The sequence below is a fragment of the Macaca fascicularis genome, chromosome 10 (assembly GCF_037993035.2).
Source record: "Macaca fascicularis isolate 582-1 chromosome 10, T2T-MFA8v1.1".
Classification (NCBI taxonomy): domain Eukaryota; kingdom Metazoa; phylum Chordata; class Mammalia; order Primates; family Cercopithecidae; genus Macaca; species Macaca fascicularis.
The window spans coordinates 2,638,952-2,710,675 of NC_088384.1; the positions used below are offsets into that span (position 1 = coordinate 2,638,952).

Consider the following 71,724-nt stretch of genomic DNA (forward strand, 5'->3'; position numbering starts at 1 on the left):
CTGCAGGACGGCCCCCTGTGTTTGTGAGCAGCACCTATTCAACAGGACGCTGACTCTCCTGCGCTGTCTTCAGAAATCTTTGTGGCGGGGGTGATGGTCTAGCCCGGACAGGCAGGGCTGGAGGCTGGATGGAGGTCACTGTCTAGTGAGTGAACCCTGAGATCAGATTGTCGGGGAGAGCCCCCCTTCTGAAATCTCAGACGTAGAGCTGCGTGCATGTGGAGGGAAAAGGGCAAAGTGTGCCCACAGCAGAGATCCAGGGCCCAGGCCCAGGCCCAGGCCCAGGCCCTGCACTTCCAATGGCTTTTCTTCATGTCAGGTCTGGGGCCTCCTGTCTGCAGCCAGGCCTGGCTTGTCCAGCACTTCAGAGCAGAAGGCAGAGCAGGGCCCTGCCAACCCCCCAGGGATCTGCAGGGCCTGGAAGCTGGGCCTTGTGGGAGAAGGTGGGGCCCAGTGAGTGCTACAGTGTCCTGAGGTTGGGGTCTGAGTCGGGGTGGGCCAGGCCATGGCAGGGTCTCTCCAAGGCTGCCAAGGTCAGCTCTGTGGTGCCTGACGTCTGGACATCGGCCCCACATTGCCCACTGCAGCCCAGCTGTCTCCTGTAAAACTCCAAGCCCAGCACCTGCTTCTCCCACCTGCTCCTCTGGGAGCCTCTTTCTGTCTCCTGTGACCCTTCACCCTGCGTCTCCCAGGCTGGGGCTCTCTGGCTGGAAACAGAGAACTCCAGCTCCAACTTGCCTTTCGCAGGAGGCCTTGGGGAACTGATGCCTCTCACCGCTGATGTCAGCTCTGGAGGTGGAGAGAGGCCATCCTGAGAGGTGCCCTACACCCTTCCGGGTCCTGTCCCATAAAGGGAACTTCCCTAGAAGCTGCTGATTTACAGGGATGGGAACCTGGGAGGGCGTGGGAGGAATCTGGGAGGGCGTGGGGGGAACCTGGGAGGGCGCGGGGGGGAACCTGGGACGGTGTGGGGGGAACCTGGGAGGGTGTGGGGGGAACCTGGGAGGGTGTGGGGTGCCCCTCAGGATGGCCGCAAACAGCCCCCCGAAGCCACCTGCACGATGGCCCTGACCCTGCAGTCAGGACGGGATCCCGACCCCAGTAGTCAGCCCGGCCTGCAGTGACCAGGAGAACCCAGTGGTGGTCCAGGGAGAAGAGAATCCCTCGGGGAACCTCCCGACCCAACTTTTAAAGCCCTCACTGAGCAGTTCTTTCTCCCTCTTTCCAGACTGGAAAGCACTGGTGCGGGATGACCAACCCTCCTGACGACAGTTCAGAGAAAAATAAGACCCCAGCCCCAAAGGACGGCAAGTCCCCGGCGGGGCTCCATCGCCTGTGGTGGGCAGTGCCAGGAGCGCTGCACCTGCGTTAAAGAAGGGCCAGCCACCCGTTCACCCCCAGACCCCAGGAGTCAGCGCTGCCGCACGGATTCCCCAGGCCTCTCCCACCTCAGGCTCCCGGGTGGGTGAGTACACGCCCAGAAAGCCCCATCATTCCCACGCCCCGCCCCTCCCCGTCGCAGCAAAGGAGAGAGACCAGGATCCAGGGCACGGCTGCAGGACCCAAGCTCCTCTTTCAAGCCATCGAGACACCTGTGAGATGTGAGGCAGGCAGGACACTGTGCCCTGCTGGGGAGGGACCCTCATGCCTAGGCCACTCCCACCTAGGAGCACTGTGCAGTGAGTCCAGGTCCTGGGAAGGGTGTCAGGGTCACGCCCAGACCTCAGGACACCCAGAGCACCCCTCCAGTGTGGCTGGCGTCAGAGCATGGGCCTGGCACGGTTTCCTCCCTGGCTCCTACTGTGAGCCCTGACTCAAGCCTCGGTCTGCAGGGTGTGAGCCCGAAGCTGGTGCCCAGAGGGCTGAGTACCTGGCCCGAGTTGCACAGCTGGTGCGGGCAGACCAGGTGGGCCATTTCTCCGCCGTGCACTTCCCTTTCCCTACCCGTCAAACACGTAACAGGGACACGCCACACGACTGGGAGTCCAGAGACAGATGAGGGCCTTGCAAACCAGAGCACGCCAGACCGACTGAGGAAAGTCTCATGACACGCGTGTGGTGCTCTAGTTTTCTCATCTTCCCTGGAAAAACTGCACCGCGGGGATCTCTGACTTGGGATCCAATCTTAGTGCCACCTACACAGTAAGCCCGAAATTACTTAGACCAGCACAGCACAGCACAGCACAGCACAGCGGAGGCGCTACTGGCTGCAAGACGCCTGACACATCCCAGACTCTGGGCGTCCTCTGGGGAGCCAGACCCTCTGAAGGACTCCAACCATGTACCTGAGTGCTGGGAGAGGTGTGGCAGGGGGCCCTTCTTCCCATGGTAGGGCCCCCTCTGTGTCTCTGCTTCCCCCAGTTTTTCCCTGGAGGGCCTCATCCTCAGCTAGGCTGCCACCCCCTCCAGGCAGGCCTCCCTGACCACCCCGCCTTGGGCTGTGTTTCCTGGGCCCAGGAGCTTCCTGGGTGTCACTGTCTGGCTTCTGCCTGCCTCCTGCACCAGACAGCAGCCTCCTTAGAGGAGCACAGAGAGGTCGCCTTCTCCTGCACAGCTCAATGCTTTGGCCTGGACTGAACCTCACTCACTGTGTGCCTCCCTTCCGAGAGCTTTTGACGGGTGAACCCTTATTCTTTGCTGGTCACTGCAGGCTCAGCAGTGAGCGCTGTGCACAGTTGGTAATAAGCTCTAGGTAACCTGGGAGTGAATGAATGAACAGGTGAGTGAATGAGCAGGGGGATGAGTGGGGTGGCCTCTAGAGAGGCACGCTGAGCCCTGGGGATGGGGCCGTGCAGGCGCCTTCCGGACAGGGACCTCCAGGGCCGGGGCGGGGGTCTGGGAGAGGCTGCCCCACCCGAACACTGCACCGCATTCTTCCTCTCCCTCCCCAGTAAATAAGACATTCGTTCCCCCCAAGAGTGCTGCTTCCTGACTTGATTTATTGCCTTATTACAAAGTCCTTCTAGAGGTATAGATTTTCTTTAACACAATTTACATTTTGGGGAAAATGTTTCACTCTCCGGATTCCTCCCCGAGTATGAATGAGAGCTGCCCGTGGCTGCTCAGCCTCCCGTGATGCCTGTGTGGCCGGGCAGGACAAACCCAAAGCGGCTGGCAGCCGGAGCCTCGGGTTGGGGGCGGGAGGGGCGCCCACTAGGCTGAGACACAGGCGGTGAGAGCTCACAGGCCGGGCCTGCTCCTGCCAGGCACCTGAGCCTCCCAGGGCAGGGTGGCCCGCTGGCTGGGCCTCTGGAGGCCCGGCCTGTGGGGGCTGTGCCACTCCTGCTGGGGCCAGGCTGGTCCCTGCTTTCCGCTGGGCCCCTGCCGCATGGCAGTAGCTCTGCCGTCCCTGGAGCGGAGGGGAGCTCTGAGCAGAGCACGCGGTTGTCTGAATTCTCTCAGGTGTCCCATCCCAGGCAGCGGGAAACTCATCACCGCCCTGGGAGAGGCTGGCAGGTATTGATCCCCATTTGCTAATAGAAAACACAGCTCAGACACGGACAGTGACTCTCCAAAGTCCCCCGGCTCATAAGTGCTGGAATTAATAAGGCCAGATAAAGGAACGCTTAGAGGAGATCCCGGAGGCGCAGTTGCTCTGTAACCTGCAAAGCCCTTAACGGCATTTACTTTTTATTATTTGTATTAATAAATGAGACACTGAAGTAAGACGTTTGTAAATTAGGTGCCGAACTAAAGTATTAGTTATGAATATACATGATAATAACAGAAATAGATGAGTTCACAGAGCTGTGAGCTGGGAGGTCAAAGCCCAGGCCCTGGTCACTCAGCCTGCTCAAACCTTTCCGTGGCCTCAGCCACCGGCCCTTCCTTTTTCCTCCTGGGCCTTCATGGGCTGACTTGTTTCAGCTTGCTTTGCAGATCTTACTTGGCTGGTGAATGCGAACAAGAAGTCAGTGCCATCCCCAACCCAGACCCCTAAGTCTCACCAAGAGCTTTCAGCTCGTTCTCTTTCCATCCGCTGGCCGAGCCCTGAGAACTCCAGGGATGGCAAGGAGCCCGGGCTGCGTGGGAAGAAGGTTGGCCCTCGGGATGACCAGCCAGGGGTGGACGACATCCCCCTGCAGTGATCCAACATGGTCGGAAGTGTGTTCTTTGTGTGTTAAAGCTCTTCAGACCTGGGACCGGCCGATGGATCTGTGTATCCGTGTCCTTACTCGGACTGACTATAGAGATTATGGCCTTGAAGTTCAGGGCTGCTGTACAAATAAAGAAAAAGAGAAACAGAAACTCAACAACAAAACAAGTACATATGGCATTGACTTTGGCAGGAGAAGAAGAAGGAAGGAAGGGAGGGAAGGAGAAGCCGGATCGCACCCTGACGCCCGGGAGGTCAGTTTCTGGCTGTTATAACAAATTACTCCAGACGTGGTGGCTTAAAACCTCCAAAACATATTCTCTTACAATTCTGGAAGAGAGAAGCCCAAAATTAGTCCTACGGGGCTGAAATCCAGGCACCGGCAAGGCTGGCTCTTCCTGGGGGCTCCAGGAGAATCTGCCCCTCACGTCTCACAGCCTCGGTGCCTGCTGCCGTTTCTGGGCTCCTGGCCGCATCACCTGGATCTCTGCCTCCGTCTGTACGTTTGAGAGAGTCTGTGCAGTGTTTGTCTTTCTGTGTCTGCTTATTTCACTCAGCATGATGTCCGCCAGGTTCGCCTATGTTGTTGCAAATGGCAGATTTTCTTTCCTTCCTTCCTCCCTCCCTCCCTCTCTCCTCTTTTCTTCTTTCTTCCTTTTTCTTCTTTCTTTCTTCTTTCTTCTCTCTTTCTTCTTTCCTTCCTTCCTTCCTTCTTTCCTTCCTTCCTTCCTTCCTCCCTCCCTCCCTCCCTCTCTCCCTCCCTCCCTCTCTCCCTCCCTCCCTCTCTCCTTTCTTTCTTTTTCTTTCTTTCTTCTCTCTTTCTTCTGTCTTTCCTTCCTTCCTCCTTCCCTCCCTCTCTCCCCCCTCCTCTTTCTTTCTTTCTTTCTTTCTTTTCTTTCTTTCTTTTCTTCTTTCTTCTTTCTCTCGCTTCCTTCCTTCCTTCCTTCTTCCTTCCTTCCTTCCTTCTTTCTTTTTCTTTCTTCTTTTTTCTTGAGACAGAGTTTCACTCTGTCACCCAGGCTGGAGTACAGTGGCATGATTTCAGCTCACTTCAACCTCCACCTCCCAGGTTCAAGTGATTCTCCTGCCTCAGCCTCCTGAGTAGTTGGGATTATAGGCATGAGCCACCACACACTGCTAATTTTTGTATTTTTAGTAGAGATGGGGTTTCACCATGATGTCCATGCAGGTCTCGAACTCCTGACCTCAGGTGATCCACCTGCATCAGCCTCTCAGAGTGCTGGGATTACAGGCATGAGCCACTGAGCTTGGCTAATTTTTATATTTTTAGTAGAAACAGGGTTTCACTTGTTGGTCAGGCTGGTCTTGAACTCCTGACCTCAGGTGATCCACCGGTCTCAGCCTCCCAAAGTGCTGGGATTACAGGTGTGAGCCACTGTGCCTGGCCTTTCCTTCTATTTTTAAGACTGAAAAGCACTCCGTTGTGCATCTATAACACAGTGTTTGAGTTCATCCGTCAGCAGACACTTAGGCTGTTTCTGTGTGTGTTATTTTTAACAGCACTGCAATGCATATGGGCCTGCAGGTGTGTCTTAGAAGCATTCGTTAAACATCAACAACCCTTGGCGTCCAACCTTGCACTGAGAAGTGTGTGGAGAGTTTCCAGCCCCTGTGACTCTGGGTGTGTATGAGAGGACAAGGGAAGAAGAGGAAATTCTTAGGAGTGAAACAGGGCCCAGCAATCACCCACAGGGCAGCTCCGGCCACAGAACAGGATGGGGCTCATCTCAGAGCTGCCCACCCAGGTCGGGAGCCATGGCCGTCCACCCGGTAGGATTCTAGAACTGCCTGGGGCCCGTGGGTGTTGTGTGTCTCTCCCCCGGTCCTCCAGTGAGTGGCGCTTTCTATGTCTTTTGTTGTTGCTAAACATAAGGGACTTAGTTTACCCAGGCGCCCCAGCATGATGAGCTTTGCACTAGTGGCTTTATTGTGTTTTCTCGTTGAAACCTGACGCTTTCTTATCCTTTCTTGGAGTTGAAACTCAAGTGTAAAGATGCCAAGTATACGGTCCACAATACTTGGATGAGTCAGCACAGAACAAAAGCGTGGAACCCATTTTCCTGACTTCAGACTAACTCTTTTGCTTCTGTATCCTGTCCTTCCCCGCCCCAAGCCAGCCATGCTGATCATTGGAAAATTCTTCTTCTTCTTTTAAAATAGCGGTCAGAGTACATTTCTGCTGTAACACAACGGAACAGAGAGGTTTCTATTCCATTTCCAAGTAAAGCCAAATACAAACATCAAATGGAATAAAACATAAAGAGGAAAAAAAGCACATCCAATGAGACCAGAGACAACCATAACCATAAACCTTGGATTGTGAGGAAAAGTGTCCAACACAATGGTATCTGGGCAAAGCGTGGAAGGCGGCAAGAAATATCTACCAAATGTTATGGATCTCAGCAAAGGGACTGAACTCTCAAAGAGCTCAGAGGAGTCCCACCCATGACCTCTTGGCCAGGACAATGTCCTTGCATGCTGCTCTGGATCGCAGAGTGAGGGCCACCCACGCAAATGGCACAGACATGCACCTGTGCAGGTGAGGCACAGTGGGGTGTGCAGTGGTCGCATCCCTTTGTCACAGCTGAGCCAAGTCACAAAGGAGAGAGGTTCAGGCCAAAAGCAAGAAGTGAAGGCTAAGGCAGAGTTGTAACTGCCTGAACAGGTATTGAAGTCACATCCCATCACACACAGAGCTGCTCAGCAAAGCCTGGAAGACCTATTGCTTTAACTCTTTCCTGTCTGCACTGAGAATACTCACCAGTGGTGCTTGTGGCTACAGTGTTTACCTCGAGACAACTTTGCCACGAACTATGTTGCTTTCATTATTATGTCTGCATTGCCGTAGTATATCGACTATGGAAACAAAGTACATCATTCTATTTATGCATTCTGTTTTTAGTAGTGTTATTTCCATTTACGAAATGTGTAATTCTCGATCACTGAAAATGTCAAATCCTAGAAAATGTAGTATTCCTATGTGTGACATTAGTATCATTCTCGAACAGTTGTTCACAGAAGTCATTTGATGAATCTGATTTTTTTTCAAAATAGAGGATTCTGATGACTCAGATAATTTTGATGTTAGTTCTGTTTAGAAATAACTCCAAGAATGGTTTTTATTTTATTTTCACATGGCAAATCAGTCAGATTTACTTCAGCCCCAAAGAGCGTGTTTATGTAAAATTAAATGAACGCTGGCAGAGAGCTGCACATTTGTTTTCTAGATGTGAAAATGGTTAAGATATTTAAGGACAGACTGTCCACTCAGTAACTGATTTTTTTTTTTTTTTTCTGAGACAGAGTCTTGCTCTGTCCCCCAAACTGGAGTGCAATGGTGCCATCTCTGTTCACTGCAACCTCCGTCTCCTGGGCTCTAGCAATTCTCCTGCCTCAGTCTCCCAAGTAGCTGGGATTGCAGGCACCCACCACCACACGCGGTTAATTTTTGCATTTTTAGTAGAGACGGGGTTTCACTATATTGGCCAGGCTGGTTTTGAACTCCTGACCTCAAATGATCTGCCCACCTTGGCCTCCCAAAGTGCTGGGATTACAGGTGTGAGCCACTGCGCTGGCCTCAGTAACTGAATTCTAAACGAATTGAGCAGACACTTCAGTGGCTACAAACAACAGAGAATACAGAGTTTTCAAAATTAGTCCAGAAAATTAACAAGGAGCACCACTGGAAATAACAACAAATAATAATAACAAACTCCAGGGAAGAGGGGAAATCTGATTTCCAGACATGCCAAATAATATTTTTTAAAATGCCCGTCTTTCAACAATAACTTGAGACATGCAAAGAAACAGAAAAAAATGCTTCTATGCAATAATAAAAGTATTAAATAGAAACTGTCCCTGAGGAATCCAGATGTTGAATTTATTAGGCAAAGACTTTAAATAAGACAATTCAAATATCTTCAAAGAACTAAACAAAATTATGTCTAAAGAAGTAAAGGAAGGTATGAGAACAATGTTTCATTCAATAGATAATATCAATAAAGGAAAATAATTTATAAAAGAGAGACAGATAAGAATTTGTAATTGAAAGGACAATAACTCAAAGAAAGCATTTACTAGAGGAGCTTAACAGTGGGTTTGAGTTAACAGAAAAAAGAGTAAGTGAACTTACAGATAGGTCTTTTTTATTACTCAACCTGAGAAACAGGAAGAAATAGGAATGGATAAAAATGAACAGAGCCTCAGAGACCTATGCGACAACATCAGACACACTGGTGTATGCATGATAAGCTTCATGGCAAAGGAGCAGAGAGTAGGACAGAAAAGTGTTTAAAGTAATAGCTGCCAAAACTCCCTAAATTTAAAAAAGATTTGTCTATTCATTCAAAAGCTCAATGAACTCTAAGTAGGAGAAACTCAAAGAAATCCACACCTAGACACATCATAGTCAAATGGTTGAAAGAGAGACAAACAGAGAACTTTGAAAGCAGCAAGAATGAGTCATCATGTATAAGGAATCTGCTTAAGATGTACAGCTGACTTCTCATCGGAAGCGATGGAGGCCAGAGTCAGTGCCACAACATATTCATAGGGCTGAAAGAAAAAGACCGTCAATCAAGGATTCGATATTGAGCAAAGCTATTCTTCAGAAATGAAGGAGAAATAAAGGCTCCACAAGCAAGGACTGGAAGGAAGCTCCCTCAACCTTAGATAAAAGGCTTCTATGAGAAAACCACAGTTAAGATCATACTTAATGGTGAATGAGTGGATGTTTTCTTTATATGATAAGGAACAGAAAACAAAGACGTCCACTCTCTTTGCGTATATTCAGGGTTGCACTGGAAGATCTCTCCAGAGAAACTAGGCAAGAATAAGAAGTAAATGATATCCAAATTTGAAAGGAGAAGTAAACATATCTCTGTTTGAAGATGGTGTAATTGTTTATGTACGAATTATAAATAATATACTAAACACCTATTACAATTTATAAGGGAGTTCAGCAAGTTTGCAGGATATAGGATTAATATACAAAACTCAATTGTATGTTTAAATATTAGCAATAAACAATCCAAAAATAAAGTGAAGAAAGCAATTAAATTTACAATACATCAAAAATAAAGAAAGCTTACAAAAGAACTATAAGACGTCAACACTGAAACCAGAAAACATTATTGGAAGAAATTATTGAAGAGAATTTTATAGGAGAAGCTGATTCTAAATTTTATATTGACAGGCTAGCCAAAACATTTTTGAGAATAGAGGATACCTTCTCCAATTTTAAACTTACTATAAAGCTACAGTAATCAAGACGGTGAGGTGTTGGCATGAGGACATTGTCTGCAGATAAATTAAATAAACTTGACAGTACAAAAATAAATTCTTACACTTTTGGTCAATTGATTTTCAACAAAGTTGCCAAGCATAGTCATTGTGAAATGATTAATCTTTTCAACAAAATTTTCTGGGTCAACTGGATATCCACATGCAAAAGAATGAAGCTGAATCCCAACCTCACACACCATATACAAAAATTAACTCAAAATAAATTATAGACCTATGGTTGGTTGTAGAGACTCATGCCTGTAATCCCAGCACTTTGGGAGACCAAGGCAGGTGGATCACCAGAGGTAAGGAGTTCGAGACCAGCCTGGCCAACATGGTGAAACCCTGACTCTACTAAAAATAAAAAAAATTAGCTAGGAATGGTGGTGCGCACCTATAGTCCCAGCTACTCAGGAGGCTGAGGCATGAGAATCACTTGAACCTGGGAGGTGGAGGTTGCAGCGAGCTGAGATCAGGCCACTGTACTCCAGCCTGGGCAATAGAGTGAAACTCCATCTAAAAAAATAAATAAATAAATTATAGACCTAAACGTAAGTGCTAAAACTTATATTGTAGGACTCTTAGAAGAAAATATAGAAGTAAGGCTTTGTGACTTTGGGTTGCGCAGTTGGTTCATACAAACCTCACCCAAGCCTCCAAAGAGAAAAAAAAAAAAAAAGATAAATTGGACGTCATTAAAATTAACAACTTTTGTGCTTCCAAGTTAACAACTTTTGTGCTTCCAAGAACAGAATAAAAAATGCGGAGATAATCCACAGCATCAGAGAAAATATTTGAAATTCGTATGTGTGATAAAAGACTTATATTCAGAATAGATAAAAAAATTCTTTTTTTTCTTTTCTTTTTTTTTTTTTTTTTTTGAGACGGAGTCTCGCTCTGTTGCCCAGGCTGGAGTGCAGTGGCACAATCTCAGCTCACTGCAAGCTCCGCCTCCTGGATTCATGCCATTCTCCTGCCTCAGCCTCCCGAGTAGCTGGGACTACAGGCACCCGCCACCACACCCGGCTAATTTTTCATATTTTTAGTAGAGACGGGGTTTCACCATGTTAGCCAGGGTGGTCTCAATCTCCTGACCTCGTGATCCATCTGCCTCAGCCTCCCAAAGTGCTGGGATTACAGGCGTGAGCCACCGCACCCAGCCGATAAAGAATTCTTATAACTCGAAACAAGAAGACAGATAACACAAATAAGCATGGATTTGAATTAATTTATCCAAAGAAGATGTAAAAGTGGCCAATAAGCACATGAAAAGCTACTCAAAATCTTAATAATTAGAGGAATACAAGTCGAAACATAATGCGTTATTATTTCAGACTCGATAGGATGGTTAAAATAAAAACACAGACAATAATGAGTGTTGATACAAACGTGAAGGAATTGGACCCTGAATGCGTTCCTGTTTGGAATATAAAATGGTACTGACCCTCTGGAAAACAGTTTGGCAGTTTCCTAACACAGAGTTACCGTAGCCTGGTGGTTCCTCCTCTTGGTAGATGCTCAAGAGAAATGTAAACCTGCGTCCACACTAACCCTTATTCGTGAGTATTTCTAGCAGCTTTATTCGTAGTAGCCAAAGAGCAGAGGCAACCCGAACACCCATCAAGTGACGAATGGATAAATAGTGAGGCCTGTCCACACAACGGAGTAGTATTTGACAATAAAAAATTAATACATTACTGCGGTGGCTAATTCTGTTTCAAGCTGAGTGGGCTGAGGGATGCCCAGGTATCTGGTTAAGCCGTGTTTCTGTTCTCACTTACACGTGAGAGCTGAATGACGAGAACACATGGACACACAGAGTGAACAATAGACACTGGGGCCTGTTGGAGGGTGGAGGGTAGGAGGAGGGAGAAGATCAGGAAAAGTCACTAATGGGTACTAAGCTTAGTGCTTGAGTGATGAAATAATCTGTACAACAGATCCCCATGACACAAGTTTACCTATGTAACCAACCTGCACTTGTCCCTCTGAACTTAAAAGTTAAAAAGATAGGCTGGGTGCAGTGTCTCACGCCTGTAATCCCAGCACTTTGGGAGGCTGAGGCGGGTGGATCACGAGGTCAAGTGTTCAAGACCAGCCTGGCCAACATGGTGAAACCCTGTCTCTACTAAAAATACAGAAATTAGCTGGGTGTGGTGGCGGGCGCCTGTAGTCCCAGCTACTTAGGAGGCTGAGGCAGGAGAATGGCTTGAATCTGGGAGACAGAGGTTGCAGTGAGCCAAGATCACACCACTGCACTCCAGCCTGGCGACAAAGTGAGACTCTGTCTCAAAAAAGAAAAAGTTAGAAAAATAGATAAATAAGCAGTAATTCTAAGAGTGTCTGTGAGGGCATTTGCAGGAGAGATTAGCGTTTGAACTGGTGCACTGGGGAAGGCAGATGGATCCCCCCCACCATGGATGGGTGCCATTCAATCTGTTGAGGGTCTGTCAGACAAAACAGGGAGGGGTGGTTGAGTTAGCTCTGCCTGACACCCTGAGCTGGGGCATCGATCTTCTGCCTTTGGCACTTCTGGTTCTTGGTCCTCAGACTCAAAAGAGTGGAATCTGTGGCATCAGCTTTCCAGCCACCTCCAAACGGCCCCGAGGTGCTCTCCTGGGTCTCCAGCTTGGAGGCGGCAGACGGGGGAACTTCTCAGCCTCCACAATTGCATGAGTTACTACCTTATGATAAATCACACACAAACAAACAAGCACACATTCCCTATTTGTTCTGCTTCTCTAGACAACCTTGACTCACAAAAGTACTGACAGGCTCTGCTGTGGATGAACTTGAAAATGTGATGCTGGCCGGAAGGAGTGGCTCACGCCTGTAATCTCAGCACTTTGGGAGACCGAGGCAGGCAGATCACTTGAGTTCAGGAGTTTGAGACCAGCCTGGCCAACATGGTGAAACCTCATCTCTACTAAAAATACAAAAAAAAATTAGCTGGACGTGGTGGCACGCAGCTGTAATCCCAGCTACTTGGGAGCCTGAGGCAGGATAATTGCTTGAACCTGGGAAGCAGAGGTTGTAGTGAGCTGAGACTGTGCCATTGCACTGCAGCCTAGGTGACAGAATGAGACTCTGTCAAGAAGAAGGAGGAGGAGGAGGAAAAAGAAGAAAGAGAAAAGAGAGAGAGAGAGAAAGAAAGAAAGAAAGAAAGAAAGAAAGAAAGAAAGAAAGAAAGAAAGAAAGAAAGAAAGAAAGAAAGAAGGAAGGAAGGAAGGAAGGAAGGAAGGAAGGAAGGAAGGAAGGAAGGAAAGAAAGAAAGAAAGAAAGAAAGAAAGAAAGAAAGAAAGAAAGAAAGAAAGAAAGAAAGAAAGAAAGAAAGAAAGAGAGAGAGAGAAAGAAGGAAAGAAAGAGTGATGCTCAGTGAGGGCCACCAGTCACAAAGGTCCCTGTATCAAATGACCCCATCGCACCCAGAGCAGACACATCCAGAGACCAAATGCAGATCAGCGGGTTCCAGGGGGAGAGGACCACGGGGAGTCACTGCTAATGGACATGGGATTTCCTTCCAGGTGATGACAATGTTCTGAAATGAGATAGTTGTGATCATTGCAAAGCTCCATGAAAATACTACAAGCCCCGGAATTGTATGCCTAAAAAGGGTAAAGTGTATATAGTATGTGAATCACACCTCAATAAAGTTATTTTTTTTAAATGGAGGGGCTGCTTTGAAAGGAGACTAGGGCAGTAGGTCCAGCAAGGGAGCTGTCACACCCTGGTACAGACGCAGCAGAACTGAGGGCTTTGGAACCAGGAAGCACAAGGAGAGAGGAAGGCCTGGCTGTGAGCGAGGAGGACACTAGCATGAAACTTAAGGCCGGGCCAGTGCAAACCCAGCCCTAAGCAGAGTGTCAATGTTATATTTAGTTATGAATATAATAGAAGATGTATATTTCTGCATATAAAAACTTTCACAAAGTTACACACGCATACATATCACAGAGGGCAAGAGGTAGAAAAAAATGTAATTGCCCTGATGCATTTAACTTATAGCTAGGAGACTTTCAATAGTGCTTAAGTATAGAAGGCCACATTTTAGATTTTCATAGGTATAAAGGTAACCGTTATAAGTTCTGTACAAAGACTAGAAAAATTAGAAAATGATGACAATATTGGGGAAACACCGAAATGAACTGACTTTCTCCTTTTACATTGCAGGGGTTAAGAGTCTGTTAAGAATTGATAAATGTGGAAACAGACTCTGAAAATGTTACTAAAAGCTATAAAGATGGCAACCACAAAAAAATAAGCAGAAGAATTAACTTCCCGAATTTCCCAAAGGAAACCCATTCCCAAAGAAAAAGCAGACCAAGGAGCAGAAGGCCGAAAACAATGGGAGTTTGAAAATGGTGATACGACACATGGGCATGTCAAGGCAACTAGAGTCAGACGTGGATCACAGCAGCAAGTTCAGGCAAGAAACATCCACCAATTAAAACAAGATTCTCAGAGTAAGAGTAAAACAACTAAAGCCCATGTGTACGAACAGGTGACATTTACAAGACATTCGGAAACGTGTTATCAACTGATCGAGGAACGTATGGCAAAGCCATGCAGACAAAGGTAAGCAAGAGGGAGCTGGGATGGCAACATGAGTGTCAGAGAGGCTGTGACCCAGACGAAGAAGATGAGGAGCCATGTAGGGAGGAGAGAGGATCCAAGCCCAGGCAAGGCTGTGTCACTTAGGCACCAAAAATGGAGACTTTCCTGTGCTTAAAACCTAAGGAAATGCAGTGACTAGACCCATGTACTTGAGTCTTGACTTGACTCCCTGGGCAGCAGGGCCAGGAGCAAGGTGAGGGACAAGGGAGCCTGGGAGGCAGGGAAGGAGAGGGTGAGAGGCCACCTGCAGTGAGCTGTTGAGTGGGCCACCTGTGTGGCATCACCGCTCAGCCTCTCCAGACCTTCTGCCAAGCACTGGAGTTGTCCCTTTGAGGTGGGAGGCTGCGGCACTGATGTCCAACCCCGTTTTCCAGGGCTGGAGGGTTGCTCCCCACTCCTGCTTGCCAGGGTTTTGAAGAATGCCTGAGGCAGGAGGACAGAGGCAGGAGTGTGGCTGTGGGGACTGGAGACACCTGCTTTAAAGGGGAATCGACCTGCCTCTGCTCACCCAGCAGGCCAAGTGAGCAGAAGCAGGTGAGCCTGTGGAGGAGAGTGACACGTTCTCAGGAGGATGTGCAGCTGCATAGCCCAACTCCACCCTGAAAACAAGAAACACAGCTATTCTCACACCCTGTGAATACCGACAGAAAATGACCATAGGTTTAGACGCAAGACACTGCTCAAGGTGTTCTCGGGAGGTCACCTGAGACTGCAGAAATCCTGGAGGAAAGAGAACAGAAGCAAAAGTGTGGCGCTCTTCCAGCCACAGCACACTATCAGCACCAGGCTCAGAGCAAAATTTTTCACCATCAGTGTCACAAATTCTCAACAAAAATAGGCATTAAGTAAATTAATGATGAAATTAAAGAGAAAAATGAAAACAAAGGTGTGGAAAGCAGAAGGAGGGAAAATAGAAATTAATGACATGTAAAAGATTAAAAAGTCTTGTTAGTAAATAATTTCCAGAGATGCTTCTTTATAAAAATCCTATGAAATATACAGTATCAAAGCTAATTACATGAGGCAGACACATAGGAGAAATATACAAACACAAAATGAGGAGTGAAGAGAAGGAAATAAAAAATACAGACAAATTAAATATATTTTTCTCAGCACTATATAAATGCTCTGAAAAGCTAGAAGAAATAGCTGATTATGTAAGAATATATAGATGTATATGTATATATGTGTGTGTATATATATATGCATACACGCATATGTGTACAGATGGAGAAGGAGACCCACATTTTATTTAGATGAGATTGAAAATCTAAATCAACCAATTACCATACACAGAACTGAGAAAGTTGCCCCGTGGTTACTTCTTAAGTCACTATTGCCATACAAATGGCAAATTCTTTACTGAATTCTAGTAAAACTTCGAAAACTAAATAATATGGAAGTTATTTAAACGTTTAGAAACCTTTCTCCTTCAAGATTTCACCAAGTATGAGCAAAATATTACATACACACACATAAAAATGTATCTCATTTTTGAATACAGATGCAAAAATTCTACACAATGTATTAACAAATAGGCTCAAAAGTTCATTCAAAAATACACTATGCTAAGTGTGATTCCTTTCAGGAACCAGAAATAATTCAATATTTGGAAGGTAGTTAACAAATTATACCTGCAAGTGTGAAAACAGCAATTTTTAATGATTAAAAATACATTCTTGATAAAACTGTATAAAAATATTCAAAACACCAACAACTGACCCTTGTGGAAAAATAAATGAAGAAAGTAGTTCTCAGCAAAGGAAACACAAGTCCCAATAAATAGAATACAAAGTGTTCAAACCACGTGAAGTTAAATAAATGCGCATTACCAGGCCAATGATTCTCTCTTCCTCCGTGCGGCCGACCCACGGTGTGCTGGGCTGATGAGGAGGAGCAGGTGCGAGCACCTCATGCTCCTTTACTGGCCGTGAGACTCTCTGTAACCTCTTTGGAGTACGATTGGAGAGCATCTGTCACGTTTTAAAATGTCCTTACCGTTTGTCTCAGCATTCTGCATTTAAAATCGGACTCTGTACAATTCATGTCCCTAAGAGTATATATGTATTATAAAGATTTCCATTTCGTTGTAATTACAAGTGCCTAGAACCAATCTAAGTATCTCTCAGTATGGGAATGAGTAAATAATTTGTGGAACATCACTGAGCTATTAAGAAAAACCATGGATTAGAATTATATCTCCAAAATATATTGCTAAATGAGAAAAGCAAAATGCAAAACAGGGTATGTATAAATGCTACTGTGAGTGCCTTGTAAAGGGTAATTTACATATAGAAACACGCAGAGAAATACAGAGATATTTATACTGCCCAGTACAGGCAAGATCTCTATGAGGACTGACAAAAATCTGTTAAGAAGTTTGCCTCCCCCCCGGGAAGGACAGGGCCCTCTCAGGTGACTTTTATGTATATAGTGTTTTAAATCGTTTGATGTACTAACCATGCTGAGGGACTATTTTTTCATATAGAAATACAAGTGTATATTCAATATGTACACATATATATGTACATATATATTACACACATCCATGCACACATATGTACATCGACACACACAGACACAGGCCGGTGTTACTGGGAGCGGGGATTGGGAGTTAGAAGTGCCAGCTCCCGCCCCAGGGTCAGACCCCAGCCGTGCCATCTGACGTCGGTTGCTTATCCCTCTGTGCTTGAGTGTTCTCATCTTGAAAATGAGGAAATCAAAAAGCACCTGCCTCCTGTGATTGTGCAAGGATCCAGTTAATACATTTCAGGTGCTCAGGACAGTGTCTGGCTTGTAGTCATAGCTCAGGGGCAGCTGTTTTCACATTATTTTTGTGCCTGTTATTAACATCTGCCAGGTCCAGATCTGATCTTCCGCTAGAGAGGAAGCTCCACGAGACACCTATCCCCTTATTTCAGCCACACAGCAGAGTTTCTGGTACACCGTGGGAAGATGGGAACTGCCTCATCATCCCTCCAGGTGACGTGCATTTGATAAATAACTTTCCACGTGTCTGACACGAAGCACATCCGGCCACGCCCTCGCTAGACAGGGACAGGCAGGACAGGCAGGGATCCTGACCGTCCAGAATATAGAACCCAGTGCTGGACACTGATGAGGGAATCTGTGAAAATGCTTCTGTGGCTGCACTACCTGGGAGCATGTGACCCAGCCTCGGGAGTTAGGAGACTCTTCTGTTCATAGGAGGAAGGAAGGAAGGAAGGGAGGGAGGGAGGGAGGAAGGGAGGTAGGGAGGGAGAGAGGGAGGGAGGAATGGAGGAAGGGAGGGAGTGAGGAAGGGAGGGAGGGAGGGAGGAAAGAAGGAAGGAAGGAAGGAAGGAAGGAAGGAAGGAAGGAAGGAAGGAAGGAAGGAAGGAAGGAAGGATGGAAGGGAGGGAGGGAGGAAGGAAGGAAGGATGGAAGGGACGGAGGGAGGGAGGGAGGGAGGGAGGGAGGAAGGGAGGAAGGGAGGGAGGGAGGGAGGAAGGAAGGAAGGGAGCGAGGGAGGAAGGGAGGAAAGAAGGAAGGAAGGGAGGGAGGGAGGAAAGAAGGAAGGAAGGGAGGAAGGAAAGGAGGAAGGAAGGAAGGGAGGGAAGGAGGGAGGAAGGGAGGGAGGAAAGAAGGAAGGAAGGGAGGGAGGAATGGAGGAAGGGAGGGAGGGAGGGAGGAAGGGAGAAGAAGGAAGGAAGGAAGGAGAAGAAGGAAGGAAGGAAGGACGGAAGGGAGGGAGGAAGGGAGGGAGGGAGGGAGGGAGGGAGGGAGGAAGGGAGGGAGGGAGGGAGAGAGGGAGAGAGAGAGGGAGGAAGGGAGGGAGGGAGGGAGGAAGGGAGGGAGGAAGAGAGGGAGAGAGAGAGGGAGGAAGGGAGGGAGGGAGAGAGAGAGGGAGGAAGGGAGGGAGGGAGGGAGAGAGGGAGGGAGGGAGGAAGGGAGGGAGGAAGGGAGAGAGGGAGGGAGGGAGGAAGGGAGGGAGGAAGGGAGGGAGGAAGGGAGGGAGGGAGGGAGAGAGGGAGGGAGGGAGGAAGGGAGGGAGGAAGGAAGGAAGGCAGGCAGGCAAAACAAAGACACGCTTGTGGCCAGCTGATACCTGCCCACATAACGACATGGGCACAGCGTGGAGTATTAAATAACTTTTCATGGTGTTGGTGCAGGAGCAAATCAATCCACCATGAGATAGGAGAGAGGGTCCATGATCATTTCCAAACACGGCCCAGACGCAGGCGTCATCACCAACAAGCGGAGAAGGGTGGGCCGTTCCATCAGCGACGCAGGGACAACTGGATCGCCATATGGGAAGATAAAACTTTATCCCTTTCTCAAACCATACACAAAAATGAATTCCAGATGGCAGCAAGAGCTCAATGTTCAAGACAGAAACTTTAAAATCTTAGAGGAAAATGTCTTCTGTAATTCTTATTCTCACTTAAACACACAAGCACAAAACCTAAAGAAAATGAATGATATATTTCATTACCTCAAAATTTAAAACTTTATATAGCAAAGCCACCATAAATAATAAAGTGGAAGCTATTTTATCTGATAAAACCAGTGATGACTTTCATGTAGAATATACCATTTCTGCAAATCAATAAGAAAAGGAAAAAAAACACTAGATATCAATATGCAGTTCAAAAACCTGGAAACTTAAATGCCCAAAAACACATGAGAAAAAATTAATCTCATTTACACTTAAAACAATGAGATAATCTTATTATCCCATTATTATCACACATCAATCAGATTTATAAAAATTTAAAAGGCAACACCAAACCTGAGTGAGGAGTGAAGATAAGAAACCACGCACTGCCAATGCGAGGGGAAATTGGCACAACTGTACTTTTCTCCCCAAGACAGCACAATAATTAGCAAAGTTTAAATCATCTGTGATGCATGTCCTGGCCACTCACCCTCCGAATGCCCACACCAGGGCAATGCTCACTATGCACTCATGGTGACACGCACAGGACTGTCACACAGCATCGCTAGTTACAGCAAAAGATAGAGGCAACCAATGTGTCCATTAACAGGAGAACCATCAATAAACTGGTGCAAGGCCAGGATGGCGGCTTACTCCTGTAATCTCAGCACTTTGGGAGGATTGCTTGAGCCCAGGAGTTCAGAATCAGCCGGGGCAACATGGCAAAATCCTTGAAGAAAGAAAGAAAAAAGAAAGAGAGAGAGAGAGGGAGGGAGGGAGGGAGGGAGGGAGGGAGGGAGGGAGGGAGGGAGGGAGGAAGGAAGGAAGGAAGGAAGGAAGGAAGGAAGGAAGGAAGGAAGGAAGGAAGGAAGGAAGGAAGGAAAGAAAAGGGAGAGAGAGAGGGAGGGAGGGAAAGAAGCGAGAGAAAGGGAGAAAGGGAGAAAGGGAGGAAGGGAGGAAATTAAGTAGGTGCAAAGTAATATAATGGGAAAGTTCAGAGTTGTTTAAATGATTTAGTTTGTCCTTCAGCAAGAATATATCTCACAATAGAATGTTGAGTGACAAAGCAAATTTCAAAATCCTAATATAGCACATTACCTTTCTTGTAAAGATGAAAAACTCCATGTGTCATGGAGCAGCAATCCAAATCTTTTGATTCAGGTAGGTGTGTAAGATTAGTCATGGATCACAGTGTTTCTGGAAGTGAAATGGATAAGAAGCCTACCGAATGCTCACTTACTCTGTCAGTGGTAAAGTTTTAAATCAAGTGGACAAAAGTCTACCTTGAATCCTACAAATAGAGAGGGAGTCACGGTCCCTCAATCAATTCCCAAAAGTGAACCCTGCCCCAGCACCTCTTGGATGAAGGAGAGGCTGGATCTCCTTATGGAAGGACCCCAGTACATTACCAAGATTGTGCGCAGTTACTATTTCTCCCGGTCTTTCCTCTTACCAGGGTGACTGTGTGCTGAGGAGAAAGAAACAATCAGGCCTTTTGTGGACTGCTGGACACTGGCTCTGAACTGACTCTGACTGCAAGAGATCCCAGATGTCACCGTGGTCCATTAGTCAGAGCTGGGCTTATGGAGGTCAGGTGATCTAAGGTGTTTCAACTCAGGCCCATCTCACATTGGGCCCAGTGGGTCCCCAAACCCATCCTATGGTTTTTTCCGCACTTCCAGATGCATAATTGGAATCAACGTACTTAACACCTAGAAGGGTCTCCACATTGGTTCCCCTGACGTGTGGTGCAAAGGCTATTAGGGTGGGAAAGGCCAAGTTAAAGTCACTAACACTACCTCTACCTTGGACAACAGTAAATCAGACACAACACCACATCCCGGGAGGAATCTTGGCATTGGTGCATCAAGGACTTGAAAGGTGTAGAGGTGGTGATTTCCACCACAGCCTATTTGTTGTGTGCAGAAGACAGATGGATCCTGGAGAGTGACAGTGGATTACTGGAGGCTTAAGCAGGTGGTGGCACCAATTGCAGCTGCCATATCTGATGTGGTTTCATGGCTTGAGCAAATGAACACGTCCCGTGGCCCCCGGTGTGCTGATACTGATCTGTCAAATGCCTTTTTCTCCAAATCTGTCTACAAGGCAGGTTGCTTTCATCTGGCAAGGCCAGCAATGCACCTTCACAGTCCTACCTCAGCTGTTCTAGGTCTGTCCACTCTCCAGCCCAGTCTTCTCATTCAGTTCACAGGGATCTGATGGCCTTTCTCTTCCCCCAGATGTCACCCTGGTCCATTACACTGGTGACATTATGTTGGGTGAGTGTCAGGTAGCATCTCTCCTAGACTTACTGGTAAGACATTTGCATGTCAGAGGGTAGAGAATGAATCTGACTAAAATTCAGGGGCCTTCTACCACCATGAAATGTCTGTGTGTCCAGTTGTGAGGCCTCTGAGGTACCAAAAGGGAGGACAATCTCTTGCAGCAGGCCTTTCCTCCATCAAGAAGGAGGCGTCATGCTGACTGGGCCTATTTGGATTTTGGAAGCAACACATTCCTCATTGGTGTGTGTTACTCCAGCCCATTTACGAAGTAACCCAAAAAGCTGCTGGCTTTGAGGAGAGCCCAGCATAGGAGGAGGCTGTGCAGCAGGTCCAGGCTCTGTGCAGGCTGCTCTACCACTTGGGCCGTAAGACCCAGCAGATCCAGCAGTGCCTGAGATGTCAGTGGCAGACGGGAATGCTGCACGGACCCTTGGCAGGGCTTGTAGGTGAATCACAGTGTAGACCCTTGGGATCTCAGAGCAAGGCCCCACTGTCCACCTTTTGAGAAACAGCTCTTGGCCTGTGACTGGATCTTTGTAGATCTTGATGTTGACCAAGGGCCACCAAATTACCACATGATCTGAGCAGCCCATCATGAACTAGGCATTAACTGACTCACAGACCCATCAAGTGGGGTGTGCACAGCACTGCTGCATCATCAGATGGACATGGTGTCTACCAGACTGGTCACCAACAGGCCCTGAAGGCACAAGTAAGTTACATGAGGAAGTGACCCAAATGCCCATGGTCCCCACTCCTGCCCCCCTGCCTTCTTTCCCCCAGCCTGCACCTATGGCTTCATGGGGAGCTTAGCACATTTTTTAGCTTCCTGTTCCCATGACTTTATGCTCTGCTGGCCTAGAAGTCTTAGTTCCAGAAGGATAAATGCTTCCCCCAGGAGACACAACAATGATATTATTGTCCTGGAAGTTCAGCCTGCTGCCTGGCCACGTTGGACTCCTCATGTCTTTGAGTCGACAGGCTAAGAAGGGAATTTCTATCAAAGGGAAATTGACCACTGCTCCACGAGGAGGTAAGGAAGGGTGTGTCTAGAAAACAGGAGATCCCACAGGGTGTCTCTTAATACTGCCATGGGAAATTACAACCACCCAATCCAGGTAGGACTATGAATGCCCCAGACCCTTCAGGAATGAAGGTTTGGGTCTCCCCACCAGGTAAAGAAGCAGGATCAGCTAACGTGACTCCCAAGGGGAGAGGGAACACAGAATGTTTTGAGAAGAAGGTGGTTATCAATGCCAATACCAGCTACAACCACTGGACCAGTCACAGAAATGAAGATTAGAATTAGACCACCACTGCTCCTGGGCCTCCAACTTGCAGACAGCAGATCCTGGGACTTCTCAACCTCAATACTTATTGAGCCAACACCTACCTTATCTCTCTCTCTCTCTCTCTCTCTCTCTCTCTCTCTCTCTCTCACCTACCTTATCTCTCTCTCTCTCTCTCTCTCTCTCTCTCTCTCTCTCTCTCTCTATATATATATATATATATATATATATATATATATATATATATTTCCCTTTGGTAGTCTGGATAGATCACCCCAGTCAGGATAGAAGTTCCCTTCTTAGCCTATTGACTCAGAGACATTATGATATGGTTTGACTGTGTCCCCACCCAAATCTCATCTTGAATTATAGTTCCCATTATCCCCATGTGTCCTGAGAGGTACCTGGTGGGAGGTGATTGAATCCTGGGGACGGTTTCCCCCATCCTGTTCTCATGACAGTGAGATAGTTCTCATGAGATCTGATGGTTTTGTAAGGGGCTTCCCCATGCACTTGGCTCTTATTATTCTTCCTGCACCTTGTGAAGAAGGACGTGTTTGCTTCTGCTTCTGCCATGACTGTAAGTTTCCTGAGGCCTCCCCAGCCACGTGGGACTGTGCATCAATTAAACCTCTTTCCATTATAATTTATCCAGTCTCAAGCAGTTCTTTACAGCAGCGTGAGAATGGACTAATACACACAAGGAGTTCAAAGTGGCCAGGGAGCAGGCTGAACTTGAACTTCCAGTACAATTTTATATATATATATATCCCATTGGTCCTCGGTATTAGTCCATTTTCATACTGATATAAAGAACTGCCCAAGATGGGGTACTTTATAAAGAAAAGAAGTTTAATTGGCTCACAGTTTCACATGGCTGAGGAGGCCTCAGGAAACTTACAATCATGGCGAATGGCGAAGGGGAAACAAGGTACCTTCTTCACAAGGCAGCAGGAAGGAGAAGTTCCAAGCAAAGAGGGGGAAGAGCCCTTTATAAAACCATCAGATCTCATGAGGACGCACTCACTATCATGAGAACAGCATGGGGGAGACCGCCCCCACGATCCAATCACCTCCGCCTGGTCTCTCCCTTGACACGGGGAATAATGGGGATTACAGTTAAAGATGAAGTGTGGGTGGGGACACAAAGCCTATCCACAGCATTCTCTTTCTCTGGGAAACCCTGACTAACAGACCCACCCATCCTGGGGAGGGCCACCTGCACCTGTTTCACTCAGTCCACCACTTCTAGTGCAAATACACACATTTTTGGGAGTGCACTGGAATCCCTCCTTGCAGTGACCCAGCCTCCCACTCCTTCAGGAGTGCTGGGTCTGTAACTGGCTCTACTCTGGGACACAGGTGTCTGAGGAGCTTGGAATCTGTTTCCCAATTCAGGTTAGGCTTTAGTCCACTTTGCCTGGCCCCCAACTGCTTACACAGACAGAACAAGGACTGAGTGGGCTTCCCAGCTTCACGCACCAGGGACGTTGGCCAGCAATATTAGGAGCTACCAGCCAGTGTGACTATATATCTTAGTTTTCCACAAGTGTTTGAAAGTATCATGCACAGAGTCCCTTGGCTCCTTACTTCTGTAAGCATCTGCAGCAGATGCTTTTCATGTCTCTATAAATGGTTCATGCCACGCTCTGTCAGTGTTCTCTTTGTTGCTGCATCAGTAGTCAGCGGTGTCTTGACATCTGATCAGATTAGACAGCCCATTCCAGAAACCCCAGACCAATTCAGAAAATCCATCCTCAGCGTTCTGACCCTCTAAAACCACTCTTGGTACCCGAATCTGTATTAGTCATGTTTCTCCAGAGAAACAGAACAAACAAGGTCTATTTTTAGATATATAGAAAAGGATTTATTATGAGAGATTTGCTCACACCATTATGAGGGCTGATATAGCCCACAATCTGCTGTGTGCAAGCTGGAGGCCCAGGAAAACTGAAGGTATCATTCCACTCCAAGCCCAGAGGCCTGACACCCAGGGGCACTGAAGTCCCAGGGCAAGAGATGAAAGGCCCAGCTTATGCAGAGAAAGGGCAAACTCCCTCCCTCTACCTTTCCATTCTCCTCAAGCCTTCAATGGATTGGATGAGGTCCAACCACATTGCACAGTTCACTGATTCAAATGCCAATGTCTTCCAGAAACGCCCTCCCAGACACACCCAGAAATCACATTTTACCAGCTGCCTGGGCAACTCTTAGCCCAGTCAAGTTGACATAAAATTAACCATCACAGAGAGCATCAACCAAGCCACACACATTTTTGGGAGTGCACTGGAATCCTTCCTTGCAGTGACCCAGCCTCCCACTCCTTCAGGAGTCACTGTCAGCCTGAAGAGAACACAGCAGTGGGGGAAGGTTGCGTTTGCTCTGTCTGCCTGTGTGAGCCAGGGCATCCTCTTTCTCCTCCCCTTGGACACTGAGGCTCCTGGTTCCTAGGTCTTGAAGCTACAGCACCAGCTTTCCCGGGTGTCCAGCCTGCAGACGGCAGATGCCGGGACTTCCCAGACTTGGAATTGTGTGAGCCAATTCCTTTCTGTGGATAAAGGAATATATGTATATATAATTGTTTCCATTGGAGAACCCTAGCTAATAAAACTGGTACTTTTAAAAAAGCCAGATGTGGCTGGGTGCAGTGGCTCATGCCTATAATCCCAGCACTTTGGGAGGCCAAGGCGGGTGGATCACGAGGTCAGGAGATTGAAACCATCCTGGCTAACACGGTGAAACCCCATCTCTACTAAAACTACAAAACATTAGCCAGGTGTGGTGGCAGGCGCCTGTAGTCCCAGCTACTCAGGAGATTGAGGCAAGAGAATGGTGTGAACTGGGAGGTGGAGCTTGCAGTGAGCCGAGATTGTGCCACTGCACTCCAGCCTGGGCAACAGAGCGAGACTCCACCTCAAAAACAAACAAACAAACAAACAACAACGACGAGAAAAGCCAGATGCAATGTACACAAATAAAAGGAAAATACATCATGTTCATATTGGAAGACTTGACGTTTTTAAGATGTTAGTTCCCCCCAAATAGATTTATAGCTTAAAATCAATCTCAGCAGAAGTCCAAGCAGAATCTCTTTGGAGGAATTTACAAGCAGATTCATATAAAAAAGGAAATGACTCAAAACAGCCAAACAAACTTTCAAAGAAAGACAGGAGTGGCAGGACTTCAGTACCTGAGTCCAGGCTTACCATAAATCACCAGGAACTGAGGCACTGCGGTGTTAGTGTGCAGAAAGAAAAGCCAATAGGCAGAATAAGAAGCGCAGAAATGGGTACACACCATCTTGGTCAATAGACGCAAAACAAAGATCCTGGTGAAATTCAGTGGGGAAGGGAGATGGTGCAGGAGCAGGTGAGTTATCATGAGAAATATCTTATGCCTGCCTCACACCATACACAAAAAGTGATTCAAGATTCATCACAGACTTACACATAAGCAGCAAAACCATTAAACGTCTAGAAGAGAACATGGAAGAATAATTCATAATCTTGAGATAGGCATATGTTTCTTAGATGAGATGCAGAAAGCCTAACCACAGAAAACTGATAAAATTGGTCTTTATCATAATTAAAGCATCTGCTCAACAAAAGGCACCTCTAAGAAAATGAAAAAGCAAGACACAGGGGAAGAAAATATTCAAGGGCACATAGCTGACAAAGAACGCAGATCCAAAATAGATATGAAAGAGTAGCTCCTACGATTCCAGAAGAAGAAGAAGAAAACAGTTCAAACAAATTGACAAAAATGTATAGAAACCCTTCACAAAAGAAAATACACAAATAGCCAAAAAGCACATGCCAAATTGCTGGCATCATTAATCATGGGGGAACATACACGAACCAGGCCATTCCCACTAGGATGGTTGAAATTGAAAAGAATGGCAACGTGCAGCGTGGGCAAAATTACCGAGGAGCTGGAACAGGCACCCCTGCATGGTTCCTGGCATAATCACTTTGGAAGATGTTTTGTTGTTTCTCAAAATGTAACACACATCTCTACTTCATGATTCTCAAATTCTTCTCCTAGGTGTGGGCAGAGGATTACCCAGGTGCTGAGGCAAGAGACTGAAGGCACAAACTGTTTCAGTATAATATAGAAAATAGTTAGAATAAGAATAGTCATAATACAAATTAGATATAGAGATGATCATGAACAATTATCAATCATTATTATAAACATTATTCATCATTAGCTTTTAATATTACTCTTTGTTGCATTACTAATATAACCTAGGAATAACGGGTGGGTGTAGGGTCAGGTGCTGAAGGGACATTGTGAGAAGTGACCAAGAAGGCAAGAGGTGAGCCCTCTGTCACGCCGCATAATGGCCGCTTGAGGGCTCCTTGGTCAAGCAGTAACGCCAGTGTCTGGGAAGGCACCCGTTACTTAGCAGACCGTGAAAGGGAGTCTCCTTTCCTTGGAGGAGTCAGGGAACACTCTGCTCCACCAGCTTCTTGTGGAAGGCTGGATATCACCCAGGCCTGCCCGCAGTCATCCGGAGGCCAAAACCCCTCCCTGTGGTGCTGTGCTTCAACGGTCACACTCCTTGTCCACTTTCATGCTCCTCCCGTACTCCTGGTTCCTCTTTGAAGTGCGTAGCAGATAGAGGTAGAAGAAATAGTGAAAGTCTTAAAGTCTTTGATCTTTCTTATAAGTGCAGAGAAGAAAACACTACATATGGTGCCTTCCCTCTCTACCTCGGCTACCTAAAAAGGAAGGGCCCCCCTATCCTGGAATCACGTGACTTGCTTCATCTTTTCAATCACTCAGAAGATTCACCCTCCTTACCCTGCCCGCTTGTGTTGTATGCAATAAATATCAGCGAGCCCAGCCGCTCGGGGCCACTACCAGTCTCCGCGTCTTCATGGTAGTGGTCCCCCCGGCCCAGCTGTTTTCTCTTTATCTCTTTGTCTTGTGTCTTTATTTATTACCATCTCTCGTCTCCGCACACGGGGAGAACACCCGCTAAGCCCCGGTGGGGCTGGACCCTGCACCTAGGTATGTATTTGGATAAAATGAAAGCAGGTTCACAGAAACATTGGCATAAAAATTTTCACAGCAGCTTCTTCATAAGAGTCTCAAACTGGAAACAATTTAAATACTCAACAGGTGACTTTGTTTTATAAACAAACGGTGGTCTCTTCATCCACTGGAGTATCACTCAGCAATAAAAAAACAGCCACTCAGACATGATAACACAGACACATCTCAGAAGCATCATACTGAGTAAAAGAAGTTCCTGAAATCAAGCACACACCGTGCTGTTCCATTTCTGTAAAGTTTCGGGACAGGCGAGGCCAGTCAACGGAGATGGGCAGCAGGGCGATGGGCACCTCGGGAGGTGGCACAAGGAAGCCTTCAGGAGGTGACATCTTCTTGATCTTGGTTGTGACGTGTGCTGAGGTTCAGTTGTGTCAAAACTCATTGGACCGGACTTTTAAGAACTGTGCTTGTTGGCCGGGCGCGGTGGCTCAAGCCTGTAATCCCAGCACATTAGGAGGCCGAGACGGGTGGATCACGAGGTCAGGAGATTGAGACCATCCTGGCTAACACGGTGAAACCCCGTCTCTACTAAAAAAATACAAAAAACTAGCCGGGCGTGGTGGCGGCGCCTGTAGTCCCAGCTACTCGGGAGGCTGAGGCAGGAGCATGGCGGGAACCCGGGAGGCGGAGCTTGCAGTGAGCTGAGATCCGGCCACGACACTCCAGCCTGGGCCACAGAGCCAGACTCCGTCTCAAAAAAAATAAAAAATAAAAAAATAAAAAAAGAACTGTGCTTGTCACGATGTGAAACAAGCCCTCGGTTACATAACTAATACAACTAACTCAAAAACTATGCATTAATGCTAAAACTCGATTCCTGCCAACCCTTAAGAACAGAGCAGTGAGTCTGCCTACACCTCTTGGCTTGGGTCTAGCTACTGTCACCATGGTGGGTACCACCTGCACCATCATCCAGGCCAGGACAGTGGGCATTAGACAGACAGGGACAGCAATAGGAATAGGGATAGGGATAGAGATGGAGGTAAGGATAGTGACGGGAGGGAGACAGTGATGGAGCTAGGGAAAGGGACAGGGATAAGGATAAAGAGGGACAGCGACAGAGATAGAGGTATGGAGAGGTAGATAAAGAGATAAATGGAGAGAAAACAGAGGATTTATCCTGAGAAATTGGCTGAAGTCATTATCCATGTTGCAAACTCCCACACTCTGACCTCAGTCACCTGGAGCTCCTGGAAGCATAGATGATGTCTAAGCCTCCTGTGAGGTTTACCGATAACCTATGTTCATGCGAGCACCTCCCACACAGTCAGCATCCCACGGGTGGCTTTATGCGCTCATGTCCCCCCAGGCCCAGGGCCGCCTCCGAACCCAGTGTCCTCACACATCAGAGGCCCTGCAATCAGAGCATTGACACAAAGGCACTTTCAGAAGGAAAGTAAATGTGAAGATAGGCTCTGCTTCCTCCTGCACTGAAAATTAGGGGCACTGGCCTTGTGGGGAAGGCTGGGGAAACAACGCCGCACAGCTTCCATGCCTATTCTCATCCCCACAGCCTGCTGCCCCCAAATGTGCTTGATTTCAGAGCATAATGGGCAGAAGATGTTTCATTTTCCAGAACCCAAGAAAAAAATGTAATATTGAAACAGCGCCGGGGACGGGATTAAGAAAGAGAGCTACGTGGTGCTGGGTTTGATTTCATTTCCATGTGAACTTCTGCGTCATTCTCCCAACTTTATTTCCTGCGAATCGGAGGAGCCGGCAGGACCACCCTAGCTCAGCTGGGTCGTGCCGTTACTCTTAATGGCAATATATTCCTATCAGCCAGAAGTCAACGGGAGTTGGCAGGGCGCGTCAGGCCAGCCGTAAGGGATGGGAGAAGCGTGGGCCCTTTCCCTGCAGGGGGATGACTCCCCACAAATGCTATTTTCTATTTTCTTTGGCATCATTGTCCCCATCAGCTTCCCCGTCACCTATGGAAATTGCCAATCTCAGGGATGGGCAGCGGCTCTGGGGACAGCTCTTTGCTTGTTCTGCAGGGCCTCAGGGTCAGCGGAGGAGGCGTGATTGTCTTTAGAACACCTTAATGGGGCGATGGGAAAGAGGTACTGGGCCCAGGACCCTGATCGTCTACCAGTGGCTGCCTCGGAGAGAGGAGGCTGGTTCCAGCCACAGAAGCCCACCGGTGTCTGGTCCTGCCTGTTGCAGACCCGCCTGGGAGGCCAGAAGCAGGCGGGCCAGAAGACCACTGTTTGGGGAAAGACCACTGCAGGGGAAAAGGTACAAGCAATGCCTTTCGTCATCCAAAAGAAATAAGAGTGATGCTTCTCCCAGGCTCACATCAGGATGCTTGGCCGTGGTCCTCACAGGCGTGGACACCATGGGACACTCTTTCTTGGGGGACCCTGAGGGAGGGGACACAAGTCAGCATCAGGTTTATGTGGATGACTGGGACCAGGAGTGGGAGGGACACCTGAACAGGGTGGGGACGGTGTCCACCCTGCGGTCTCTCCTGGCCGGGAGCAGCTTCTCAAGGGGCAGAGTAGGGCTGTGTAGGCAGGGCCTGGCACTGCCTGGATTCACCCTCACCACCCACCTCTCCTGGCTACCGGCCAGATGCCCTGGCCAGACCCAGATGGGGAAATGACATCAAAGTAAAGCAGTGCGTAGGATGCTTGTTAAAGACGGCGGGGAAGGCTGTTCAGCACCACCGTGGCACCAACACGGACACTAGGGAGAGAGACCGGCTCAGCCCGATTCCAGTGAAGACAGCTGGGGGTTTATAGCCAGGGGCAGAGCTGGCAGATGGAGATGACTGAGAGGAATTGGGGTAGATGCCAGGGTTGGGGGACTCCTGCTAACCTGGCCATATTAGTCAGGGACCTCCAGAGGGACAGAACCAACAGGATCTGTGTCTACGTGAAAGGGAGTTTCTTGGGGAGAAGTGGCTGACAGGGTTATATGGGAAGCCCCACAGTAGGCCGTCTACACACTGAGGAAGAAAGAACCTGGCCGTGGTTCAGTCTGAGTCCAGAAGCCTGAAAACCAGGAAGCTGACAGTCCCACCTTCATTCTGCTGGACGAAGGCCTCAGAGATCCCAGGGAAGCCACTGGTGCAAGACCAGGGTCCAAACACTGAAGAATCTGGATCCTGATGTCCAGCGGTAGGAGGAGCTGGAGGAAGCTTCGAGCACAGGGTAGAGAAGGAAGCCTCAAGCACGGGAGAGAAAAGGCAGCATCGAGCACGGAAGAGAGAAGGACGCATCCAGCACAGGAGAGAGAAGGAAACCAGGAGACCCACCAAGCAAGGTCGTCCCACCGTCCTCCACCTGCTTTGTCCTGGCCACGCTGGCAGCCGAGTGGGTGGTGCCCACCCACACTGAGGATGGGTCCTCCTTTCCCAGTCCACCGACCCAAATGTCAGTCTCCTCTGCCCACACCCTCACAGACACACTCAGAAGCAATAGTTTACCAGCCATCTCGGCGTCCCTCAATCCAGCCAAGTCGACACCTAATATTAACCATTATACTGGCCCAGCAGGGTTCTTGCTGAAGGCAGGCCAAGGTGATCAGATATCCCAGGTTAGGGGTTCTTGACAAAGTGACTTCGCAGGATTCTTTGCTAAAACTGGGCTGGGCAGGCCAAGGTCAAGGCCTGGCAGAGGAGAGGGCGTGGAAGAGCTGGACCAAAGTCTGGGTGAGGAGGGAATCTCTTTTGTCAACAGCAGTAACAATAATCACCTGGCCTAGCTGGATGTCTACGGTCCTGCCGGGGCCTGGCTCTGCCTCCACTCAGAAGCTGCACCTGTTGTCCTCGTGAGACGCCACATGTGTCCCTGCCCAGCACCCTGGTGTGGAGGAAGAAGCCATTCGGGAGATGGGGAGGTTGCCCAGGTCAGCAGCTCAGGAGCTGCATATTTGAAGACTGGACTGCAACCTTTTTTTTTTTTTTTCTTTTGCCCAAATTCATATCTACGGTGCCTGGGGAGTCACATTCTACAAACCACAAAATCTCATTAAATGGGTTTTTCATTAACCCAGTGTGATGTGGCTTACTGTCTGACCTGACTGTGGTACGGTGTCACTAGGCGGTCAGCAGACCCCTTAACTCAAGCATTCCATTCTACTGACCCTAACAATAGCTAACTCCCACCATAAATTGTCAAAACCCACCTGTGGCTTGGAACCCCCACTTCAAGACATCCCACCTTTTCAGCCTGAACCAATATATACTTTCCATGTACTGATGTATTGTTTTACCTGAAGTTCCTGTCCCCCCAGAATTCATAAAACCGAACTGCACCCCAGACTCCCTGGGCGCACTTTCTCAGGACCTCCAGAGACTGCGCTGGGCTGCGGTCACTCACACTGGCTCGGAATAAACCTCTTTAAATACTTCAGCGGAATTTGGTTTTTCTGTCATCAATATCCAAGACGTCTTCCCGTGCGGCCAGAACCCCTCCTTGTAAACGCGAGCCTGGGTTTTATAACCTGTGAAGTGGGAGAAAGGTCTGCAGCCTGTGCCCTCCATCCTTTCCACGGCAGCTTTGACGCTGTCTCCAGGGCAGCCGTCTGTGGCCTCTACAGAGTGAGCGAGGCAAACACTGGCGGTTTCTCGTCATGTTTCCTCTCCTCGCGCGGCGTGTTAAACGCGAGTGCCCCCACGCCGGTCCCACGAGAAGCTGCACACAGCACGGGTGGCTCTGAGCTCCATCTCAAAAGCTGCTCAGGTGCCCAGGGGAGAGCAGGGGAGCACAGACCTGCTTTGCAGGGGCTGCTGGGGAGGGCAGGCATCCCACTCAGAGCCTGGCCGCTTCAGAAACGCCACCTCCCCAGAGGACGGAAGGAGCCCCCGTGGAGCCCCAGGGTTGCCTCTGAGCCTCACCACCCGGGATCCCAAGGATCCCTCTCTGAGCCTCAGTTTCTGTCTCAGTACAGGGGACACAGCTTCATCCCCTGCCATGGTCTGGAGGTTAAGGAGGCCGAGTCTGTTCAGTAGGACCTGGCCAGCTCCTTCAGTCCTGTGACCTTGAATGAACGACTCTGGCTCTCAGAGCCTCAGGTCCCCATTGCTCAGATGAGAGTCTCCATGCCAGCCCTGCTGTCAGGGTCTCAGGATGTGGCACAGAGCCCCGAATCCCCTTCCTCTCCCTGGCTGCCCCACCCCTGCATCACAGGACAGCTGTGGCCCTTCGCAGAGATGCCACATGCTCTCACGCAGGAGGCTCCCAAGGCAGGTGTGAAGGTGTGCACCCCGCAGAGGGATGGTCACAGGGGCACAGGCGGACCACCATCTCTGGAGCTCAAGTGGTGGCAACAGGATCCCCAGGGCAGAAGCCAGAGCCCCACTCCAGAAGGTGTAAAAAGGACACGGGTCCAGGCTGGACAGAACCCTGCAATTCTGGGAAGCACGAGATTCCATCTAGGAGTCAGTACCCAGCCAGGCTGCAGGCATCTCCCTCCGGGGTCCTGACAGGCAGGTGTCCAGGAGGGAGGTGAGACCCTCGCTGCCCTGAGATTGCACCTCCACCCACCACCAGGGACACTCCAGCTCAGGGACTGGAGAGATGAATCGCCCTCCTCTTCAGGGACACGTGTGAACTCGGCACATTCCTTGCCTGACAGTTGCCAGGCTGACCTGGAGCAGGGACCCTCCACATACTGGGCCCATGGTGAAGTAGATGAGGGTTTGCATCTCAGAGCTCCCACACTTGGCATTCCCAGAGCTTTGTGCTTGGCAGAGTTTCAGATGACAAAATGTTAATTGCAAGGCACAGCGGCAGCCCAGGCCTGCCTGAGAGCCCCGTCCCGGAGAAGCAATTAGTGGATGAATGAATGCAGGCTCAGGTAAGCCTGCACTCACAGGATTGATGATTGCTTAGGAAGCGTTTTGCCATTATCCAGGTGGTCGGGTGCAGGAGCAAGAACTCAGATGTATGGATTTCCTCACTGTGGCTCGCAGTTCCTCAGCCCAACATTTAACAAGAACACAGGCCCAGTCAACGCTTTCCCCTCTTGACTGGGGGAGTCAGGACAGAGCCACAGCTGCACTGAGCGTCTGTCACGCTTCACCCATCAACGTCTGGGGCACAGGAGATTCTGAGGGGGACTCTGGCTCTGCTGCTGTATCCCACAGTCACAGGGCTGAGAACTCACGGGGACAAAGGGGGAGAGCTCCGGAAGGAAAGGGCAAGCCCACAGAGACACAGCCTGGCTGGGGATGCAGGTCCTCGCACAGCCAGCACTCTTCCCAGACCCCTGTGGCCTTGACTCCTTTACTCCTCTAGGTCCATGGAGACCGGGTGGGACAATTGTCAAGTGTGACGGTCACGAGGTTCTGAGACGTCAGCCACCGCGGAAGCTGCCGCTTGGAGCCCCTGAGCAACTTCCACAGAGGGTGGAAGAGCAGTGATTAAAGTGAGTGAAGTTCAACGAAAACACCCAGTCGCCATGTCCACGTCTCAGCTGCCCATCGCCAGAAATCTCTCCTGCCCCAAGCTCGGGTCTTGACCTGAAGAGATCCCAGGCGGGTGTCGCTGGAGTGATGTTCGGGGGCTGGAGGAAGGGAGGAGCTGAGTGTGTCTCCATGAGATCTCTGGGCGGCCACACGACCCAAGGGATGGTCTGATCCTTCTAGGGAGAGGAACCCAAGGCCGCCTTCCCAACCTTTCAGTAGAGTCTGCTGCTGTCGGAGCAGATGCCTGCTGCCATGGCCTTGCTGAGCTGCCCAGGGCCGCTGTGTCCTCCTGACCTCCTCCTCCTCCACAGGGTCTTTGGTCATCCCTTGAGTCCACTGCCCTGCACACAGGGGCCTGGTCCACTGGCAATGAGCCTGGGTGTTCGAGGGGTAAATCACTGCAGAGAAAAGGCAGGGGATGCCGTAGTCAACCTGAATCCAAGCCCGGCTACTGCCGTGGAGCTCAGACGACCCAGCGGCTTTGTCTGCTTTTGTTTCCCTTCAAATGGATAAATTGAAGTTTGCACCCCAATGTGGTGGTGTTAGGAGGTGGAGCCTTTGGGAGATGAGGTCAGTGGGGTGGGGCCCTCAGGAATGGGATTAGTGCCCTTATGAAAGAGGCCCCAGAGAGTTCCGCTCTCTCCCTCCACTGCATGAGGACACCAGGAGAAGGCACCTTCTGTGAACCGGGAGCTGACCCTCACCAGACACTGAATCAGCCAGCGAATCCATCTCGGGCAGGAGTGAACACCTGTTGTGGATAAGTTCCCAGACATGGAAGTTTGTTATAGCAGAGGCTGGATGAACCAAGACGTCGACCAACCCAGAGATGCGAGGGTGGAAACTGAAGACAAGCTGTTGGAAGCCACTGAGACTTTTGGAATTATCTGCCTTGCAGCGTCAGCACCAACACCAGGCAGACACGGCCGACCTCAGGTCAGTCGTTCAGGACAGCAGCTCCCAAAGCAAAGGCCAGCTCTCCAGGTGGTCACTTCACCCTGACCGGCACGACAGTGACCGCAGTCAGAGCTGGCAGAATAAATGGGAGAAGGACTCGGGGGTGTGGCACCCTGTCCAGGCATCACTGCCCTCCCTGCAGTGACCCTGCCTTTCCCAGGCTGTCCGCAGAGGAGTCCCCACGCAGAACTTGCTGTGTGTCCTGCCTCACTTATCCACCTTCCTCTCATTCTCCATCCTCTGCATTCCAGGCTCCTCTGCCACCCGGCTACAAGGGCAGCTGTCAGCATAGAAGCTGGCAGCCCCGCTGTGGAGTCCAGTGACCTCAGGGCACCCTCCTGCCGTGGTGCTGGGTCCCGCTGGCCTCCTTGGCAGCTGCACCTTCTGCTTCTCTCCACACAGCCAGGGCAAAGCAGGGATACCCAAGCTCCACGCTCTCTGGCTCCCTGCAACAAAGGTTTACTTTGTGCTCACGCTGCTGTCCACGGCTGCTCACTCAAGGCCAGACGGAGGAGCAGCCCCTCGCGTTGAGTCCTACCCCAGAGGACACTGGGGTCTTCACCATCTTGCTTGGACGGGCAGGTGCTGGGCCCGAAAGGGGAACCTGCAGCTTCTTAGGGCGGCCAGAGCAAAACTCGTCTTCTGGCCCCAACCAACCACAGCAGGCCCAGGAAGCCTAAGAGGACCCTGGAATCGGAGAACAGCCACATCTGCCACCCACCCACCTCGGTGTTAACGTCGCTGCCTCCTGGGTCTCCTCATGGGAGTCTCTCTGGCTGGGGTCTGCCCAGCATACGCCTGCGGGAACTCATCCAAGGCTGCAGCCTCATTCTCTTCTCCTGGGCTCTCTGCAGAAAGAAGCCGTGTGGCAGATTCTTAGCACTTCCTGTTTTCCTGGAGCCTCAACATCCCCAGGAACAGGCCATGAGTGCCCCACCAGGCCCCAGGTGCACGGATGTCCCAAGGCCGGCACCCTACACAGGTGTCCCTCCTTCCCCCACTCTGACCGGGACCTAGTGATGCTGGAACACAGTAGTGCATCCCTCACAGCCTGGGTCCCTGATAAGGGCATGTGCCCCTGGTCCTCACTCTCTCCTGAGGCTTCCCGTGGGCCCTGTGGGTGGCTCCCTGTGCTCCCTCTCCAGGGCCTGTGAGTAACGTGAACACTTGAATCCCCACACCTCCCCCAGGGCGCCATCCTCACCTCCTTGGAGGGAATTTTATGGACCACACAGGGGCCTGGCTCCCACCTGCAGTGCACAAGCCACAGCCCCAGCTGCCTTCCCTGAGCCCGGCTCCTCCACACCCTCAGTCCTCAAGCCAGCCCCCGCTTCTGCCTCTGGAATAAACCTTCAGGTCCCCTGTCCCCCTCTTCTCTCCACACCACTAAAGCCCAGGTGTGGGCTCCCTGGCATTTCTCGCCTTGACCATTCTGGCCACCTGCTGCCAGGCGCGGCTTTAACCCTGCTGTGCTCCCTTGACACGGGAGTCTCACCACGTGTCAGCTCAACAGAGTCCTACCCATACCCAAGGTAGGATTTATCCCTGTTTGGCTTTACAATTATAATTGTAAATTATAATCTCAATTATAATTTTAATTATAAATTATAATCTCAATTATAATTTATAATTATATTTAATTATAATTTATAATCATATGGAGTTCTAATTTAATTATTTGCTTTATACTTTTAATAATCTGTTTATTATTCAGCGCCCACACAATACTAGCTCAACAAAAGAGACATAAATCTTGTTCCTGATGCTGCGTGTCTACGCGTCCTTCGCATTTTTTATCTTCTGCTCTTTTCTCTACTGATCTCGAAGGTGTCCAGCTTTGTCTCTGAAATTTTGGTGTAACTCTCTACATTTCCTGCAAGCCCCTTGTCCGTGGTCTCTGGAAGCTACCCCGTGTTCCTCTTCAAGGGGCTGTTACTGTGATGTTTAATCTAAGCCCGTGTCTAATACATCAGATCTCTTTGCTGGCTCTATTTTTGTTTCCAGCTTCTTATTTACTGCCATTTTCAATCAAGGTCTCTAAAGAGAAGAAGAGATTCAAATGTTCCAGCACTTCTTTGGTTTTCTGTCTGGAATGTCGCCCGTGCACCAGGCTTTTGGGGTGGACGTGCATGAGCATCTCCAGGTCTCTCTTCATTTGTTCAGTGATAATCATGGCCCCAGGGCCAGCAGCCATCAGAACCACAGGAAAGGAAACCAGGGGATGAGGCTGCAGTGGGAGGCAGAGCCAGGCAGATTCCCTGACCCCAGGAGTCCTCACGGAAGCCAACAACATCCACAAGCACAGCTGATGGTGACAGAGATGAATCGGGAGCTGTACAGGCTCCAACGGTGCCCAGGGAAGGAACATCCAGCACAAATTTGAGGAGAGTAGTGGGGGCATTTTTCTTAGCTGAATGTTGGCGCAGAAGCTGGAGATACCTGGCAGAGGAGTTGAGGGTGTGGAGGGAAGGGTGGCCTCTGTAGAGGGAGCAGCGTCCACAAAGTTGGGGCGGGAGAGAAAGCAGGGAAAGTGCATGTGGGCAGTGCGGCGGGGGCGTGCGGTTGGGAGATGGCATCCCAGCCGGGAGGTCTGAAATCACAGCAGGGACAGTAGAGGGAAGGCTGTTGGAGCAGGAGAGACCTGGCATATCTGGTGGAGAAGGCGAGAATTGACCAGGCCACAAGGGAAGTCATGGAAGGGTCCCCACAGGGGACCATGGGTGCATCTGCATTTAGTGGGAGGACTCGAGTCTTAAAGGATGAAAGGACAGTGAGCCCCGAATCAGGGAGGAAAGAAGAATGGAAAGTGAGGAGCTGGAAGCCAAAATGGAACCAGCCAAGAAGACTGGATTTATTAGGCAATGGCTTAGATTAAAAATGACAGTAACAGCTCCCACAGAGGAGTACTGTGTAGCTTGCAGAGGCCTCGGACAACAGGCTTGCGGAAAACATGCCCCCACCAAAGGCAAGGATTCAAGAGACAGAAATTGCAGAGATAAAGTTGGATCCCTTAGAGACCAGTGGAAAAAAGAACAGAAGCCAAAAAAATGCCAAGGACGCTTAGACATTCAGCATCAGGAACAATATTCATGTCTTCTGCTGTTGACCTACTGTTGCATAGGTCTTGAACCATAAACAAATGGTTAAAATTGCAAAGGAAGCCAAGGATAAATCCCACATGGGGTGAATCTCTGACACTTGGTGAGATGTTCATGCGGAGGGGAATAGGGCACGGGGCACTCAGAAGGACATGCAGGGGTGACCAACTTGAGTGACTTGAGGTGGGCACCAACTTAACCTGCCCGGCTTGGAATCCCAGAGAGCACCAGGATGAAGAAGAGTGGGAGAAGCAGGCATGGCTCAGCTACCGGGCAAGTGTCCTGCCCACCTAGAGGAGGGCGTGAGGACATGGGTGATGCTCTGTGAGAACTTGGGAAGTTCTGGGATGAAGCTGAGCCCTTCCTGTCGACCCCACCCCATTTAGACCACATCTCAAGGACAGAGGCGTGGAATTCCAGTGTCCCATTGTAGGACGGCCCAGAGTTCAGAGCAGCAATTTTCAGTTGAAGACTCATGGTGCCCAGCTGGTGATGAGGATGATGGTGAGCACTAAGGTCTGGGAAGCGTTTGACATCTTTGCTAATGCAGGAAAGCTGGGGCCCCACAGCAAACCCCCAGCCTCTCTCCTCCTCCAGCGTGTGCTTTTGAGAGAGGCCAAGATGCCAGGAATACACCCAACATGAACAACCAGGCAAAGCCCTGCATGGACCTGGGAAGACGCTGCACAAACCCTGGGAATGTCGCGATCCAGGGGCCTCCGGGGAAAGGAGGAACAGCCGGAACAGCAGCGCTGGCCCAGAGGAGGAGACGGCCAGGACTGGAAGCATTAAAAGCCCACCTCCCACAGAGGAGGGTCTAAGGCACTTCGGGTGCTCATCTTGGAGAACAGTAGATTTCAGGACACACAAGAATTCTTCTTTTCAAATATCCTAAGGGCAATCCTGAAGAAAGAATCAAATTGATTCTGTGCAGCTACAAAGGTCGGAGCTGAGAGCAGAAATTACAGGGAAGCTGATTCTGCTCTACAAAAGGAAGAATTTCACAGCCAAGCCGCTCGGCAGCAGGACAGGCTACCAGGAAGGAGGAGTGATCCAACCCTGGAAATGTTAACCAGGCCGAGCGGCCACCTGTCAGCAACACCGGGGCTGGAGTCTGCACAAGGAGGAGCCCATATTCCCTCCAGCTCAGGCTCCTGCACCGGCACCAGCTGGAGGATCCTAGTCACAACTCTGGTTGGTAGCCCAGGGGGAGGGGCCCATATTCCCTCCAGCTCAGGCTCCGGCACTGGCATCAGCCAGAGGATCCTGGTCACAACTCTGGTTGGTAGCCCAGGGGCACTGGTTCCATCTGTTCCATGCAGCCCCAGAGTCAGGTGAAACCATGTTGATGTCATTGCCACCAGCATCAGGTCACCCTTCTCTACTTTATGAGGAAGGCTCCAGTGTGTGTGGCCCCATGACTTTCCAAACCATCCCTTGCCTGGCATTGCAAGGCGACCTCTCAAGATGTTTGTGATGCTGAGATATTACCTCTGTCTGCAGCATGACATTGATGCACCCAAAGCGGGAGCACACTCAGGGCTGCCAATTGTTAACAGCAGGGCCTGGAGAGCACGAGGCTCCAAATGCCAGCCTGGTCCTCTTCCTGCCATGTGTAAAGTGATCCAGGTGTCCACAGAGGGGGAGATCAAGGGGCCCCACAGGCCCCCCTCCCCCTGTGGAGCCAGTGCCCCCTTCACGTGAACAATGCGGGAGGGAGGGTATGGCACACACAGGGCCCATGGCCACCTCCCTGTCCCACACATTCCCAGCCTTCTGGAGTCAGGGGAGCCTTTTAACTGATCCCACTGATGGCCATGAGGAGCAGTGACCCGTGTCACTTCCTGGCTGGAGTATACAAGGCAACAGTGGATTTCTGTGTCCTGCTGTGGAGAGCTGGGGTGAATGCCAAGGTCTCAGGATGGAAGGTGGTGGAAATGGAGGGAAACTGAGTCACCACTGGTGGGGGCAGTGCCCAAACCCCTGTGACTAGGTGTGGAGGGGAAATCCCTTGGGTAGGTCAAGCTGTTGGGCTGTTCTTTAGGACGATGTGGGGAGAGGAGGGTAATAAGATGTGAATGTGTCCCCCAACTTCCACATGTTGGAAACTTAATTCCAAAGGCAATGGCATTGAGAGGTGAGAGCTTTAAGAGGTGGTTCGGCCATGAGAGCTCTGGCTTCACAAATGGATGAATGCTGTTATCTCAGGAGTGGGTTAGTTATGGCAGGAGTGGGTTAGTTATGGCAGGAGTGCGTTAGTTATGGCAGGAGTGGGTTAGCTATGGCAGGAGTGTGTTAGCTATGGCAAGAGTGTGTTAGTTACGGCAGGAGTGGGTTACTTATGGCAAGAGTGGATTAGTTATGGCAGGAGTGGGTTAGTTATGGCAAGAGTGTGTTAGTTATGGCAGGAGTGTGTTAGTGATGGCAGGAGTGGGTTAGTCATGGCAGGAGTGGGTTAGTCATGGCAGGAGTGGATTAGTCATGGCAGGAGTGGGTTAGTTATGGCAAGAGTGGGTTAGTCATGGCAGGAGTGGGTTAGTAATGGCAGGAGTGGGTTAGCTATGGCAGGAGTGGGTTAGTTATGGCAGGAGTGGGTTAGTTATGGCAAGAGTGTATTAGTTATGGCAGGAGTGGGTTAGTTATGGCAGGAGTGGGTTAGCTATGGCAGCTGTGGGTTAGTTACGGCAGGAGTGGGTTAGTTACGGCAAGAGTGGGTTAGTTACGGCAGGAGTGGGTTAGTTACGGCAAGAGTGTGTTAGTTATGGCAGGAGTGGGTTAATTATGGCAGGAGTGAGTTCCTGTCAAAAGGATGAATTTGTCCCCCTCCCTGTGTCTCTCTTGCTCATTTTCCCGCCTGTCACCATGATATGGTGCAGCACTAAGGCCCTCACCAGATGCAATCCCTCAACCTTAGACTTCCCAGCCTCCAGAATGATAAGAAATAAATCTCTGTTCATAAATGACTCAGTCTCAGACACTCTGTTGTAGCAGCACAAAATGGACTAAGACCAGAGGCAATGCCTGCAACCACTCACAGTCTCTTGTGTGTATCCACTCTACATGGGTAAAACAAATAACTGGAAACATTTCTTTCTGTCCACCTTCCGTTATTCCAGACTTTTCTGTGCTGTGCAAACAGACCAGGCAATCCTGACTGCTGAAGGATTTCTTAGAAAGATTGTTGTCAGCACTTCTCTCTGAAGAAATGCTCTCAGCCCAGGGATGTGATATCAGGTAAGAGTCATACAGAAAATAAAGAAGAAGAAGAAGAAAAAAGACTAGGAAGAAACCTGGGGTGGATACCGGGTTAAGGAAGGAGACCACCACTTCTCCTGCTATCCTCTTGCCCTCTCTTGTCTAGTTTATGACAGGAAGAAAGGGAGAAAGCAAAAAGTTAGAAAGAAACAGAAGTAAGATAAATAGCCAGATGGCCTGACACCACCACCCAGCCCTCGTAGTTAAAAAATAGTAAGAATAATAATATCAACCCCTGACCTAAACTACTTATACTATCTGTAAATTCCAGACATTGTATAAGGAAGCATTGCAAAACTTTTTGTTCTGTTAGCTGATGCATGTAGCCCCCAGGCACGCTCCCCACGCTTGCTCAATCTATCATGACCCTTTCACATGGACCCCTTAGAGTTGTAAGCCCTTAAAAGGGCCAAGAATTTCTTTTTTGGGAGCTCGGTTTTTAAGATGCAAGTCTGCTGACGCTCCTGGCCAAATAAAGCCTCTTCCTTCTTTAACCCAGTATCTGAGTTTTGTCTGCGGCTCATCCTGCTACAGGGTGACTGTTGGCTGCTATTTTCCACAGGAGACCAAGGATGCCCCCTCTGTGTGTCCACATCTCATCAGCACCATCTTTCCCACCCCTACTGCCAAAAGGCCTGAATGTACTGACTCAGTTCCAAGGAATGGAGTGAGGAGAAGCGAACATGGTAACTTCACAGTGGAGAGCCCTGGGAGACACACCTTCACCAAGCAGGAAGGTGAGCGGCACCTGGGATGCCAAGTGGCCATCAAGCACCCTGGATGACAGAGTGACAATGCCCCTTTGGAGCTTTACCTCTGGGGTCTTCCTCCCCAAACCCACACCCCCAGTGTAATTGTAAACTTTGTAGCTTTACCCCCTGGAGTCATGCTTCCCAAATGCGCTCCCAATCAGTATAATTGTAAGGAAAACCCCAGACAAACCCCAATGAAGGGGCATTGTACAGGATGCCTGACCAGTCCTCCTCAAGCTGCCAGGAGGAGGCTGCGAGGGGGACAGTGTGGTGGTGCCTGGGCCTGGGGTCTGGGATAGAAAAAGGACATTTGCGGAGGAAAGGGTGAAATCCAAATAACAGCTGGAGTGACTGTGTGGCGGGCATATACCAGGGTGGGTTTCTCCTGTGCCACACCATGGGAGGTGCCCACATCAGGGGGAACCGAGAAGGTGAGAGGGATGAGGTCTCAGGTGCCACACCATGGGAGGTGCCCACATCAGGGGAACTGAGAGGGTGAGAGGGATGAGGTCTCAGGTGCCACACCATTGGAGGTGCCCACATCAGGGGGAACCGAGAAGGTGAGAGGGATGAGGTCTCAGGTGCCACACCATGGGAGGTACCCACATCAGGGGAACTGAGAGGGTGAGAGGGATGTGGGGACTCTGTGTGCAGCTTTTCCCACTAAATTGTCCCAAATCAAAAGTTTATTTAAAACACGGAATGTAAGGAAAGAAAACAAAGACAGTGAAGACAGTGGGGCTTGGAGCACTGCTGTGAGTGGGGCCAGAGAACCTGAAGCTAGAGGGGGTGTGTGGGGCCACGGGAGGGGCTTTGTCTCACAGGGTGGGTGGTATTCACTTATGATTCATTTACAAGTTTTCCATCGTGATGGCAGTGAGGCCACAGAGAGCAGAGAGAGGAAAACGAACTAAAACATCCTTCACCATCTTCACTCTTGTCTGGGAGAAGAGACGCTTTTATAGGCTGAAAACGCCCAGATCAGAGAACGGCGAAAACGCAGTGGAAGGTTTCATGACGCGCAGGGATGGATGCAGCCCCGGCCTCCGATGGCCAACGGCAGGAGGTTACCAGAATCATCTTGTTCATTAGTAACAGAATGTCACCTGCATTTCTAGCAGTACAATGTATTCATAAACTGTTCCATAGACTTAAACATGTACAGTATTTTCTATACTGACTTTATATTATAAAACCAAAACATATTAAAAACGGTGAACACAAGGTAATGTCTTCTCCCAGGGTCCCTCGGTTGCACCCAGGGTACTGGTGTCCAGACCTGAGGAGGCTGCCTCTCTGCTCCTGTTATGGACTGAGTGTCCCCCAACTTCACATGTGGAAACCCTACCCACCGAGGGCATGGAATAGGGAGCTGGGTCTGTTGTGGACTGAGTGTCCCCCAAATTCACATGTGGAAACCCTACCCACTGAGGGCATGGAATAGGGAGCTGGGCCTTTGGGAGGTGACAGGTCGTGAGGGTGTGTCCCCCATGCATGGGATTCATGCCTGCCTTGGTCGGTTCAGGCGATTATAACAAAATATCCCGGGCTGGGGAACTTCAGTGATAAACATTTATTTCTCACAGTTCTGGAGCCTTGGAAGTCCAAGATCAGGGTGCCAGCGCATCAGGGTTCTTCAGAGAACCAGGGCCAGTGGGGTGTGTATACAGAAGTGTAGGAGATGTATCATACGGAATTAGCTCACACAGTTAAGGACAGTCTAGCCTCCACAAGCTGGAGAATCAGGAAAGCTGTGGGTAGTTCCAGTGCAAGGTCTGAGGACCAGGAGCGCCAACGCTGAGCAGAAGAGAGAGAGGAGGGGTCCCCTGCGTCTACCTTTGTGTTCTACTGGGGCCCTCAGTGCACTGGGGGGCGCCTGCCCACTCTGGGGAGGGTGGGTCTTCAGCCAGTCTATGGATTCAACTGCTAATTGCTTCCAGAAACAGCCTCACAGATACACCCAGAAATAATATTTTACCAGCCGACTTGGCATCCTGTGGCTAAGCCAGGTTGACACACAAAAGTGACCATCACAACCAGCACCTGGGTTCTGGCGAAGGTCCCCTTTCGGTTGCACACAGTTGATTTTTCCTTTGCTTGTTGCATTTGTGAAAATGAGCGACAGTTCTTTCTGGAGTCTCTTTCCTGAGGGCACTAATCCCATTTATACTGGAGGTTAGGATTTCAACACAGAAATTTGGGGGTGACACGGCTCAGGGCTGCAGGCCAGGCCCTGGAAGCAGGGAGGAGGCTTGGTGCGAGCGTTTAGGAGTGCTGTTATCTCACGCGCTCGGCAGACTTTTGGAGGATGAGAGGCTGTCCCACCGTGGGGGGGGGGAAGGCACTTCGTGGGTGGTCCTTTTCAGTGCGCGGCTCTCCGTGTGGCGCCACTCTGCAAACCCTCCAGAAAGCACCTGCCCAGCGGGAGGCTCCGCAGAACGTGCTTCTGCTGTGAGGAGGCCAGAAACTCCCAACACCGCGGGAGGGACGTCGTAGGATTGAACCTTTCTAGATGAGGCTGGTCCCTCAGCAAAGAGATCCCCCTTCAGAACGATAGCTTTCGTTTTCTCATTTGGAAGCCTGAGATCAGAGGACGTGTGACAGAATAATTCCTGTGATGGAAAGCAGTGTCTTCCTGTCTGAGTGTGGGTCTGCTGGCACAGACGGGGCCCCAGGACCGGGGTTTCTGAAAAGTGAAGGCGGCCGGACGATACGGGCAGTGGCCACGGTGTGCGGACACTGTGCTGCGTGTTTTCAAGATGCTGTGAAGTCCGGTGCGAGAGAGGCCTTGAGCCACGGTGCCGGCAATGGGCGTGGACCCAGGCAGCAGGCCTGACCCACAGCTCCATGTCACACCTGGAGGTGCTGTGAAGGAGCCAGAGGAGTCTGCCTGTGGCCCAAGCCTCTGTGGATGGAGTGTGGAATGCACGGGAGGAAGAGGCTCAGCTCCTGTTTGGGCTTGGCGGGTGGAGGTGCCCTGGGACTGCCAGGTGGAGGTCTCAGGGTTGGCGGGGAACATTGCTGGGGAGTGCCAGGCTGTGTGGACGGCAAGCAGGAAGGATGAGAGCAAGGGCTGGAAAGAAAGAAGGCGGAACTGACTCAAGCACCAGGAGGCTGAGAGAACAAAATATTCAGTCTGCAGCAGTGCCCTTGTAAAAGGGACCCTGAGAACTCTCCTGCCCCTTCTGTCCCCTGAGGATGCAGTGAGAAGGTGTCACCTGTGAACCAGAAGTAGGGCCTCACCAGACGTCCACTCTCCTCCTGCCTTACCCTGGACTTCCAGCCTCCTGAACTGTGAGGTGAATGTCTCATTTACAAGTCCCTCAGTCAGTGGAGATGTAGCAGCAGGGCTGGCTGAGACACACCCTTGTGTGCAAAAGAGCCGGAAGTTCTCTCCTGCTGACTATGTAGCCGGAAATAATAATGAAAGGAGCTCACTTTGCCCTCACTGAGCCCTCGAGATTGGCCCCTGTGCACCTGTCCTCAGGTCCATGATTGTGTCTGTGAAAATCGCAAAAGAGGTTCCTTTAAGGACAGCCCCTGACTATGTATGAAAGGTTCTTCCACATTGGAGCACCCCATGGGCTTGCAGAGATCCGCGGGACACCGAGTATTGACAGGTTTGCAAAGCAGCAGCTCCCCTGTCTATTTAAAGATGACAGAGCAGGGGAAATGGCCCACATGGCGAGGCACTTCGCTGTCCTGATGCTGCCGAGCCTGCAGGTGAGCAAGATGCAGGCAGGCCCAGGAGAAGCCCCATGCAGAGAGAGAAGGGCCACGTCCCCAGTCCCGGCTGCCTGCCTGTCCACCACCTCGTCCTATGGGCACGGAGCCCTTACTCAGTACTGCGGGCTGTGTGACAGGCTCCGTCCAGTAGCCGGGCCGTCGTGTGGCCAGAGACATGAAGCTCTGGTGTCTGACATTCCTGAGGCGACTTCTCTCCTGCCAGGCCCAGGGACTTAGATGCTGATCGTGACCATGGATGGGCCTCAGGGCTGGTCTCAGTCTGTGGCCTCAGTGGTGGCATCATCTGTCCCCTCTTCGGGTCTTGGGAGCGGAGGCCCGGCTGCTACCCACGCCACCAGACAGGCAGGTCCCTACGCACATGCCCACGACATCCCTATGACACCCCTGTGTCACCCCAGGGACAACGGTGCCAACCCCATGTTAAAGGCTGGCCCTTGGGATCCAGACACAGAGGGCACCAGAACCCCAGGAGGCCCCTGTTCTCTCCAGAGCCCTCCCTCAGGCACATCCTGAGTACACCGCAAGGCCAGAGGGTGCTGACTGTGTCCGGCCCCCAGACACCCCCACTCAGGCACATCCTGAGTGCACCGCAAGGCCAGAGGGTGCTGACTGTGTCCGGCCCCCAGACACCCCCACTCAGGCACATCCTGAGTGCACCGCAAGGCCAGAGGGTGCTGACTGTGTCCGGCCCCCAGACACCCCCACTCAGGCACATCCTGAGTGCACCGCAAGGCCAGAGGGTGCTGACTGTGTCCGGCCCCCAGACACCCCCACTCAGGCACATCCTGAGTGCACGGCAAGGCCAGAGGGTGCTGACTGTGTCCGGCCCCCAGACACCCCCAGCCACAGTGACATCAGGCGCACCCCCAAATCTTCCCTGAGAGGCGGAGAAATGCCGGGACTTCCAAACTGTCAACAGCAAGCCAGGGCTGGGCCTGAAACATGGGCAAGTGGAGGGAAACACCTTCTCTGAAGATGTAATAAATAAAAATAAAGTGCAGGTAAAATGCACGGATACAGTGGGGGGTCGAAGCCTGTAGAAGTGAGTGCTCACAAAGGACTGAATTATGCTGGTCCCCAGGAGGAGGAGCCCCTGAGGGACTGGGCAGGACCAGCCAGAGGGAGGGAGGGACGGAGGGAGGGAGGGAGGGGCTGGGTGACACTGCAGGTGGGGAAACTTTACAAAAAAAAAAACAAAGAAGAAGAAGAAGAGGGAAAGAAGACAGGACAGGGCGACAGAGGTGGGAGGAGGATAAAGGAGGAGACAGGAGGAAAGAGCGGGAGGGAGAGGCTCCCTCTGAAATCCCCATGCAGAGCTAGGGAGGGGACAGGGGACTCTGGTGACAAGGAAGCCCCCAGCAGCCTCAACGTCAATGGCTGAATTTCCCAGTGGCCGACTCGGATCAGAGCAGAACAAAGCCTGGAGTGGCTTTGGGAGCCCTGGACGAGGAGGCAGAGCCCCAGGCCAGATGCTGGGGACCTCTAGTGGAAACCAGCTCAGAGCCTAGAACCTACCCACGGACCGACCGCCACCTGAGAGCAAAGGGGCAGTGGCATCCAACTTGACACCAGTTCCCTTGTTGCTGTCCCTGGGATGACAGGAAAGGAGCACCCAAGGCCGGGCTGCAGCACATTCCCTGGAGCCTCGGGCTGCGACAGGCCCTGTCCCTGGGGCTCAGGTCAGGGTGAGCACAGGAGGCCAGAGCAGGCAGAGATGCCCAGGCTAGTTCCAGAGTGAAGTTGCCAGGAGGGCCTGCCTGCCCAGAACTCCCCACGCAGGACGACTCCCACCCGGGACGGCCCACCCAGAATGACTCCCTGCCCTGCACGGCACCATCCAGGAAACCTGCTCTGCAAGACGCTGCTCCCAGCCAGCTGCTGGCTTCTCAGGCCTTGGTGTGGCTGAAACCACCAGCCTCCTGCAGTTAGTGACTACGCCATGGTTTAAAGCCTGACACCTGCACAGAGCCCACTGCAGGGACTCAGGGAATCTCCTTGTCTGCCTACCCCTTTCCAAAAGCAGCTCTCATGCCGTCTCCTCCTCCATTTCCATAAATACAATGGATTCAATGATGCTTTGCATCTTCCGGACCCACTGGAAACATTATAATGATTCATTGGGTAAAATACTCGAAGGGCTGTGTGTCTTTCTCAACAGGGATCTGAGCAGCTTCCTCAACATCAAGCTTTCATTGCAGCAAAACAGTTTCAGGAAGGGTGGAGCTGCCACCCAGCTCAGGGCACAGATGGTGAAGTGGCAGGTGCAGGCACCGGTGCCACTGGACACGAAGGTCACACCCAAGCGACAAGGGCCTCAGTCTCTGGACAGGAGCCACTGGAGGGTGGAAGAGAAGGGACCTCCTCCCCTGGGCCCCCAAGTCCCCCCATCCCTTCTCCAGTGTCAGGGCCCTGCCTGAGCCCTGGGGACATCCCCCTGACTCGGGGACTCAGAGATGGAGCCACTATCCCTGGAGCTCACAGAGTTCTTCTAAGCTCCAAGTCTGCTCCCCGTAGTTTCTGGGGAAAAGTAACCGTGGACATAAGCTCAGGAGACCAGGTGCACGTGTGTCCTGGCTTCCACGTGGGAACATACTTTTAGTGTGTTTGTGTGTGTGCACTTGAGTGCATGCATGTGTTTGAGTCTTTGCAAATACATGCTCATGTGTCCATGTGTATGCAAGTGTGTATGTCTGCCCGTGTATTTGTGCACATGCATGCATGTGGGCAAGTGTGCACCCTGGGGTCATGTGTTGCCCATGCACTGCATGTACATGTGCTCTTACGTGTTCACACATTTTTGAGCGTGTGTGCTCACCATGCATGTGTGTGTTCACATGTGTGCATGTTACGGGCATGTGTGCTCCTGTGTGTGCATCTATGGTCACATGTGCCCATGCATGTGTGTGCTTATGTTCCCTTATGTGTTCACACATTTCTGAGTGTCCATGTGTGTGCATTGTGTGTTCATGTTTGCATACATTCACATATGTATGTATATGTGTGCACCTGTGTGTATCCCCATGTGTGCATGCGTGTTCATGCTTGCATGCAAGTGTGTGCCTGTGTGTGTGGATTCACTGTGTTCTCATGTTTGAGCACATTCAGCTATGCATGTATGTGTGTGTGCCCATGTGTTCATGTGTGTGCATGCACGCAAGTGTGTGCCTGTAGTCATGTGTGCCCATGCATGTGTGTGTATTGCGTGCTCATGCTTTTCGCAGCGTCTGTGTGTGTGTGTGCATTCACTGTGTGCTCCTGTCTGTGTGCTCACCTGTGTATGTACATGTGTGTGTGTGTGTGTGAGGCTGTGTGTGCACACGTGGGTTGTTTTCCTCTCCTGGTTATTTGGGTCTGTCAACACATGGCAGGCACGACCTGAACTACGGAAGGCCCACTGCTCTGCGCCCCAGCTGGGCTCCCTCATGCTGATGCTCGAAGTTTAGAGGCAAGCAGGTTTTTGCAATGAGGCAGCAGGGGGCTGCTGTAGAGCAGTGTCAGTGTCCTTGTAGAAACATGGTAGATTGCAAAGATCTCAAGGAATTCATGACCTCTGAAGCCAGTGGGAAAACGCAGTCCAAACAGAAACAAACGTGGAATACAAAGACCACAAAGACCACACAGGAACAGGGTGGGAACCAGCACTTCCCGATTACTGGTTAATAGGAAAGTATCTTTTGTAAAAGTCCCACGGTGCCCCCACAGCTCCCAAGATTCTAGAGAGCTCAGGTCACCACCTGCCAGTCGTGGGCTCAGGGCTCCTGAACAGGGCTGGGCACTGACTGGATGCAGGGCTGGGCACAGGGAGGGACGTTCCATGCCCTGGGGGTGAAAGCAGTGCTGGCCATGGTCAAGCCTAGGGTTGACTTGGAAGTAAAATGGATCCAAGCAGCTCTGGCAAAAGTCCACCAAGTGGGTGCAGCAGGTGCTCTGTGGCTCCAGCTTCCATCATCCTGGCTTTCCTCTCTCAGGAACGGGCCTCCCATTCTGAGGCTCCCACCTGTCCCTTGCCCCTCCCAGCTGCAACCGGACCTGCAGATGCACATGGCCAGCGTCTGAGTTCCCTGATGGTGTCCGTGGTGACCACCTGCAGAAAACACTTTATCCCTTCATTTCCAGGACACTCCCCAGCCTCCGCCTCCTGATGGAAACACCTTCTCCTCTCCCTTCCAGGACGAACCCCCCCCGCCTGCCAGTCCTTGCTGGAAACACCTTGTTCCCTCCCTTGTTTCCAGGATGCCCCCAACCTCTGCCTCCCTGCTGGAGACTCCTTCTCCTCTCTCTTCCAAGACACCCCCAGCCTCCATCTCCCTGCTGGAAGTGCCCTGTCCTCTGGCTTCCAGGACACTCTCTGGCCTCCGCCTCCCCGCTAGAGCTCTCTGAGGCACCTGGAGCTCTCAGCCTCCTGCTGCTTGAGCCAGTTCCACCTTCTTTCTTTCCAGCCCTTGCTCTCATCCTTCCTGCTTGCCGTCCACACAGCCTGCCACTCCGCAGCAATGTTCCTGTCCACACAGCCTGCCACTCCGCAGCAATGTTCCTGTCCACACAGCCTGGCACTCCCCAGCAACGTTCTCCGCCAACCCTGAGACCTCCACCTGGCAGTCCCAGGGCACCTCTGCCCACCAAGCCCAAACAGGAGCTAAGCCTCTTCCTCCCGTGCATTCCACACTCCATCCACAGAGGCTTGGGCCACAGGCAGGCTCCTCTGGCCCCTTCACAGCACCTCCAGGTGTGACACGGAGCTGTGGGTCAGGCCTGCTGCCTGGGTGCACCCTGGGTCCACGCCCATTGCCGGCACCGTGGCTCAAGGCCTCTCTCGCACTGGACTTCACAGCATCTTGAAAACACGCAACACAGTGTCCGCACACCGTGGCCACTGCCCGTATCGTCCGGCCGCCTTCACTTTTCAGAAACCTTGGTCCTGGGGCCCCGTCTGTGCCAGCAGACCCACACTCAGACAGGAAGACACTGCTTTCCATCACAGGAATTATTCTGTCACACGTCCTCTGATCTCAGGCTTCCAAATGAGAAAACGAAAGCTATCGTTCTGAAGGGGGATCTCTTTGCTGAGGGACCAGCCTCATCTAGAAAGGTTCAATTCAACGACGTCCCTACCGCGGTGTTGGGAGTTTCTGGCCTCCTCACAGCAGAGGCACGTTCTGCGGAGCCTCCCGCTGGGCAGGTGCTTTCTGGAGGGTCTGCAGAGTGGCGCCACACGGAGAGCCACGCACTGAAAAGGACCACCCACGAAGTGCCTTCCCCCCCTCCCCACGGTGGGACAGCCTCTCATCCTCCAAAAGTCTGCGGAGCGCGTGAGATAACAGCACTCCTAAATGCTCGCACCAAGCCTCCTCCCTGCTTCCAGGGCCTGGCCTGCAGCCCTGAGCCGTGTCACCCCCAACCCAAGGCACCGGGGCAGTGCCCACCAAGGATACCACAGGGACCCACATCTAGGCCGCTGTGAGTAGCCTGTGGATACGTGTGTCCCGGGGGATTCTGGATGGGGGAGAAAGTGTGATTGGCCGTGAGGTTTGTCCATAAAGACATGAGGCCTCGGGGTTAAGATGGGGACTGAATCCCCACCTGGGATAATGGGTCAGGGGTGTCCTCCGGGGTCTCCTTCTTCCTGAGGGAAAGGAGACCTGGATCAGTGGTTTTTTACCTGGATATTGGGGATCCTGGGGAGCCCAGGAAAGTAGGCCGTTGGTCTCCACTGTCTCCTCTCACAGCTTACAAGAGCCTCTGGAAACTGAAGCTTTAGCCACGAGCAGGGGACTCGGGCTCCAGCGCTGGGTGTTTTGGGTGGAATTCCATCAGCTCAGTGCTGGGTGTTTTCCGTGGAATTCTGTCCGCTCAGGGCTGGGTGTTTTCCGTGGAGATGTGTCAGCTCAGGGCCGCTGCACCAGGTTTGTTGGACTCTGCAGAGGGGGCGGCTCGGAGCCAGGTACATCTCCCAGATAGAGAAAATTGACGTTAATCATTACTAAATAATTCACGGAGGCTGTGTCGGTCTTTTGTTTGTTTGTTCTGCTTTTGGCTTTTGAAATGGAGCCTGTGAGTAGAGACGACCAGCCCACTGCGTCTACCTGGTGTGTAGCATGGGTGCCGACGGCGTCTGTGTGGCCTGTGACGGGGGTATCAATAGCCCCACAGACACTCACGGAAACCGCATCGGAGAAAGCAGAGCCTCCTCCAAGGCCCACGGCTGCTACTTAGTGGAAAGCGGCCTCGAATACAGGCCCAGTTTAACCCAGAAAAGTAAACATCCCCACTGGTTTGCTTCAGGGTCACACCTTGTGTGATGTGGGTTCGCCGCAGCAGACACCTTCAGCTTGTATGGTAGCAAGTATTCGACTTATGCCACTAAATTAGGAAAACAGGTGGCACGTGTGCTGTCCTCTAGGGCAGGCGATGCCCCTCTGGTCTGGGGCCAGTGCCCTCCCCCGTGCGGGCGGCAGCCGGGTGGTTCTCTCGATGACACGGACAGGGCTCAGCAGGGCCAGCAGAGAGAACTCACAGAGGAACACGTCTTCCTACGAGGCAGTTAATTAACCGGACGCTTGCTTCACGCCAGCCTGGAGGGGCGCTTTTCCGGGAAGCAGGGGCGACTTCATCAGGAAAGATCATTATCGGCGTAAAGGCATCTGTGGAGGACTAGTTAGCGGCCGGGCACTCGGCTCTTCTAGGAACACCACGAGATTGCAGCTTGAAAAATGGCCACCGAGGAACGGGTGGCCCACTTAGGCGGCTGCGGAGCCGGGCACAATATTAATGACATCATTAACTTCACTGTGAATTTCCATACCCGGTGGGTGCTTGTGCACAGTTATTAATACGGCTCCATTCCCGAAGGCCTCTGGGTGTTCTGTGTGCAGAATAACAATCGCTCAGGTGGCCAGGACGCGGTGCGCGTCCAGGTGGACGGCACTGGACAGATGGAGCCGCCACTCCTGGGAAGGGCACCTGGCCTGGAGGAGACCCCTAGGGCAGACCCTGCTCTGGAAGCATGTCCGTTCCTCATGCCCACAGCAAGGCAGCAGACAGGAGCCAGTGCGGACCCGGGGCCTGAGAGGCACCGTCGGTCCATTGGCCTCTGCCCCGTGACTGTGAGCAGGTGGGGCACGTGCCTCAGTTTCCCCTTAGCGTACGAGGAACACAAGATTATCCTGAGGTTCAAGGCTGCAGCCACAGCCTCCTCACCACTCACTCATGCCAGGAGCCACCGCTGGATGATTTAATGCTGGTCACCCTGATAACCCTGTAGGGTAGAGAGAAAATTATTTTTCTTTTACAGTTAGGGAAACGAGGCACAGGAAGATAAAGTCAGTCACCCACAGAGACACAAGCATGGAACAGAGAACAAGATTCAAGCTTCCAGTGCAGAGTCACCGTCCGTGTCCCCAAGTGCCACACTGCAGCATCTCCACGTATCAAGATGGGAACGTTTCCCAGGAAGTAAAATCCCAGCACAGGTGCCCCCACTAACCCAGGAGCCCACAGACAGTGGCCAGGAGCGGGTGCCCACCCAGGGTCTCCAAGCCTCCAAGAAGCCTACCCAGCTTCTCCAAGCCCCAGGCGCCTCATTTGTCAAGCACGGAGGGTGGTCCTGCTGCTGCTACAGGGTTCCTTCGGGAGGCATTGAGGCGAGACTCTGCCCCAGGGAGCCACTCTGTGGGCGCTCAACACTGTGAGCACCCCTTTCACGAGGCGGCTGTAGGCGGGGCCACAGGACAGGAAGGCGGCCAGGCCGTGCGTGGGGCGGGGCCACAGGACAGGAAGGCGACCGGGCCGTGCGTGGGGCGGGGCCACAGGACAGGAAGGCGGCCGGGCCGTGCGTGGGGCGGGGCCACAGGACAGGAAGGCGGCCGGGCCGTGCGTGGGGCGGGGCCACAGGACAGGAAGGCGGCCGGGCCGTGCGTGGGGCGGGGCCACAGGACAGGAAGGCGGCCGGGCCGTGCGTGGGGCGGGGCCACAGGACAGGAAGGCGGCCGGGCCGTGCGTGGGGCGGGGCCACAGGACAGGAAGGCGGCCGGGCTGTGCGTGGGAGTGTTGATGATTCGGCACAGGTGGAGGGTGGATGTCCCCAGGCAGTGGCAGGGACTTGGGAGAAAAATTCATGTCCCAGATCCGGAGAGCCCCAACCAGAGGAGCCCAGCTTCGGGGCAGCACGCGGCTGTGCAGCCTCTGGAGCCGTGTGCCACGGTGGACCCTGGACCCACAGCCAAGCAGAGTGGGAGAGACCCTGGAGGGTCCCTAGGCACCCAGGTGGCTTCTCATCCAATGATCCCTGTGTCTGAGAGCTTGGCCCACATTCACAGATGACGTCTGGCTCCTGGAGGTGCAGGCATTGACGCTGTCTGGGTCCTGTCTGGCCCACCTGGTGCTGCTCTGAGAGCCGAGACCCCCACCACTGTGAGGCCCTTTGCTGCCCTCCAACGGGAGCCCCTCCGAAGGAACAGGCTTCATCGCGAGTGGAGACGGTGCGCTGCAGAAGGCTAATGGATTCTAATGCTTTTCAGAACATGAAGGATTAAAATTCTAATACTGCCTGGAAAAAAACCACATGCCTCCAGTAGAAAATACCATCTCACAATTTCCATCTCAGGCCGAGGACAGTAACGTTAATAGGAAATGATACAAATTGAATTCATTTTCATTCTCATTACAGGGATGGGGTTACAAGTTGCCATCGGACACGGGGTCCTTGGGAGTCAAAGCGGCCCCAGCACGGAACTGTTTTCTCCGAGGACCCTGACGTCCATCTTGCAGGAGATCTGGGGGTGGGGAGCACCCAGGAAGGGACAGAGCGGGTGGCAGGAACAAACCCACAGGGGGTCAAGGGGAGCGCCTGGCCTGGGACCCCGTTACCTGCAGACTCTGCAGATGGAACCGGCTTCCCTGCGGCCCAGCACAGGAGGGCCAGTGCATCTGCACACACGGTCTGGGGTCCGCACCACCGCCCCACGGCCAGGAGTCTGAAGCCTGAGGGTGCACGTGGCAGCTGCCGAGGTGGAAGGCACCGGGGCCTGTGAGTAGGACCCCCCCATGCTGACTGCTTCCTGGGGTCCAGAGCACAGAGGGTGCGGTCTGGGTGCAGCCCAGAGGGTGGGTGGGCGTCCAGCAGCCAGGTCACTTGGTTCCCACACTCGCCCAGCCTTCATGTCCATGTCTCCATGTGGCCACCTCCCAATGCCCAGCAGCTGGGGCCACCTGATAGGGAGTGAGGGACCCATCCAGGCGGGATTGCCCTCCCTGGGATCTTCTTGGAGGGAGGAAGGAGTGTGGCCGCGTGACTGGAAGGGGACTCAGCCTGGGGAGCCGGTGGCTCCACCCCCACCCCCGATCTGTGGCATCGATTTCTGTCACGGGAACGCTGTGCCTGCTGCTGTGGTCCCAGGGGAGTCTCTTTGTCAGCAAATGCAACACAAACAGGATTTGTTAACAAGCTGCTATGATCCCTGGAGATTGCGGCTTCAGTGGGGTTTAGAATGAGGAAGAAAAGCCTGGGTGCTACCTTTGTCCCCGGCAGCTTGTCACACGGAGCACAGGGAGCTGGTGTGCCGCTGATTTCGGAGAGGGGGCACCACCCCCAGAATGGCCGCCGACAGGAACCGCGTGCCTGGTCCGTGCGTCTGCAGTGCACCCGGGTCTCTCTGTCCACACCCGGGTGTCTCTGCTGTTCTCTGTCCACACCCGGGTCTCTCTGTCCACACCCGGGTCCCTCTGTCCACACCTGGGTCTCTCTGTCCACACCCAGGTCTCTCTGCGGTTCTCTGTCCACACCTGGGTCTCTGCAGCGCTCTTTCCTGGATTTTGCTGGGAGTTCTTCACTCCCTCCTATGATACCTGATCCTGTGTACATGCTCAGTGTTCTCGTCCTGTGTGTGGTCAGTTTCCTTGTCCTTGTTTGTGGTCAGTGCCCTCATCCCTCTGTGGTCAGCACCCTCAGCCCACGTGTGCAGACCCTTCCTGGCTGCCCCCCGGACAGGCCCAAGACAGGCAGACGGGACGCGGGTCTGGACGGGGCAGGGACTGCTTTCTCCCTGGCTTCACGTCGTGGGTCTCACTTGGCCTTGAGTATTGCTGTCTGGATGGGTCTCTCCTGAGCACCCTGCCCTTGGGCTCCAGTTTCCCACTTGTCCAAAGTCCTGGCTCCCCATCGTGAGCACTGGTTCTGGGTGCTGGGCACAGTAGTAGGCGCAGTCTGGGTGGGCAGCGCCCGTCGATGTGGGGACTGAGTGCAGGTCTTGTGGAAAGATAGCAAGGGGCACCCCTGCCTGCTGTGTCCTCCCAGCTGGGCCCCTGGGGTTGGGGAAACGGAGACACCATCCCCCCCAGAAGTCTGTCTGGCTCCAGAATATTAGGCCACGTCACACGGGGCATCTTTAGAATGCCAGCTTCTTCAATGCACAGGGTCACAATGCCTGCCTCCCGCTCTCTGCTGGGGAGGGAGTCCACTTCTGTCCAAAACAAAGCATACCATTGAACAGCTGGGAAAAAAGGGAAGAGGAATTATCCAACACCATCGAGCAAAACGAGTTCCGAGTGACCCCTGCTTGTCCGAGCTATGGTCAGAACACTCGCAACCAGCGTCTGAGTGGCGGGAGGTTCGCTGCAGACCTCCACCCCCAGCGTGTAGCTCTCCTGGGATACAGGGAGGGGAACCACACACTTTGAAACCTGCAGACTTTATCTGTGACAAGTGTGACACGGATGACAGGAAAGTGACCGAGCTGCGCTGGGCTCCAGTTCCTCCCCGGGTTACCTGCTGTGCTGCAGGAAGCAGTGCCCATGTTGAGAAAACCACAGGCCAGTGAACTCTGGAAACACCTCTTTGCAGTAAATTCCAAGTCTTCAGCCTCACCTCCCGCCTTCTCCTGCCTGACCAGACCTCATGCCAGCTGGCCTCAGACCCACCAGGAGGAGAAGCCCCAGCTTGGCTGCCAGCTGTCTGCCAACCTCCAGTCACTCAAACTTTGAGATACCCTCAACTGTAACTGAGCACATGGCTCTGCCCAGATAGAGGCAGGCTTTTCTGGACTTTCTTGCAGCATGGTGTGGCTGTGTGACTAGGTCAGTCCCATGGGACCTAGGCACAAGGGATAGGCACCATTTCTGGGAAATGTTCTGCAAAGCAATGGGCATGCACTCCCTTTGGCCCGTTCTTCCTTTCAGCTAGCTGGGATGCAGATGTGATGGCAGGAGCCAGAGCAGCTATCCTGGGCTCAGAGTTTGAAGCCATTTAATGAGGTAGCAGAGTCACCCTACCAGCCCAGCACTCCCTCCCTTTGGACAGATAAACGGAGGTTTTGTTGCCCTGGGTTAAATGGTGCCCTACATCATAAGAGCAGTGAGTGATCAGAGACAAGCTGGGAATTGCCCCAGGCTTCCACTCTGACCTTTTACAACAGGTGTGATGTGGACAGCACCCAGAGGTGGAAATCCAAAACCACTTGTTCCACTGCTCTTCTTCCTCAGAGATCCCCAGAAACAGGACTGGCACCACCAACCCTCCAGCCCCAAGGACAGCCAGCTGCCTCTCTGACATGTGTTCCTCTGGGTGGTGATGGGGGAACCCAGCCTCTTCCCTTTGCAGCTCCCCCATCTCAGCCCTTAACTTCCAGCCCAGCTCGGGGATGGGAGAAGGAGGGAGTGAGGCACCAGAGCACAGTGAGCTTGGGCCCCGCACCCGTTCGCTTACCTTTCACTCAGGAAAATGAGCCACGTGCCCCTCCCTGGAAACTGGGGAGTGTGGGGAAAACATGGGTATTTGGGGAGCTTTGCAGGGCCTCATGATTCTACTGGGAGAATGTGACCTTTCTCCTTTACTTCAATATAAAACCATTAATGTGTCTCCTATGACGCTGCTTGATCTAGAAAACCAGAAAAGAAAACTGAAGGAGGATAGTTAATTTACACCAAAGTGAGAGATGACTTGATGATAGGAAAACTAGACAAGAAGAAACAGCATTTGAATACGAGCGCGTTTCCGCAGAGGCTCACAGACATCTCCATCCGAGGCGGGTTGATGATACCCACACTGGGGGCCGTGGAAATAGGGTGACATCACAGGGGAGCGGAGCGGTGGGCAGGGCGGCACGCTTGGCTGTGGACATTTGTTTAAAATTCCCAACTTTGAACAAAAAGTGAAAAAGTCTACGTTTGTTACTAGGTTAATGGTTGTTCCTAGTACCCAGTGGGTAAATGTCGGACACGTGTAAAAAGCTCACTGAAGCCCCCGCTCTGTCAGCAGTGCTTTGTCTCTCCATCTGGTTCTGCCCTGGTGAAGAACTTGAATGTGAACATGGCTGGCCCACAGCCTGTACCCGTCTCCTGTCTGCCAGTGACCCGCCATCCCATCAGGAGGCCAAGACACCCCCGACCGTAAGAGACAGCAGAGGGGAAATGCTGCCCCACCTCCAGCTTCCCTCCCTGCCTCCCTCCTCCACAGCTGCTGCCCCAGGCTGGAGCCCCAGGGCCTCCTCCTCCTCTGGCAGGTCCCAGGGCCTCCTCCTCCTCTCGCGGGCCCCGGGGCCGCCTCCTCCTCTCGCGGGTCCCTCTCACGCTCTGCCTGCCCACGGCCACCTTGTAGCCCCTGTGGCCTAAGGAGCCCCTGCTTGTCCACCCTGCTGACTGAAGGTAAGGAGAGGGCCTGGAGATGGTCTGCGACACCAGGCAAATCTCTCAGACCCCCGTCCACAAAAACAGCCCCCACCCAGCCTACCGGCTTGATGAGTAAAATTCTATAGAAAGGCAATCCCGACTCACTTCCTGAGCGTGTGGCTCGGCTTGGACAGTTCTAAGTCTCCATTGCTTAGCTCTGGGGCCTGGGAACAGCCTGGAGCGGAGCTCACAGGGCCTGCGAAAGGGTGAGATGGGACTCGGGGCCTGCTAGAGACAGCCCGTGTGCGAGGCCCGGGGGCTGCCGGAAGGAGCCACCACGAGCTCAGGGGCATAAAGCAAGTTGTGTGTATCCTCTCACAGTCTGGGGCCAGAAATCCAAACTCAAAGTGTCTTCAGGCCTGTGCTGCCTCCTGCGGCTCTAGGCTCCTTCCAGCCTTTGTGCTGACTCCTGAGGCTCTAGGCTCCTTCCAGCCTCTGGTGGCTGCCACGTTCCTGCAGCCTCACGGCTCTAATCCCAGGCTCTGTCCCCTCCATGTGTCCGAGTCCCGAATCCCTCTCCATTCCCTGAAGAGGACACCTGGTATTGGACTTGGGGACCCACCCAGATATATCAGGGTGACCTTCTCATCTTGAAATCCTTAACTTAATCACATCTGCAAAAGCCCTTTCTCCAAATGAATCCAAACTCACAGGTTTCGGGGGTTAGGACGTGGACAGGTCTTCTGGGGCCAGCAGCCCAGCCCACTGTGGCTAACAGGTGTCAGTGTGGACAAGCAGAGCTATCCCCAGCCTTCAGTTTGCAAGAAGTAGACTCACCCTTTTCTCTCTCCTGCCAGCTCAAGTCGCCCCTTGCCCGAGAGAAGCCTACAAAGACCACCGTGCCTTCTCTCCTACTCCCAAGCCCCCAGTTGGCCATGCCCCCCAGGGAGCGTTGCTGGCCACAGGGACAGAGGACCTTGTCCTGCATCTAGGACATGTCTCTTCCAGGCCTCCACCTCTGTTCTACATCAGGAGTCTGCCCCATGCAGGGACCTGGCTTTGTGGCTCAGAAACGTGTGTGGCATGAAAATCCGGCGAAACCAGGTAAAATAGGAGGAAGGCAAGGTAAACCCAACACAGCACCCTAGACGCCCACAGAGCAAGCTGAGCTGTTGCCCTGCCAGGCCTGAATGAGGGAGGAAAGCTGCAGATGGGGGCACCGGAGGGGAGAGGGTTGACCGCGGCCTGTGGGCCCTCTCTGCTCTGAGAGTTTGATAGAATGAGATTCTTGGTTTGGCTTCACTGGTTATTGTAGTTTTTCCATTATTTTATTGTACAAATTCCTAGTAGAGTCAGCAGAATCGAGAGGCAAACTGAGCAGCTACTGTGAAGTGTGGAAAATTACCCTCAACTCATACAATCACACTATTTGCTTATGGGATTACGGCATGGAAATGAGGCCTCTGGGCTGGCAATTTGGCAGCAGACTCCGGTCACCTTCCCGGGCCGCAGCCCCGGCCCAGGAGTTGTGGTTCTCCTGACTACAGTGGCAGGATGAGCTTTCCGGCTCCCGTGGGGCGGACGCTCATCTTTTCTGCGGCATTGACGATACCTTTAATTGTATCACAGACAACACACCCCAGGGAGCTAAGCAGGGCACCTGCAGCGAGAAAATACGCCCATCTCACATTCACCCAGCAAACAGTGACACGTCTCTCAAACACAAACATAGACCTTAAATCCAGGCAGCCTGGGAATAAGAAGTGAAAGCTTTTGAGTGCTGTAAGTGTCACCCCCCGGATTCTGGGATTCAGGAGGCAGGAGCCAGGCCTTGCTGCCTTTGTTTCCACAGCTGCAATCAGGATGTCCTACCTGATCCAGTAAGGGCTTCTGCCCTGACTCTACAAGATAATCACCTGAGGGATTCAAGAAACTCTAATGTCGAGGCCACGCGCCAAACCAATGAAATCCAAATGTCACATAGGGACCTGGGTTCCAGCATTCTTCCAGTGACTTCCAATTAGCTTCATGAACAGCCACTGCTGAGAACCACCATCCTAACTAGAGGTCTGGCAAGATCATATCAGAGACACTGGAGACTCACATCTTCATTAGAATTCATGCCTGAAAGATGGAAGCAAAGGCTCTGCACACAGAGCGTGTTTCTCTGTCGAGCACGGAGGATACCCAGAGAGGCAAGCGTCTCCTCAGCTCAGGAAGTTTTTAAAAAGCAAGTGGTGAGTTGGCAGAGGGGATAATGAAATTTTAGATAGATGCTTGGATGGATGGATGGATGGATGGATGGATAGTGGAGAAATGGGTAGGTAGATGGATCATGAATGGAGGAATGGGTGGGTGAGTGGATAAATGGAGGGAAGGATGGTGGATGAATGGATTAGTGAATAGATAGATGGTGTGTGGATGGATGGATGGATGGATGGGGGATGGATGGATGGATAATGGATGGATGGTGGATGAGTGGGTGGATGGATGAATTGGTTGGTAAGTAGGTGGGTGGTTAGATGGTGGATAGATGATGGATAGATGAGTACATATGTGGGTGGCTGGATGCATGGATGGGCTTAGACCAGCCCTGGCCCAGGGGCTGAGCTGTGAGCACAGATGCCCTGCTAGGAGCTCAGCGTACTCACGTTCATGGGAACTGATGTCCCCCAGTGATGTGGGTGACATGGAATAAGAAGGGCCACTTCCTCTCCTTCCTGGATGCCCCACTCCCTTCCTTCCCAGGCCCTGGGACTTGTTCTTGAAGCATCCTTGAAGCAGCAGGTGAGTCTCACCCAATCCCTGGGATCCAGGATGCTGGGAATCCCTGAAGGCATGGAAGGATGAACACAGGTCCAAGCACAGAGAGACCCCATGGTGGACACCGGCCAAGTTGGGAGGCCTGGGGACGGGCAAGCATTGGGCTCCTGTCTCCCACCACCAGCGGAGGGCCAGCAGCACAGAAGACCACCCGTTAAATTTCCAAGCTGAGCTGTTTAACGAAGCCCTCAGCTATTTGTACATAAATATCCATGCGGAGAACGCCAGTGTGGGCTTAGCTCCGAGTGTGGTTTCTACAACATCCCTAATGACTCCATAAATCCCAAAGCGTACACCTTTAATCTGACATAATTAAAGACTGAGTTCCAAATGAAACGTTTGAGCCAAGGAAGGCAACTCTAAGCGTCCCAGGGCTGATGCTGGGCAGTGGGTCTTGGCAGCACCTCCTCCTGCCTGACTGTCCCTCAGGGACAGCCTTGGCCAGGGCAGGAGTGGGGACGGCAGGCCCAGGGCCCCTTCTCCTTGGGCATGGCCCCTGGACCCCAGCCTGCTCAGGAGGGATGGACGAGGGGCAGGGCTGCCCCCACTGGGCTGGGGGTGGGCCAGGTGGTCAGGCCGGACAGAGTCGTGGATGCTGGGTGCTCTCCCAGCTGTGTGTGGGAAAATAAACAGTGGGGTATTTCCAGTCCTGCTGCCTCCCACTAAGGAGGGGAACCCGGGTGCAGGGCAGAGCTGAGGGCTGCCAGGTCAGCCCCAGGAAGGGCTGAGGACACAGCTGGCTCAGCTTCCCTGGGACATGATGGGCCACTGTCCTGCCTCCCCCAGGCTGGGTCTGCGGTGCAGGATGTTAGTACAGGGTGTGGTGTGTGTGATGTGTACCTGTGTGTTATGTGTGTGCTGTGTATCTTGTGTTTGTGGTATGGGGTGTGTGTGGTGTCTATTCAGTGGTGTGTGGTTTGGGGTTTGTGTACGTGTGTGATGTGTGTGGTGTGTGCTGTGTGTGTGGTATGTGTATATGTGTAGGTTGCATATGTGTGTGTAATGTGTTTGTGTGTATGTGGTGTGTGGTGTATGTGTTTGTGTTTGCACATGAGTTGTGTGGTGCGTATCGTGTGTGTGTGGTAGTGAGTGGTTTGGGGTATGCGTAAGTGTGTATGTGTTGTGTGTATGTGTGTGGTGTGTGTCCGTGTGTGGTGTGTGTATGGTGTGTTGTATGGTTTAGGGTGTGTGCATGTGGTGTGCGTGCATGGGTTGTGTGGTGTGTGTCCTACATGTGTGGTGTGTGGAGTTTGTCTGCACGTGGGTTGTGTGGTGCATGTCCTGTGTGCATGGTATGTGTTTGAGTGTGGTGTGTAGGGTGTGTGGTGTGTGTCCTGTGCGTGGTGTGTATGTTTTCACATTGGTTGTGTGGTGTGTGTTGTGTATATGGTGGTATGTGATGCAGGTATGTGTGCATGTGTTTGGTGTGTCTTGTGTGTGGGGTGTGTGTGTGTGTAGTGTGTGTGGTGTGTGTCCTGCATGTGTGGTGTGTGTGTTTGTGTGGTGTGTGTCCTGCGTGTGTGGTGTGTGTATTTGTGTGTGGTGTGTAGTGTGTGCGGTGTGTGTCCTGCGTGTGTGGTGTGTGTGTGTGTGTGCAGTGTGTGTCCTGCGTGTGTGGTGTATTTGTGTGTGGTGTGTGTATGTGTGTGTGGTGTGTGTGTGTGCGGTGTGTGTCCTGAGTGTGTGGTGTGTGTATGTGGTGTGTAGTGCGTGCGGTGTGTGTGCTGCATGTGTGGTGTGTGTGTTTGCACATGGATTGTGTGTTGTGTATGTGGTGGTGTGTGATGTGGGTATGTGTGCATGTGTGTGGTGCATATGGGTCATGCGTGGGTTGTGTGGTGTGTGTGTCTACATGTGGGTTGTGTGGTGTGTGAGGCTGGAGGAGGAGCTGGGCCTGGGCAGCGGCACATGAGACACGCAGCCTGGTGGGAAGGAGGCACGGAGCCACAGGCGCCCCAGGAGGCCATGCTCGCCCCAAAAGCAGGCGAGGGTGGACGCAGGACGAGCTGACGAGCAGGAGCGGGGCTCTGGGCCTTTCCCAGCAGATCCAGGCAGGTGCAGTCCGGGAGTCGGAGGAGTATCACCACCCACGGCCAGCAGGACAGGACGGATTCAGGCCCAATTCCCTGGCTGGAGCTCTGGTGCAAAAGAGGAGGGCACAGCCCAAAGGACGGCCCCACAGGTGATCTCCTGATTCCAAGGGAGAAGGGGGAGAATCCACCGTGGAGAAGGCCTCCTGGTCAGCATGGTCAGCGTGGTCAGCATGGTCAGACCACGCCATCGCGCTCGCAGCACCAGCGGTGGGGCAGCCCTCAAATCGTCCACCAAGAGGACTCGGCTTCACTTCACTGGTTTTCCTGCCAGAAAGAGGAGCACGAGCAAACATTCCAGAAATACGAGTGAAGGAACGTTCTACAAAACAGTCGGGCTGTGATCCTCAAAAATGTCAACATTGTGAAAACAGGATGAGAAATTTTTCCAGAATAAGGGAGATGAACACGTGACAACTACATGCAATGCGTGATCTTGCACGAATCCTGAGCCGTTGACTAATAACAACCATAGTTGCTAACAAGGACATGATTTGAAGAGGGAGTGAAATGTGGGCACGGACTCCACACGTGTAGGATCATGTCAGTGATGAAGTCTGCTAAGAGACTCGAGGTATGTGAATGTTCTTAGAAGGTACGGATGTTGCATTTGCCGCAGGAAGTCACAATTCTGAAAGTTACCTTCCAATGGGGCATCAGCAACGACCACTGCGTTTACAACAGAGATAAAACGGGCAGGATAACTTTGCAGCCATGGCGGATCCGGCACATGGCATGGGGGTATGCTTTGTACTGTTGTAACTTCTCAATGTTTGAAATGTTTTCCAATGTGAAAAAGTACAAATAGAGTGATAAAAATGATACACCAGCAAAAATATATATGTGTATACATATATACACACGTGTATATATACATGCATATGTGTATACATACACACGTGCGTGTATACATATACATATATACACATATATACACATATATTTTTGCTGGTGTATCACACATATATATACACATATATACACACATATATATTTGCTGGTGTATCACACATGTATATATACACATATATACACATATATACACACATATATATATTTTGCTGGTGTATCACACACACATATATGTGTGTATATATGTATATGTGTATGTGTGTGTGTGTGTGTGTGTATATATATGAGAGCCAAGATGAACCATTATGTAAAACACATTGGAGTTCAAGGGCAAAACTGGAAAGATACAGAAGCCAGTTAGGTATTGGTCAAGGGAGCAGGTGATGGAGGAGGCGTAATGACCATGAGCACGTAGGAGCAGCCTCAAGATACATCAACCGCCAGCGACCCACCTGCAGGGTAGGAAGATACGCTGGCAACACTGCCGAAGATTTTAACACATCGCTACAAGTAATGGACAGAACAAGTAGAAAAAAGTCAGCAAATTTAGATAACCTAATTAAAGAGCTCCCAGTAGAAGACAGAAGACAGACAATCTCACGCCAACAGTCGGAAAAGGCACATTCTGTGTAAACACACTGGGAACAGCATGTGCTCAGAAATTAACCATGAGCAAAGTTAGAGAAGCATTTCCCCAGTTCCAAAGAATCAACATCATACCGATGATCTTGCCGGCCAATGTATAATAAAATCAGGAGCTATTCATTGAAGAGTATTGTTTAAAATCTCATAGGAACTTAAGTAACAGATAACTCAATATGCCTTGGGAAAAATAAAATCATGTAAATTATGAATACCTTAGAGTAGAGTGAAAATGAACATATTATATTCATTGGTGAGATGTAGTAAAGCACTATGAGGAATTTATGAGTTCGAAATATATTTACCAGAAAAAAACAAGGTCTTGTAAGTCTTCTAAGCAGTAAAATTCAGGATAATTAGTGAAAAAAAAAGAGATGACTGTCTGAAAATGCTTGCAAAATAGTAAACTTAAGTCAAGACTAAGGGAGAAAAGAAAGAGAGACAATGGCAATAAAATTCTTAAGACTGAAAGTGATAAAAGCCAGACACAGACGAGACAAAACAATGTTTCCTCAGACAGCTCAGTATTAATGAATTGGAAAATCTAGGTAAAATACTTAAAAAAAAAACCAAAACTGAAAATGACAAGCTTAAAACCAGGAAATGTTTGAAAATGTTACCTCCTCATATCTTTCAGAAGGGCTTTAATTAGATAATTTCTGTCAAAATCCTAGCAGAAATTTCTGTAGATACAGACAAGGGGATTCTAAAATGTATATGGAAAGTCTAAGGGGCCAAATTAATTAAAACAATTTCGAGAAAGAAAACAAAGTGGGAGAACTTACACCTCCTAATTTTAAGAATGACTGTAGTCCCAGCTGCTTGGGAGGCTGAGGCAGGAGAATGGCTGGAACCCAGGAGGCGGAGCTTACAGTGAGCAGAGATCATGCCACTGCCCTCCAGCCTGGGTGACAGAGCAAGACTCCGTCTCAAAAAACTGACTGTAAAGCTATAGTAGTCAAGATAGTGTGACATGGGTAAAGGGAAAGACGCATAAGTCAATAAAAGACAACAAAGAGTTCAAAATAAGGCACACAGATACGGCCAAATGATTTTTGACAAGTTACAAAGGCAATTCAACAGAGAAAAGATAGTATTTTCATTAAATTGAACATCCATATGCTAAAAAAATAATGCAACTCAACCTAAACCTCACACCTTATATAAAAATTACCTCAAAATGACTCATAGCTGTAATACCTCAAAATGTAAGGCTGTAAATATTTTGTTTGTTTGTTTGTTTATTTGAGATGGAGTCTCACTGTCACCCAGGCTAGAGTACAGTGGCATGATCTTGGCTCGCTGAAACCTCTGCCTCCGGGTTCAAGTGATTCTCCTGCCTCAGCCTTCCAAGTAGCACCCGCCACCACACACAGCTAATTTTTGTGTTTTTAGTAGAGATGGGGTTTCACCATGTTGGCCAGGCAGGTCTTGAACTCCTGACCTTAAGTGATCCTCCCACCTCATCCTCCCAAAGTGCTGGGATTACAGGCTTAAGCCACCACGCCCAGCCAGGCTGTAAATATTTTAGAATAAATATAGGAAGAAAATGTATGGCCCTTGATTAGGGAAAAGATACTGACATATAAAACCATAAGCACATTCCGTTTAAACAAAGATAAATTAAAACTTTAAGTTTGCTTTATACTGAGAAAGAACCCGTTAATGTTATTGAATGCTAGAAAATATTTACAAATCATATACCTGATGAAATATGCACAATATGTAAAATTCTCATGATTCATCCATTAAAAAAAAAAACAAACAAACAAACAAAAAAAACTGTTTCATTTAAAAGATGGGAAGATAATTGGAGTAGACACTTCACCAAATAAATTACCAACGAAGTACATGAAAGGGTGCTCAACATCGTTAGGCATTAAGGAATCCACAAGGAGAGATCACTGCACACCTGCTAGAATGGAGAATATATACATATACACACAACACTGTGTGCTAGTGAGAAAAGTGAGCAGCTGAACATCTCATGTGTCATGACTAGTGGACATGCAGAAGTATACAGACACTCTAAAATTGGCTGTTTTTACTGAAGTTAAACATACACTTACCAGATGACAGGAATTTTATTTATAGGTATTTACCCCAAAGAAATGAAAACCTGTGTTTACACCCAAAACCGCATATGGATGTTTGTAGCAGCTCTATCTATTCTGTTCATTAACTGGAAATACCGCACCTGTCCGACAACGGTAGAATGCATGGAGTAATAGGCATCCATACGGTGGGATTCATTTAGTCATAAAGGGAAATCAACTATGGATGCACACCACTTGGATGCATCTCCAAGGCATTACGCTAAGGGAAAACTAAGCCTCTCAAAAGTTGACATTCTTGAGAATCAAACTTATATTGGTGGAGAAAAGCTCAATGGTTACTAGAGGTTGGGATGTGGTGGGGTTTCAATACAGAGGGCAGCATGGGAGAGCTCTGTGCGGGGTGTAAGGACTCTCTACTTCTGGGACGGTGGTTATAGGATTCTGTGCATGTATTAAAACGCATTATATTCTACCATAGAGGGAGAGGGAGAGAGGAAGGGGGAAGGGGAGGAGAGGAGAGACAGAGAAAGTGAAAAATGCTCTAACCCAAATTAAAGACAGATTGTAGATTTGGAAAATGACACTGTTGTAAAATCTGAACCAGACAGGAAATTAATATGTATTAAGTTCCAGTACATTTAAAAGGACTAAAAGCATAGATAGCATGTTCTCTGACTAAAATAGAATTAAATTGCAAACCAAGTAGTAAAGCCTATCTGGAAAATCGCTAAATATTTTGAATTTTTAAATTACTCTTCTAAATACCCCATGGGTCAAAGAGGAAATCACATGAAACATTATAAAACATTATAAACTGAATGAAAATTTAGTGGACTTTAGTTAAGCATAGAAAAAATTTGTAGTTTTATACGTTCATGTGAAAAATGAAAAGTGTTTTGAAATCAATGATCTAATATGACACAACAAGAAAAGAAAAATCCAGCAAATGAAACTTAAAATTAAAAGGTAGGGCATATTAAAGATGAGAACAGAAATCAATAAAATTGAAAAACCTCAAACAATGGAAAAGATTAATAGAACCAAAAGCTTGTTCTTTCAATATTGTCCCTTTGTTTTTGATTCTCTGAAGTTTGAACATGCTATGCCTAGGTGTCGATTTTTTGGTGTTTATCCTGTTTGATGCTCTCTGAATTTCCTGGATCTGTGGTTTGGTGTCTATCATTAATTTTGGAAAATTATGAGCTGTGATCCCTTCAAATATGTACTGTGTTCTTGTCTCTTTAGATTGTCCTTTACTTTTCCCATGATGAGTATGTTACCCCTTTTCTAATTGTCTCAGAGCTCTTGGATATTCTGGTTCTCTTCTTTTTTCATCAGTTTTGGAAGTTTCCATTGACGTCTCCAAGCCCACTGACTTTTTCTCAGCTTCATCCAGTCTACAGATAAGCCCATCGAAGGCATTCTTCCTTTTGGTTACAGTCTTTTTTATTTCCAGCCTTTCCTCCAGACTCTTTCTTAGAATTTCCATTTCTCTGCTGACATTATTCATCTGTTCTTGCATGTTGTCCACTTTTTTCATTATTTCCCTTAATAAAGTAATTATTTTTTACTTCTGGTTTGATAATTCCAAAATTTCTGCCATATCTGAGTCTGGTGTTCATGCTGGCTCTTTCTATTCAAATTATATTTTTGTTTTGTAATATGCCTTGCAACACTTTTTTTTCTTTGAGATGGAGTCTCGCTCTGTCACTCAGGCTGGAGTGCAGTGGTGCTATCTTGGCTCACTGCAACTTCTGCCTCCCGGGTTCAAGTGATTATCCTGCTTCAGCCTCACAAGTAGCTGGGATTACAAGCCTGAACCACCATGCCTGGCTAATGTTTTGTATTTTTAGTAGAGACGGGGTTTCACCATGTTGATCAGGCTGGTCTCGAACTTCTGACCTCAGGTGATCCACCTGCCTGGGCCTCCCAAAGTGCTGGGATTACAGGTGTGAGCCACCGCGCCCGGCTCTACATTTATTGCTGAGAGGTAAGCATATTGTAGTGGGTAAAAGAAATTGAGATAAAGAAGCCTTTCTTGCCAGTTTGAAGTTTCTCTGGCTGGGAATTGGCTATAGGTGTTGGAGGTTCAAAGCTCCTCTGAGGCTCTTGCTTTGGTCTTCCCTACTGTCCCTGGGTCTCCCCTTCTTAAATAAGGTGCTGAGGTGTGGGAGGGTGTCCTCTGGTCCCTGATTAGTCTCTGCTTTTAGGGAGCCTGTGTCCTCTGGGCTGTGACCTTCACAAGTGCTGCTCAGCTTTGTTTTGATTTCCTCTCCCTTAGACAAGACAGGAAAGCCAGAGGGGCCTGGAGTTGGGTGTGTCTCATTCCTGGGTCATTAGGCTCTGATAAAACCCCAGGGGGTTAAGATCTGGTAACACTTTTTCTCTTGAGAGCAGCCCCTATTAAGGGCAGAGCTCCAGAGCTTTTCCTGCCCCTGCTGGAAGCAGAGGGGAGTTTTCTCTGATATTCACTGTGAGGTCCGGACAGCATGGAGCCTCCTAAGACTGAGGTCCCCTCCTGAGTGTTTGCCATTCAGGCCTGTCCACACTGAACCTCTGCGGTGCTTCTACCCGTCCTGGCTCTGGCTGCCAGCCTCTGCTCCTGGGCTTCTGTTCCTGGTAAGGCGTGATTCTCTGGACGCACATGCATTTCTCTGCAGCTGTGGAGGCAGTGTCTGCCTTGTGACCTAAACTCTGATAGATCTGAGAAGGGTTGCTTTCAGTTTGTTCAGGAGGGACGTGGTGCCTGCCTGTGGCCTCAGCTACTCGGGAGGCTGAGGTGGGAAGATGGCTTCAGCCCAAGGTTCAAGGCTACAGTAAGCCATGGTGGCCACTGCTCTCCAGCCTGGGTGACAGAGTGAGACCCTGCCTCTAAAAAAAAACAAATAAAAATTTTAAAAGCCATAAAAGAGAGAAAATGAGAGAAACAAGATAAGACATAAATACTAATATCATGAATGAAGGAAGGGACTCATTACAGGTACAATATAAATTAGAAGGATGAAAAGAAACATGAGTAAATTTATGCAATAGATTAGACAACATAGACAAAATGAAAATCATCCTTGAAAGGCACAAATTATCAATATTGAAAAAAGGAGTACAAAATCTGAATAGACATTAAATGCATAATTTATAGTCTCTCCTCAAAGAAAACTCCAGATCTGGATGCATTTGGTAATGGATTCTGTCAAACACTCAGGGAGAAACGGAGCCAGTCCCAAGTGAGCTCTTTCATAAAACAGAAAAGAAAAACCTTCCATCTTATTCTATGTGTCCAGCATCACTACGATTATGACGAGAGGAAACTCATACAATGTTAACTTTTAAAAATATAATGAATATAGATGCAAATGTTTATAAATTATTAGCAAATTGAATATGGATGCATATGTATACAAAGACATAGACACATACCTGTGCATATACATATATACCTATGTGTGTGTGTATCTGTGTATGTGTGTGTGTGTATATTCATTCTCAGGAATGTCAAGTGGATTTAGAAAATTGATCAATATAACACCCTATATTAACAGAATATAGAAGAAAGTCAATAAATTTGACATAGGCATCACAATATTCATTATTCATTGACAGAAACGAATCTGAACATGCAGATTGAAGAAGGAATAACATTTTTATCTGAAGGTGACATGAACAAAAAATCCTATGGAATCTGAAAAAGTTACACTGATGAGCTCAGCAAGACCACAAAGGTAACTGTATTTCTAAATACTAACAATGAACCAATGGAAAATTTAATTATAAACATTTACAGTAGCATGAAAAAAGCATGAAATACTTACGGATAATTTTTTGAAATAGTGTGAGATCTGTATACTTAGAACCACAAAATATTACTAAGAAAAATAAGAAACGAAAGCTCTAAATAAATGAAATGATAGAGAATATTCTTGAAGTAGAAGAAACAATATTGTTAGCACAACAGTTCTGTCCGACACGACTCACGCAATCAATGCTATCCCAATACAATTCCCAGCAGGACTGTTTTTTCTAAATAGAAATATGTAAGTTGATTCTAACATTTACAGGACAATGCAAAGGATCTGGAATGATGAGAATAATTTTCAAAAATAACAAATTGGAGTTCGGTGGTTGCATGGGTGTAAAATAGTCAATACTCATTACACTATACTGAAAAGAGCTGCATTCATTATATTGATATCATGTCTCAATAAAATGATTTTAAAAGAAAAAGCACTCCCTTCACTATGTAGCTGTGATAATGGTCTGTTTGGGGAACAGCCCCTCTCTCTGTGCCTGTGATATTTCCAAAGCTGAGACAGTCCCTGGGGAGGGAAGGACCCAGTGATTTCTCTGTGGTTTTCATACGAGATTCCGCTGGCATGATTAGTACAAAATTCAGTGTTCTGGATTAGGGAATGGGGAAATTAATGCAATCTGCATTTCACAGGAAAATTTCTGTGACATGTGGCAGCAGTGATGATTCCCACGCAGTCCATGGGAGCAAGGTCAGCCTCAGGCATGACAGAGTCTCAGGGACGGCACTTGCCGCTCCTCAGCCACCGGGCCATGGTCCCCAGGAAGAGGCAGCTGCTGGGGTTCGACCCTTGCTCATTCTGAAAGTTGCACCTCACTTAAAGGTTCATTTTGGAGTCGGGGATTTCTGAATCCAAGCTGGTGGAGACATCTGGCCCATCAGACAGGACGGCCAGCAGCCGCCCCAGGGAAGGTGTCCCAGCTGTCAGCCCCTGCTGCAGGAGCCCCACTTTGCACGACACCCAGAGGTTCCTGAGCTTGAGTCTGGGAATCTCACAGAAAAGGCACACATTTGGAAGCAGGTCCTGTGCCCTGGTAGTGGGATGCCTGATTCAGGTGAGAGAGAAGAAGAAGCCTTTGGCAACTGGCCAACACCTGTGTTGATTCATTCATTTGCTTAAGTCTTGAAAACACACCATATGCCAGACACTGTACAAGATGCTTGGAATGTAATAGTGGAAACGAAGGAAGGAGGGAGGGCGGGAGGGAGGGAGGGAATCCCTGCCTTCATGGAGCTAATATTCTAGCAGAAGACAAGCAAGACAAACAAGAAATAAGTAAATTATTTATCATGTGTATATTTGGGTAGGAAGCACATGCTAAATTCACTGGCCTGGAGGCTGCTCTGCCCACTGCCCACCTGGTGTTTCCCTTCCCCCACTGAGGCTCCCTGCTGGATGAACCTGGCATTTGCCCTGCTCTGGATGTGAGCCCTTTGTGGGGAGAGGGCTCCATGAGTGAAGGGGCTCGGGAAATGTTTACCCTGCATTGCTGGAGGAGGAAGCGATGCAGGGGATGGGGATACAGCATCAGGTTCCAGATCTCAGAGCACCCAGGGCTGAGCTC

General features: G+C 50.4%; 1 long non-coding RNA gene across 1 annotated transcript; it reads right to left on the minus strand.

The window, feature by feature from the left end:
- Positions 1-3,616: 3,616 nt before the first annotated feature.
- On the minus strand, positions 3,617-53,068 carry LOC123567181 (uncharacterized). The gene is made up of 3 exons (XR_006689992.3): positions 52,843-53,068; positions 50,950-52,545; positions 3,617-4,217 (listed from the first exon to the last, which is right to left on the minus strand). It is a non-coding gene; the product is annotated as an uncharacterized lncRNA (long non-coding RNA).
- Positions 53,069-71,724: the final 18,656 nt, after the last annotated feature.